The sequence below is a fragment of the Nannobrachium achirus genome (genome assembly GCF_963921795.1).
Source record: "Nannobrachium achirus genome assembly, chromosome: 7".
Taxonomy (NCBI): Eukaryota; Metazoa; Chordata; class Actinopteri; order Myctophiformes; family Myctophidae; genus Nannobrachium; species Nannobrachium achirus.
The window spans coordinates 30,721,935-30,785,511 of record NC_137816.1 but is presented as its reverse complement, the minus strand read 5'-3'; the positions used below and the strand labels follow the sequence as shown (position 1 = coordinate 30,785,511).

Here is a 63,577-nt window from a genome sequence, read left to right as displayed (position 1 = left end):
TTAATCTAGTTGTACAAAGTAATCAAAGAATGGGTTGACTGGTAGGCTGGTTGACTGCTTTATCTGTGGAGAGTGTATGTCACTGAGTGTCCTTTTATAGCGATTGAAATCATGATGAGGTCACGATGAGTCATCTATGCCCAAATATAGATTTCTAGGTCAGATGGCCCATGGAGTTTGTGATGTCAAACCTAGCAACCCAATATAAACAAACCTGATGTCAGACCTGAAGTATCCTTTTATACCCATATATGGAGATACAGAGATCTCCATATATGGGCATATTAGAAAGCCCATATATGGGCATATACGGATGACATCAGGGATATCCATATATGGGCATAAAAGGGACAAGGGCTTACAGTTAAGAGATCTCCATATATGGGCATATCAGAAAGCCCATATATGTTCATATACTGATGACATCAGGAATATCCATATATGGGCATAAAAGGGACAAGGACTTACAGTTAAGAGATCTCCGGGCATAAAGGGACAAGGACTGTTACAGTAGATATAGAGATGTCCATATATGGGCATAAATGAACAAGGACTGACAAACACTGAGATCTCCATATAACCTATGGGAATATAAGGGACGAGGACAATGCGTAGCATTGTGAGCTTGTAGACCTATTTTCTAAATATTGTTGTACATTAAAAACTTGAAATGGGTCGTTCTGCATAGTACTTGGGATTTGTTGATGTAAATGTTCACATAGAGTGTAATAATTGGTAAAACAAACTTTTGGCCTATTTGTGGAGATAAGCGACCAACGGTCGCTTATCTCCCGATTAGGGAGTCTTACTGGTGGATAAAAGTGGCATCCTGGATCACTACTTAAAAAGACATTTTATTGCGACCGTCAGGGAGCAGTTTACTATGAAAACCTCCACCGGCCGTCCGTCCGTCCGTCCGTCCGTCCGTCACACCTTTGTGACCATCAACAAACGTCACACCTTTGTTGATGTTTAAATCGAAGAGTCTTGGTCAAATACTTCTGTTGGTTTCTGCACTGATCATTTATACAATTCAGCTGTGTTTGCTCGTGTCATCATGATGAGGTCATAAATCAGCCATGCCCAAATATAGATTTTACGGGTTTACATGCTTACTCAGTTATTCGTTATGTGAAAGTCCTATGACGTCTATGATATCTGACATCATCATACATACATTCCCTTTTATGCCCATAAATGGAGATCCCCTCTGTAGAACCAGCCACTGACATCACTGTAATGTCAGGGGAACCAAATCCCTTTTATGCCCATATATGGAGATCCCTGTGATGCCAGGGGAACCAAATCCCTTTTATGCCCATATATGGAGATATGGAGATCCCCGTGTTGCCAGGGTAACCAAATCCATTTTATGCCCATATATGGAGATCCCTGTGATGCCAGGGGAACCAAATCCCTTTTACGCCCATATATGGAGATCCCTTATGTCATCAATATTAAGCCCATATCTGTGAATATCTTTGGGTACCAGATGTCTCCATATATGGTTAAATGGTCCGATATACATCACTGGCCAGAAGACCAAGAAATGGTGCAACCTCGCCCTTTGCTTTTCTCCCTATAGGCATCTTACTGGTAGGTAGTTTAATGAGGAATGCAGTATGGTGGTAGGTAGGTAGTTATGGCCTTTGATGTAAGATTTTCACTTTCTAGGATAACTATATTTGCTATTCCCAGATGATGCCCTTTTAGGGTACCCCTCATGCCCATATATGGAGATCCCCAGGCTTTACTAATTAACATAAGTTTTATGCCCATATATGGAGATCAGTGTCCCAATGTCATCAGATATATGGGCATAAATGGACACAGGCAAACTAGATGGGCTGTATGGATATCCAGATGTGTGATGTAAGTGTTTTATTCTAAATGTGGCACCCCACAGACATATTTCCAGAAACAAAATCCCTTTCATGCCCATATATGGAGATTTCTGATGTCATCAATCCCAGGCCCTGTAAAAAACATGGTTGCTATGGTATGAGCAACTTATGTCTCCATATATGGAGATTCAACTTCAATGAGTAACCATGGCAAACTGTCAACTGCCCGTATGTCTTGATAATTGGTAAAACAAACTTTTGGCCTATTTGTGGAGATAAGCGACCAACGGTCGCTTATCTCCCGATTAGGGAGTCTTACTGGTGTATAGTAAAGAGCCCTAGAGATGGGGAGAACCAACACTACCAATGATTACAATCAGAATAGAGCCTTAACCTTTCCACACAAAAGCCAGCTATTAGATAATCATTGACAAACATGATTAGATAATTAAATATGAGATAATCTACCCAAATTAGATGCTAGTTGATATAATATTGTATACTTGTTCACATGCTATACATTATGTAGATGCTGTGTGGTTGTCCATAGGCTGAAATGTTATTTAGTGGTATCCTGGTTTCTTTATTTACTTGACAACTTACAGCTGATTGACTTGGTTGTGTTTGCTTACTCTATATTGTGCACTTTCTTGCAATATATAACATGATGATATATGAGGTTTATAACACATTGATAAACCATAATCTCTCTTAAGCTACGGGCAAAGAGGAAAGGCAATGCAATTTTGCCAATAATTCAAATCAAATGTATTTTCATATCTGTTTTGTTTCTTGCAACCATCATTAACACTGATTTTGTCAACATGCATCAATGCAGGCAGTTCATAGCTGACATATTGTCAGTTCCTAAGTGCATGCACTATATGGATGCATTTAGTTTTATTGGCCCTGGTCAGCAAAATGTCTCTTCAATGAACATATTAAGCAGAAGTACATTTCTCTTACCTCCATGTTGCTTCAGGCCAACTAAATGTTCCACAGTCCTTTAGACAGTTAAGAGTTCCGTCTCTGGTCCGCACTGAGTCCTGTATACAGTCTAAGGCCATCTCAATGCAGTCTACAGTATACACCGGTAATATACCCAGCCTGTTGTCTACGCACATGGAAAACCATCACACGCTTTTTATATTGGGAGCGCCACATGACGAAGCCTGGCAGCTGCTTATAGGGGTACCGGAGTAGCCTATTAAGGAGAGGGGCTGAGACCATGCCATTGAGAACTAGCTGGATACTGCAGAAGTAGACGGCATAGAATTGGCCAGTTTTCAAAATACATTTTTAATGTAGAGAATTTGCTGAAAAAAATATTTGCACTTGCAAAAATCATGTTCTGGAATTGCTTCAGTGGCAGCAGTGTAATGTTGCCGGTTTGATTCCTGGCTGGCCCGACCATTTGCTGTATGTCATTTCTCCAATCTCTTGTCACTATCAAATAAAAGGATGAAAAATGCCCAAAAGAATGACTAAAGAACACAAGAATTCTGAGGTTATAAATGTGAGGTTAGGACAAGACAATTAAATGTAATTTAATGGGTCTTTTACAATTCTAAGGATAGGGCTTCCATATCCATGCCTGTTCTAAGCATGTGACAATTATTACATAATGGCCTAATTGCAATTATCTAAATCATTTTTGCTAGTGTTATCATCCATGTTGTTCATACATTGTCGTTCATACAACGCGCCACATTGCGATGTTTTTGAGTGTAAAATATCAAATATGCTGTATTTTGGCCATAATACATTACTGATTTTGATTATTGTTATCAGTCATTGTCAGTCATTTTTGTGTATTTAGGTTTTTGTCATATCTGCCCCTGTGCATTTTTGTTTACAAGGCCTAAAAGCCACACAATTAAATCGTTAATTGCAATTATTTGTATGACAATTGATCGTCAAGTATATTTTCATAATGGTGACAGCCCTAGTCCCTTCTATGTCTCAGAGCTCTGTGATGTGGTGGGTGTCTAATCGCAGGGCCAGTGTGCCAGCCCCATTGCTGACACTCTGTTACGTCTCCTTACTAAGACATTTCTCCACCTTCACTAAACACGCGCGTGCTTATAACACACCCTCGCAGTGGCCATGGCAGTAGCCATGGCTCCCGTGCAATGGAAATACCATTGCAGTGCCACACGCGTCAGCTTATAGACATTAGACACCTCATTTAGAAACACTGAGTAGCCAAATTGAAAACGCATGACTTCTATCAAGCCAGGACCAAAGCATGGTCACCATTTTAAATGGTGAAAATAGACGATCTACAAGCTTGTAGAACACACTGTTGTATGATGACGTAGGTAGACATTTAAAGCGGCACTATTTAACTTTTTTTGAATGAATCAAATGTGATTTTTAATCAATAAAACTAGACCTTACCCGTTCGAAGATATGTGCTGCAAAATATGTGCAGAGTGTGGCTTATGGGGAAAGTAACTGTAACTGGTGCGTGCGTGAGAATATGTGGGAGCATCATAATGTAAGGAGCAGCCCATGGAGGAGTGTATATTTATGATGGATACAAATAATTTAACAGCAAAATTAGGTGAATAGAAGTATGGGGATGTATGCTCCACATAATTTTTCCATACCCGTTGGGGGGGGGGGGGGGGGGGGGAGAGAGAGAGAGAGAGAGAGAGAGAGAAATAACATTCCTAACTGTGAGAGAGGTGTGTGTGGGCCCGGGGCTACAGATCCCATGGCCTGGAGGAACGGACCGTAACCCTGACAACAGGCTGTAGAGCTGTAGAGAAGAAACGCTAATAAATAGCTTGAATTCGGGAAAAATGAAATTCGGGCTCCGTCACCGTGTGTATAATGCTAATGGCCAATGCCATGTTAAATTTTAGATCAGTCGCTGAAGCGAGTGAATAGATAATGCATTGTGTGACTGACCTACTGACTGACTGACCTCTCTCTCTAATTATAGTATGGATGGATGTAGGTAACTCAATAAAATCAATAAAAAGTAGGTAACTACTATTATTATTCAAGTAATAATAGTAGTTACCTACTTCCTCCCGAGGGGGAAATTCAGTATTTTCAGCCCAACCCAGCTGATTCGCTGCCCACAAGGAGCCTGTGAGCAATTAGGGGTTAAGAGGCTTGCTTTTGTGTCTCTTTATTGGTGTCTCTTTATTCTATGTCTCTTTATTTGTGTCTCTTTATTCTATTAATAAAAACCTTATTCTTTAGAGGTGAAGTGTACTGGTCATTTCATTGAGCCACTGTTTAAATGAAGGAGCCTCCTTTTTCCAATGTGTCACAATTAAATATAAATATGTATTTTGCTGTGATGATCAGACCACGAGAGAAGTTGCTGCTGTGCTCCCTTCAACATAGAAACATAATCTGACATTCCCAGAATCATTTGAACAGGATCGCGGTTAATATGAATACTCAGAATATCATAGAATGTCTCAAATATCTTATTCCAAAAACACAACAATTGCTAATATGTTATAGGGCATAGAAGTGGAAGCCATTTTGTTGTGATAAATAGACTTTTTTCTTACTACCACGCTCTGACTCTCTGGTGCGGTGTCCACTTAGATCGTCAACATTTATATAGGCAATGGGTCTTACACAGTGGCAAGATTTAGTTTTCTCTTTTCTTTATTGTATCTTTACACCAAGAACAAACGTTCAAAAAATAAAAATATTAATAAAACACTTGTTAAGATCGTATCAATAGTGTGGTACAATCACACAACAAAGTTAAATCATTAATTCCAACTCTCTTTCTCATAACTTTTCCATCTCTCTGTCTCTATCACAAATAAAGTATAACAATTTTATTTTTTCCTTCAGTTCAAATATGATTATTTTGGGGGTTCGCAGCCTGAACAGTTTGGGAACCCTAGCCCTGTACACGGCCATTCACACATACTGTACACAGGCACTCTCCCCAGGGCCATTCTTACTCTCTGTCCCACTGTCACACATAGTATTTCTATCTACACGTGGTCCATTCTCGTACCATGTGGTCCATTCTAATCTAGCCACTATACTTAGCTCTGCGTCACTGCATTGTGACGCACACGCGACCACATTTATACAATACACGCAGAAGGCAGACGTAATGGCCTACTCACGTGAACTGATGTTAACCGCATCAACTCTAGCATCCCTAATCTGACCATGTTGTAGTAGATGGACGATCTGTGAAAATACCAGATCTACAGGCTCACAAGAGAGAATTCAAATTCTGATAGTACCGGCCACATGCACCAAAATTAGTGAGGATTTTACTGTGTAATATAGAGGCCTTCTTAGTGTTACTATAACAAATGCTTATTCTACCGATTGCTCAGGTAAAGTTGCCTTAGCAAAATGTGTAAAAAAAATGTCAAATGAAACCCGAGGTGAACTCTAGACTAGAGCATCCAGTGGTCTTGGTTTAGACCGATCTACAAGCTCACAACACAAGATTGTGATGTTTGTGTAAAATATCAAATACGCTTTTCAACAAGTACAATTAATACAAAGTGTATTTAGGCATTTGTCATATCTGCCCCGTGCAACTTTTGTTTAGAAGTCCTAAAAGCCTCACAATTAAATTGTTAATCGCAATTTTTTTCTATGAATTGATCATCAGCCCTAGTCCCTTCTAAGAACTCTGTGATGTGGTGGGTGTCTAGTTGCAGGGCCAGTGTGCCAGGCCAGCCCCATGGCTGACACTCTGTTTACAGTATAACATCTTCCACTGCGACGCACTCTAAAGTTACAGACACACCCCTCGCAGTGCCCACCTTCCCTGGCTACCGTGCAATGGAAATACCACTGCAGTGCCACACGCATCAGCTTATGGACACCCCATTTAGAAAGTAGACAAACTGAAAAGGCATGACTTTTATCAAGCGCATGGTCACAATTTTAAATGGTGAAAAGAACTGATCTACAAGCTTGTAGAACACACTCTTGTATGACGTAGCTAGGGCATTAAAGCGGCACTATATAACTTTTTTTGAATGAATCAATAAAATGTAAATTGTAAATTAGCAAGTGTTGCTATTCAAGTAACTGCAGAGGGGCGGACAAACCTTATCAAATTGTGTCTCTGTATTCTATTAATGAGAACCTTAGAGGTGAAGTGTACTGGTCATTTCATTGAGCCACTGTTTAAATGTAGGAGCCTCCTTTTTCTAATGTGTCACAATTATATATACAAATATTTATTTTGCTGTGATCAGACCATGAGAGAAGCTGCTGCTGTGCTCCCTTCAACATAGAAATGGAATCTGACATTCCCAGAATCATTTGAACAGGATGGCGGTCAATATTAATATGTTTAACCATCTTGTTTATGATCGTTAGCCAAGCACTGGGAGAATGTCTCAAATATCTTATTCCAAAAATACAGCAATTGCTAATGTGTTATAGGGCATAGAAGTGGAAGCCATTTTGTGGTGATAAATAGATTTTTTTTTACTACCGCGCTCTGACTTTCTCTGGTGCGGTATAGATCATCAACATACAGGCAATGGGTCGCACACAGTGGCAAGAGTTAGTTTTCTCTTCTCTTTGTATCTTCTCTTTCTATCTTTACATCAAGAACGTACGTTTCAGCTCTCCAGCCTTCTTCAGTGTCATTTTGTGGTGACATTTTAAGCCTGAAACCAAGCCAACCAGGCTCTTGGTGAATCATAACCATAAAACATTTGATTCTGTGTCAAAGAATGTGTGTTATACTGTATATTAAAACTGCATAAAAGTAGCCTCTCCTTCGAATCAGAAGGCAGGAGGAATCTAGTTTACTAGGCTAGCATAAAAGGGGTATTTAGCTAAATATTGAGAGAGAAAAAAAAGGGAAAAAAGATCCAGTTGAGAACCATTGCATTAAGAAACTAGTGAGATGCATTGTGGTCCTAGAAATTTGTGCCACTGACCCACAGTTCCCCCACACACACACCTCAATGTGACATTATTACCCCGTGCCAGACAGTTGAATGCTGGTGTGACATAACACATTCCCTTCATCAGCGTGACCCTTCTCAAAGAGTTGGGTCATGTGTGTTTCCATTCACTGGGAGCGTGGTGCCAGAGCTCATGTATCACACAGCTGCCTGAAGTGGGCATGGGGTCTCCCAACTCTCCCTTGCACCCACTCATGCACATACACGTGCACACAGAGCTAATTATACCACTTTTTCCCAATGCCAGTAGGAATATTGGTGCATGCACGTGTGCACTCACAGGCACACAACGATGTGATCTCCATAGTTTAATGAAGTATCTGTGTCCACTTGTCAAGATCATATCAATAGAGGGTTTGCACATGCATAAAGTGAATGGCAAATAGAGTGGCAAAGTGAATTTAACGTTGTTTAATGTCGTTTAATGCAATCAGACTTTTTTGTTTGGATGTATGCCAGAAAGTAGTTTTTTGCCACTCAGTAGGCGTTCCTGCTTCCGGGTATGATGATGATGTCACGTCACGTGCATACCCTCAATAGTGTGGCACATCTTCAAAAGTCATAGCACAATCACTCAAAGTTAAATCATGTAATTCCAACTCTTTCTCCCACCTTTCCCGTCTCTATCACAAATAAAGTATAACAATGTAATTATATTTTTCTGTTGTCGTTTTATTTTTTCCTTACAGGGGGATCAGTGTAAATTCTTACACTGTGTCCCACATAGTATTTCTATCTACTGTATCACACGTGGTCCATTCTCGTACCATGTGGTACATTCTAGCCACTAAACTTAGCTCCGCGTCACTGCATTGTGACACACACGCAACCACATTTATACAATACGCGCAGAAGGCAGACGTAATGGCCTACTCACGTGAACTGATGTTAACCGCATCAACTCTAGCATCCCTAATCTGACCATGTTGTAGTAGATGGACGATCTGTGAAAATACCAAATCTACAGGCTCACAAGAGAGAATTCAAGTTCTACATTTAACAGTTTAACTAAGAAACAGAAGACTTTTAATAAATGTAAAACAAACTGTGACCAAACAGCAGAACACATCAAGGTCCAGACCCGAAATAAAGAGTGGCAGTTTAAGGAACAGTTTAAAAAGCTCCATCAGTGGAAGAGGAGGCCAGCATCACTGCAAGGAGTTGCATTGGTGTGACATGGCCTTAAAACTGTTTTGTTGCAAGGAGTTGCGACTATTTGCAAGGAGATCCATTGGACCAGTCTAGGGCTGGGTGCAATAACTGCAATACATAGCGGTTGTGTAATGCATACCGTGTTTTTTTAATCATTCAAAACAACTTTTTGGGGGAGATACCGCTATACCGTCAGTGAACAATGACTTATTACCGCGATAAATAAAGATCCAGCCCTAGGTATACATGGTTAAATTGTTCCATTGGGAATTGATTATCACTGCTCTTGCTGTTATTTTCCATCACTACAGCTTCGGACAGCAACACAAACTATACATTTGTCAGCTGGATAAAATCATACATTGGTCATGTGTAATTAATTCATTGAAATTACAATACCATTGTAAAATCATACTTAAATTAGTTAATTCCACCTTAACATATCCACCAAGGTGTTTGCAGAATCAGTTTGTTTTTGGGTCTCTGAGGCGATAATATATACGGGTATATATCTTTTTTTTTTTCCTGAAGATTGCAGCAGTTCAGGGTGATTGGCAGCTAGGACCAAGAAGCGAGCAGGAAAGATAACTGCCAACCCTTTCTCATAGGTACTGCTGATCAAAAAAAAATAAAAAAAAACACACACACTACTCAAGTCCCTACTACTTTGCTTGTTTTTATACTGTTACCTCCTGTATACATAATACAAGCAAGTGCAATATGAAATGTATACCATTACCTTCTAGGTACGTACATAGAAGGTAATGGTATACATTTCATATTGCACTTGCTTGTATTATGTATAAAGGAGGTAACAGTATCAAAACAAGCAAAGTAGTAGGGACTTGAATAGTGTGTGTGTGTGTGTGTGTGTGTGTGTGTGTGTGTGTGTGTGTGTGTGTGTGTGTTTTTACCATTATCCATATTTATGCCCTTCACAACATCTACATGTTATTTGACTACTCTACTAAGCATGTCTAATTCCATTGCTCCAACCTATTTGAGGCAAATGAGAAATTACTCATATGTGCAAATATATCATTCCTGTGCAAACCGATTAGATTTTGATTATTTCATTTGACTCCCATTAAATGGGGAAATTCATTATTCAAGACACAAAACAGATTTTTAAATGAAAAACTAAAAATACATGAAGCTAGAACGAGTCAGTGAACAGGTCTCTGGACAAATCATAGGCCTCAGCCGCCTCACTCTCTTCTTCAGCTAAGTGACTGACAGACCCGTTCAGATTGACCTCTCCACCTGATGTGTTTTGACTGGACCCTGCCCTCTCACAGCCACCTGGTGGATTACAGACACCATTCCCTGTCCGTCTGTGAACCAGCTCTGTCTTTGGTGTTGTAGTCATGTCCAAATAGTTTATTTTATGGTTATCTGTCTGTTGCCGTTTTCGGGTGTGCTCAAAATCTCCTCTTGAGACATCGGTCCATTCTCTAGGTCTGCACTTTACAGGCCCTCGAGTTTTACGAGTGGTGTGGGAAGAAACGGTCACTGCATTGTTCTCGCGTTCACTCGCACTCGTGTCATCATTGTCACATGATCCCCTGTCGTGCACCGTCATGTCGTAAACGCTTGTGAGGTTTGGTCCCATTTTCTCAGCTGGTCCTTTCTGGGCCTTGACACAGTGCTTGGACTTTTGATCAAGCCTCCAAAAGCTGCTCTTGTGCTTGGACTTGTGGCTGTGTTTGCTAGGTTCAACACTGAGCAGCAGGTTTTGTTTGGCACAGTTGATGAGCAGATGAGCTCTCAAACGGTTCAACCTACGAAGGGTTGCAGTTTGTAGTGGCGTACACATGTGTGAACCGTAAGAATCTACTCTATTGGGTTGCAAATTCAATAAACCCGATGCATGTGTAGGAACAAGTAACCTTGCATGACCGGCTCTCTTCACTAGAGGAGTAGACTGGGAGGGTGGGATAAAGTCCAGACACTGGAAATGATCACAATCCTCCATAGTAGTTTTGGCATCATTGTGACCCTGTGTGTCTGCTACGTAGGAACCGTCGCTGTGAACCACGTCTGGGGACGTTTCGCAATCTTGCATTTCCTGCGTGTGTGCTTGTGAGTCCATGTCAAATGTGCCCGTTCTGTTGTGATTTACTTGTGTGTACAACGTTGGCTGTAGAAGATGCGCTTCTTTCATGTGTGAGTCCGTGTTTCTTTGAGTTCTGGGCGTCTGTGCGAGCGAGCCGCTAAAAAGGTCTGCAGAGCAGTCGTACACGCCATCCTGATCACATGACCTGACCAGCGCCTCGTCTCCACTGAAAGATGTGGACAGACTCTGCTCTTCCTTCAGAGACTCATTCTCATTCCCACTGAGATTTCTGTATGTCTGAGGCGAAAGATTAGGCACACGGTCAACTCTATGGCTTCTGTCCACTGGATTGGAGGTTTCCAGTAATACGCTCCTGTGTGGGTGAATGCCTGTCAACTGAGCCTTACTTTGGCAAACGGAGGCGGCTTCAACAACAGCTTGTGAGTTTCCAGGTAATGGGTTGCCGCTAGCGGTGACTTTACAGAATCTATCATCTACGTCTCCATTATCCTGCTCACATAAGAACAGCCCTAGACTCTCAGAGAAAATGTCCTCCCAGGCCACTGAATCCGACAAAGACACATTGGCTTGTTCTGCTTGCTGCTCTCCGTCAGAACCCTCCTTCGTCTCAGCGCTGGGTGGTACAGTCCTGCTGGGTCCGGGCTGGAAGGGACTAAGCCAAGTGTGTAGGATGGGGGGATTTTCATCAACGTCGTGGACAGAGGAAGCTGGAGAGTCTCTGCATGAAGAGCTGCTCTGATAAACAGGCAGTGAAGGCGATGGCGGCACTCTTGCAGGATCTGTGGCTTCATATTTACCCTCGAGGCCTCTATGGCAAACGGGAGTAGGCTGCAGTGCTCTTGGGTTGGTGTGTGTCTGGTAGTGGGTACGCTCACCTGCACTGGCCTGGGTACTGCAGCCTTCCTCCTGCTCTGCCGACGACGTGATCAGTCCCAGTGACTGCTGCCAGGGTGGGGTAGGGCTAAGAATGTGCTCACTGTTTAGTGATCAAGGGGAATCAAGTATTTAAATGGTCAGGCAGCGGTACAGCAAACCAAATTAAACACAAGCTAAAAATAAAACATACTATACGTATACCGTACATTAGAAAATGCAATTAGTTCAAACATAAAAAACACATTAATCACTTAAACCATGGTTCCATAGGGCTCTACAGATCAATCTTAGAAAAGTCTAATATTTTGTTTAAAAAAGGCATTGTAGATGCCATATCACCCCAATCATAACTGACTTTGGAAACTTCCCACTGGACTTCAAGCAAATCTTCAGAAGGTTGACATTTCTCTAATATAAATCCTTGTTTTGAGTGGTCTTGTGTAATACAGTATAACTAATATTGTAATATTTTGAAATATGGACTAAGATTTTTAACAAAAAAAGGTTTGGAATAATTCACTGAATGTGCAATGTATCTAGAATATATGAAAGTTTCAAGAAATATTTACTTTTACAAAATATTCAAGTTTTCTGAGACTGATCTGTATATCTGGTCTGCTACTTTTTCCCCCTCTACACCAAACCTTTGCTCCACACAACAGCCAGGTACACTAGGGTTCATGTGGTTAAAATAAAACACACTTTTAACAAGGACAATAAATGTTACCTTCGCCTTGACGTGGAAACCAAACACGAGGCAGGGAGTGCTGTGTTATTGAAGCTGGCGGATGGTGAAGAATTGAGGGGAACCGGCAGTAGAGCTGCTGCTGAGGGTCTGGAAGCTATGAAGGGTCCGGTTGTCCCGAGAGGATGCTCTGTTGCCCTTCGAAGGAGGGCCTGGTAGTAACTGACCACAGAGCAGCCTCCTGGCCCGGAACCTCTTGGGAGAAGGATCTGGTTGGCAATGAACCGGGCAGAGGAATCAACCAGGGTAGGCCCTCCAAACAATGGACCGTTTTCTGCATCCGTGACCTACAGGCGACAGAGAAAAATTAAGATCCTGACAATAGGAGCACCGTTTCCCAAACAGTGGGTCAGGACAAATGTTTTATGGGTCGTGACTTGCGGGATATTTAAAAATATTTGATATAGATATAGATCCGGTGACCTCGGAACTGTTACCACCACGTATTCCTAAACGTAACCTCAGTAAAACTATTCCTAAACGTAACCTTATTTCTAAAAGTTATCTCAGTAAAACTAAAACAAGAATACAAGAACCGCTGGGTCCGAGCGGTCTTTGAAAGAAATGGGGGCGAGCGTTCCGGTTACCCCTGGAACCCCTTCAAGGACACCAAGGCGTCCCAGGACCTATGCTGAATGAGAACCGCTGGTATAGCTGATCAGTCTAAGTATCAGAGCATATGTACTGTAGAATGTACCATAGTCCATCTAGTCACCACAATACCACCTTATTTCAGTAGTACCTTTATTCCAAAGATGAAATGTCTGCCAACAAAACAGTCTTCAACAGCCTTGACCAACAGCGCAGTTCTTATTGGTGATTCAACTGAATTGTCCGAGTCCTCAACTAATCTATAAAGATGAATGGAGACAAACAATTACTTTTTCACATAACAGGCAATGTTCAGTGCACTGCAGACATAGGATGATGGTAATATAAACATAATAACATGTATATTAGTGGATGACCTGACGCAGGTCATTAGAATGGGAAATACTTTTGATTGTGCTTATCACATGGCTTTACTGAAGTCATCAAACTATTTCAGACACAAGTTCTCACACATCCATTGCTGCGTTCCAGTGTCCCATTCAGTCTTTACCTCTGTAGCCCACTTGCATGAATGCCAAAGAGTGCATTCAGACAGCCTCCAAACACAGTCACTCCAAAAATACGCCTGTCCCGAACAACTGTCATGGAGAGACGATAGCGGTAGTCAACCTGCTGCCTCAGACAGCTGGAGCCACATCTGGAACATCTGCATCTAGAGATTATATAGAGAAATCGATTCATATGTATTACATACACAGATAAAGAGACACGTTATAGATAGTCAGAGAAAGAGAGATTAGAGTAGGCCTACCGAGCAGTGGTTCTCAAAGTGGGGTCCAGGGACCCCCACGGGTCCTGGGGAGGTCATCTTATCCACTTTATTTATACATACGTTCAATGGCTATTCAAAAATAGCAGATCTACAAACTCACAGTGTGTGCCGCGCTGCAAGCTTTTTTACATCTGCTATTCTTTTTAATGATTTGAAAAATATCAAAAATGTTGGGTACATTTTGAAAAGAAGAAAAATAAATCTATCTTCTTCCTGGGGTCCCACTCCCTGGCACAACAGTTAGTTGGTGCGAAACAGTTTGAGAACTACTTGTATAGAGGGACATTTGAAATGAGCGTCTTTCTTCATCCAAGGCAAGGACAAAGAATGAGTGAGACAGATTATAGATAGACAAGAGGTCTTGTATTTTGCGTGTCACTCAGTCATTCATGTAATGTAAATCCTAGCTCTGGTCCATAGCTAGCCCTGAATACAGGACGGTCATATACAGTATTCAGGGCTAGTCCATAGCGTTAGTGGAGACCAGACTGCTAATGTAAATCCATGCTGTAACATACATGTACATCGTATGATGCTGTTGTTACCTTGTTGTGTCGTGTCGCACGTCTATCCTGGAGAAGCAGTCTTTGCAGCAGGGATAAAACACACAGCCCTCCTGAACGGACAACACCACACACTCCACCAGAGCCCGTCTGACGGGCATTAAGACATTTAAAGGACATTTACGACTGAATTCCCAACTGTCCTCCGCTGCTGCCAAGAAGCCAACAACACCAGCAGCATGCAGGCGGTTTTGTTCATTAAGTCAAGTCAACACAACACACCAACCTCAGGGTAACAAAACAACCGAACTAACTTCACCCAAACAATAACAATGCTATGCTAACGGAATCAAATCAACCGCCGTACACTGGTGTTCCCTGGAGGCAGTTCGATGGGATACATGTGTTCCTACGTGCACGTTCCTACCAGCTGGTAAAGTACTGTAACGTTAACCTCGCCTCACCTAACCTCGGTCCTCGTTCCCCAAAAAGTGGAAAGGATTCGGATTGCCAGACTTTCCACTGCGGAAGAAAGACAAGTATTTTGAAAAAAGATTTAGAAAAAAGGAGGAAAAACCTATGGGAAAAACGGTGGTTTTGGTGGTTAGTTCCGGTTGGCGTCGCATTGTTTTTATTCCCCACATAATGCAAATCAATTAATTTATTCTCGCCAGTCGCGCTACGAGTTAGAATAAAAGATGGACATACCAAACGATTACAAAAAGAAACTAAACAATTATACGAATTTAAACGAATTTTAATCATTTTGGAGGTGTACGGCACCGCTGGTTCCGGTTAGTGGTCTTCTGATGACTACAAAATGAAGTTAAAAACTACAAAAGTTATTTCCGCTCCCGACCGGATCATAAACCGAGAATTTGATCCCAGTCTTAACTGTAATGATGTAATCTATGCAATCCTACGGTTATAATCAATAAATCAAGACTTTATTGCATATTGAAATGCAATTGACATTAGAGTGAAAATATAAGTATGATAAAGGAATATATCAGAGTGAATAAAACAGATGGATTGTATCATAGAACAGAAAATAATTACAATGTGGAAACTCCTAAGAAAGGTGCCAAACTTGAGTTCTGATGTGCCAACCCCATGATTTCACAATTCACAGTGGGGTAAGTAGTAGTACAGCTTATTAATAAATAGGCCCAAACTAAGCAGAGCAACCTTCCTGAATTGCTTTTTTATAATGGATGTGATTACTCACACCATGTTGTTTTCACAACCTTGGTGCTATTAATATTTATTAAGCAAGCTCTGGGCTGGGATTATTGGTTTACCTAATCAGTTGCTGCTGAGCATTAATTAAGAATTCACCAAATACTGTATGTCCACCTATGCCTAAAACCCATGACGATCTGAGCTTTACCCCCCTTTTCTCCTCTAGTCTATTCTGCTTCTCCCTGAGCTCCTATATTTAATCTTTATGGTGTTTTCATCAGGATAAAGGTCTTTCAGATAACCAAGGGAGGTATTAGAAACGTACACATTTTTATTTGTTTTGAACCATTCGATGTTACTTCACTACATGCATTATTCCACTAGTATTAAATCTCCACCTGGTGGTCACAAACCGAACTTCAGGAAATGGTGAATAATACATTTTAAGATGTATAATTGCAAGCTGCAGTCAGTCCATCTACAGTACTCAACTCAATGACCCAACTAACTGCCTAAAACAAAGAAATTACTCCAATATTATGTCGTATTTATTTTCAAAAGATGATAAGTTTGATTAAAAAAATATAAACTTGGGACTTACCAACTTAGGACAACAAAAGCTTAAAAAAAAGAAAAAAGAAAGAAAACTACAACTAAAACTAAAACAAAATATACAATAAAAAAATACAACTTTAAATTTAAAATTGTAGAGCAAAATGTATTGGAAATTTGAATGAGAGTAAACATCTTCTGATTAACCACATGAATCCTAGCATTCCTTTTCTGGGACAAACAACTGATTTGACTACATCTCGACCTCGCCTTAAAAACAGTGGTTAAAAAGTTACAGTGAGTTCAAAGAGAGGCACGCACATCCCAAACAAAGTAGTACCGGGTGCTGGACAAAAATACGTACATAGGAAGGAGAGGATGTCCGCAAACTGGTTGGTCTTAGTGAGTCACTCACTCAGACCTGATGAAGACCCCGAAGGGGGTCAAAACGTTGTCATGCTTTTAATCTAAATAAAGAATTTACCTCTGGGAGCGACCAACCAGAGTGCGGACATCCTCTCCTTCCTAAAAAGTTACAGTGGCCTAGGATGCAAAGATAGGGCAGTTTTTACTTATGTCTGTATGAATTATATTAAACACAATCTGTAGCTGAAGGAAGTTGATTCTGGGTAATGTATTTTTTATTCATTATGTCAAAACACGTTTCACATATTTAAGCTCGACAATATTTAGTTAACAAGTGTGGTATTAGGTCGACTGGCTGCTGAAAGTGGCTAGCCAAAAACATCCCTTCTAAAAGAAAGAATGACAAATATCTAGGATATCTGGTAGCAACGGACAGTATTTCAAGGTAAAACAATTTAAAAAAAGACATAGCTAACGAACGACTTATATCTCTATTCAATGGTTTCTGGTTCGACATGAGGAGTGTCACTGTCATGTACCGGATCGTCAAGTACAACAATGTGATTGGACAGGGACTCCAGCACAGGCAATGACATGGGGGGTTCCAGGGGAGAGGTGACCTTCTCTCCCACATCTGGGTCCAGCGAGTTACCCAGAGACTGTTCAGAAGGATCCACACTCAACGCACCATCCAAGGACGACGACGAACAAAACAGCTCTGACGGCTTCTGTTGTTCTTCAGCATCATCCTCCACGAGGATCGGTTCCACTGGGTCACTGTGCTGATCAGCAACTGAGGAGCTTTGCTTTAATGCTTCATCGGTTTCCCCAACAGTGGTGGTCTCATATGCATGACCACCATCAGCTTCAACACTTTTAACTGGTGCCGTGTCCATCACCGTTGGTCCTGCGGCAGGCGCAGATGACACCATGAACAAGACCTCTGTTGGCTCCATTAACATGACAGGCCTGGATGTGGATGAAAGGAAATGTATAGCCTTTTCAGAGTAGATTTCTTTTCTACAAGCTCAATTATTCTACAAGATATAGAAGCTCATAACAGCACAACGTATTTTGAGCCTGTAGATGGGATATTTTTGGTGTGCAGAACGGCATGCAACTCATTTTAAAAAGGCAGTAACCCCTGAGAAATGGCAGTAAAGAGTGTCGGGGTTCAATTCCCTGGCCGAGTCATACCAAAGACTATAAAAATGGGACCATATGCCTCCCTGCTTGGCACTCATCATCAAGGATTGGATTGGGGGGCAAGTCTCTGTGACATAATTAGAGTCATGTCCAGGGGGTGTACCTGTACATCAATCCGCCTCATGCTACAGAAACAGGAGAAAGCTTCCTCTGCCCATACCTATAGGCCACATGGCTCGGCAAGGATTACTAACCTCTGAAAATATACATCACATCCATGAAACAAATATAAGAGACAGCATGACATTCTCAAAGGCCTGTTTTACAACTTAAAAACTCACAAAGTGTGGGTGGTTGCATTTTCAGTAACTTGTTGAGGGATTGGATATTCTATGTCCATTTTGTCCATTCAGCTGACATTTAACACTTCTTCTGAGAATCTGAGATACGTTTTGACGATATGATTTGAAAGAGATCGTCCAAATTCAACAACCTTTTGATAATACATTCTCCAGAACATCTCATAGATGACTGGGAGTCATAATTCTCACCTTATAGCTTCACCTTTGACATCTGCAGGATTACAAAAAAAGAAAAGATTTTAAAAGAACTCCACATAAAGACATAACATGCTTATTGTTGTTCAACAAAAATTGTAATACCTTTCTCCTCAAGTACTCTGCATACGTGACCAGGTCTTTCAATTACATGTTTAGTCATTGCATCACCATTGTTTACACTCGTCATAAAATCACAGTCAAGACAGGCCAGGGTTGCTCTGCAAAAGAGCAAAAGCATAATTTTAATTCCTGTTGAATTCCAAACAGATATGGTGCAATATACTACATGATGTACATATAGGTTATGTTGTTGGATGCAGTCAATATTTAATGTAAATCTGCTCACGAATCCCACGAAGATTTGATGGCTTCACTTACTTGAACGTAGTTCTAGATTTCCGGCGATCCGTTTTCCATTTTCTGTCTTTTTTGGTGACGGAACTATGAAATCTAACATAGGGGGGGAAAACAGTTCAAACACTTGGAAAATGAACACAAGGGAAGCTTGAGTGAGTCCATGACTGTGAAATAGGGCTAGTAATTCAAATGAGGTCATGTTTAATAATTACCTTATCATATGATTTGCAAAGGACTCTTTACAACTTGTCCGATATTTGCATGCACCACAATTCACCATCACTGGATAATGAGTAAAGAAGTCGTTGATCGGTGCATGGCACTCAATGCATGTGTAATTGCCCTTGACTCTGAAGAGGGAAGGAAATACAGAGTGAATGGAAAACGTGGAACCAACACCTCAAAACAATAGTATAACAAACATTTCTTTAACCCATTAAAACCAGGAAAGCATTGGTGTCATTTTATATTTTAGCTATGTATAGCACATTGGTTGCCATTAAAAAAATAGAAGATACATATCCAAGCTCATAGAGAGATAGCCATTTTTGAAAAAAAATGAAAATTTGACTCTTTGAAAGTAACATTTAAAGCAAACATTTTTAACTCAAATCTTTGCTTTTGGAGCTCCCTGGAACAAATTCTGGGTCTGCAACCAAATACATATAATTTTGGGGCTCCTCGCGTAGAAACTACGTTTTTCAGAAAACTGTTAGGATTTAGAAGACATTTTGTAGAGTTGTGTTAAAGGATTTCCATTCACGGACAACACCAACTAAGCATATAGGCCAGGGTGATTAAGTGTACTTGACACCAACCTGAGAGTCTTCAGTACAAGGTTGGTCTTTGCTTTACGCTTCTTGGTCTCAGTGGTCTTGGACTTCATTTTTTCCACCATTGTGGCCAAGACGGCCACTTTAGATGCAGGCTTGGGGGGTGTGATGCTCTGAAATTTGACAGGCTGTTTTGAAACCTTTGTTTCTTGGCTGATATAAAGATCAGGAGTACTGGGTCCGGACACTTTCCCGGCATTCCCTGCATTCCCTACATTCCCTACCATCACGCCATAGGAGGCACGTATTGTCACCTAGAGAGGGGAAAGAAAAGCCAATTCAATTTAATTGAATCTCTTACTGAATAATTATAATAACTGAATAAAAAGATGCATGTTTTGATAAATGATCATTCATAGTGTTGGACCTTTGTTCCAGCAGGGAGGCCCTCCAGAGCTTTGGGCTTTCTGAAAGTCTTGTGGAAATGAGTCTTGTGGTCTACTTTCTCCTTGTAGGTGAGAAAATTCAGCCTACATTTTCCACATCGATGGATTCCCTTTCTCTGAAAAATGGTAACAAATGTAAAACTGTTAACCAATAATTGGCATCACTGAGGAATACAATTAGTGTTTCATATTGGTTAACCTGAAAATATAATACTGGTATTAAAAATATTTTTTTCTTTCCTTTTCTAGGGCTATTTATAGAATAGTGATTCATTTCATTTGGTTCCCCTCTACCATATGTATTGCTCCTTTAGGGCAGGTGAAGAGAAGCAGGCATTACTGTCAGCCTTTTATTTATTACAGTAAGGTGTTCAGCAGGCAACCAAATCAATCCCACCTTAGCATTGCAGATAATAGGGAACTACTCTTCCAATTATACCATTCACTAGTTTAGAGAGGTGCCAGAGCCTTTGTAGGATCTCCTTTCATAGCAACGTTCTGGGTCAGTCAGAACCCCAATTATTTTATAATAAAGGCACACAAAAATGACGAATCTCAGCAACTTACCTGATGTTTCATGAAGTGTTGCATATAAGTATGAGTACTTCGATGAACTTTAAGGCAGAAGGGACAGAGCAGATCCTTTGTGTTTTCATGTGCTGTTCGGAAATGGTTCTCCACTTCAGAGAAGAAAGAGGACCTAAAATTGCACACCTGTGAGGCCAAGTAAAACAAAGTGTTAAGTTAAAGTTAAACACATATTTATGGACACACACACACACACACACACACACACACACACACACACACACACACACACACACACACACACACACACACACACACACACACACACACACACACACACACACACACACACACACACACACACACACACACACACACACACACACACACACACACACACACAACACCACATCCAAAATGCACCACAAAACACAAACCATATAAGAATCAGTTTTATTTGCCCCATACCATGCAACCGTAGGGCATTTCCCCCGGCTTGTGGGTGTCTTTCATGTGTTCCAAAAGCACTTGCTCCGACTCAAATGCCAGTTCGCATATCTTGCAGTTTGCTGGGGAAAACAAGAGAAAGATTTGTGTTAATGTTTATTTTCGGAAATTGAAATGTACTTTGTCTGCACTTTTTTCCTGCTACACCAAACCTCTTCACCAAAAATAGCCAATCTACAGATCCGCTATTTTTGGCCAACGTTCCCTTCAGAATAGGGATGCTAGCTAGGTTCAAGTGGTTAATATATACTAGCCCTTACCCGTTCAAAGATATGAGCTCCAAAATGATGTGCAGTGTGTGGGTTATGGGATGTGCACTGTGCACACAGTATATGAGGGATGGAAAGTAACTTTAACTGGTGCTTGCATGATGTAGGAGCATCAATGTAAGAAACCCGTTTCGTTTAATGGCTAGAGATACTGTTCCCCCCCCCCCCCCCCAGCCCGCCCGCCCGCCCACCCGCCTGCACACACACCCGCCCGCCTGCCTGCCTGCCTGCCTGCCTGCCCACACACACACACACACACACACACACACACACACACACACACACACACACACACACACACACACACACACACACACACACACACACACACACACACACACACACACACACACACACACACACACACACACACAGAGCTGGTTAAACATTTTGCCTCAAGCTAGATGCAGAATAGATGCGCCTCATGCTAGATGCAGAATAAATAGTAGATACACCATAAAAATGCTAATATACAGCATACGATTTGTGAAAGTGACAAACGGGCTTCACAGTTATGTCAGGTGTGTTCATATGCTTATGGTGATGCGATTTCAGATCAATTGCTCCAGCCACTGAGGAGAAACACTGTTTCAGACAGACAGACACTCACTCACTCACTCAGACAGACATTCGCAAAATTATAGTATAGATATTAAAATTGCGGCCCCCAGTGCAGTAACTCTGTCCCCAGATTAAAGACCCCTGGTTGAAGACCATTGTGTTTTTACTTGAAGATTCGAAGGCTGTGTGGGCGCTCTCGATGTGGCACTGCAGCTGGAAGGGTGTGGAGTACTGTCGGTAGCAGTGCTGGCACGTCGTGTGGCTTTCGTAGCTTTCGCTGTTTTGCTTTTCCAGCTCCAGGTGGTGCTTCATGTGGTTCATGAATCTGCAAACGCCACAGAACAAAGGTCATTTAACTCTTAGAGAGACACACACACACACACACACACACACACGATCTCAAGCCAGCAAGTCCCTGTAGCAAATAATCTTGTGTGATTATTATTATTATTTAATTTTTTGAGTAGGGGCTGGGGGTTTCAGAGCATTTGGTAAATCACTCACCAGATGAAGGCGCTGTTCGCCATCTTTTATCAGATCAAGAACAACAATTCACATTTTCAAATCTCATTTAAACATATCTAGATCGTTAATATTCTATTAATATGAACACCTTGACTGTCCAAAAATGTCTGCACTTTTGCTTTCCATCACACCTACGACTTGACTGAATTGGGGAGAATTTTAACTAGGGGTGCAACAGTTAATCAATCAATCAATAGTAAAACAAATAATGTAATCATCGATTAAAAAAAACAAACAGAAAATAGCAGATCTACAAGCTCACAATATGAGCATATAGATCGGCTATTCTGGCAATTGAAAATAGGTCTAAGTGGTTAATCAAACTTATGATTTAGAGTGGACCATTATAAAAAAGTCTATTCACATTTTTGGTGTCGATTTGTTGATTTAATGAAAAAGATATATACATTTCTCCATTAAGGTAATCACAAAAGTAAATTATAGAATATGAGATAATCCAATTTCCACCATGTGACCATATTCCACATGCATACCAATAAATGTATTTATAGACAAGCAACATAAAAAATGAACAACGCATGGCATGCCATGTAACATGTTTCAGGTCCCAAAGGTTTAAAAGAACAAGACAAATTAACCATTCTCCTTGCTCCCCGCTCTCTAAGCATGTATAATGGCTGTTATAATACCAGCAATTAAACAAAGCTTTTTGTTTTGCTTAATGATGTATACTCCTCTATACGAGCGCCTTCACCTCTAGCTGCCACTGCTGCCCTGACAAGGCACGGCCCATTTTTCAGCCTGTACATTGTGCTACCTCAGCTCCCCGAACAGACGTTTTTATGCGGGTGAACTATGACCTCTGCTGCAAGAGTGTGGTTGCAGTACAAATGTGTTTCCCCATTAAAAGCAGCTTACAGGGCTTTTTTTCTTTTTTTTTGGCAATGTTCTGAAGCAAAGTTATTTAATCAAAAGGAGCTGTTCTTGTGCCACCTAAACCTAGTCATTTTTCATCTTTAGGCCCACGAGGGAAAATGGACCGATATTGTCATCCATCTAAGTGGAAAACTGTGATGAGAGAGAGTGGAGGCAGTTCTCCATGTTTTCTTAGTGGGCATTTCTTACTAAAGAAACATAAATGTAGCTCCTCTCTCAGGGTGGGATAATACATGCCATTTGTGGAATTGGGAGCCAAAATGGACAATATTGCGTTTAAGAAATAATAAACACCTCAACTTGTTTTTTGGAGACAAACTAACTACAAAATACAGTAAAAAAAGCCATTTAGACCGGAATTCTCCTTTAATGTCTATTCTGCTTCAGTGAATTATAAACAGTACCAATGTACTCAGATGTACCGTTTTTAATCATTGTGCAAGTACATATTATTAAAAATTACCCTCTTAAAATCCATGATTTCAATTTGCATTTAATCTAATCTTTTGTCTTATCTTTTAACATTTTTCTCCTCATGCATTTTATTTAGTTTTTCCAGTTCATCTGCAAACATTTTGCCAAATGTGTTCATTTGTGGTGTCCGAATATCACAAACAGTTTAATTACAGACTAATACACATGTGCATCGTAAATTAAACTGCTAAATATACATGCAAACATACAGCCCGTCTCAAGTTCTACAAGACCATCATGCCCATCTCAAGTTCTAGAGATGGCAATAGATGCTCGCTTATAAAACACGTTGAAAAGCATCGATCCGATCCGCCATGACACCACGTAAACAATGATCGATTCCGGTGAAGGACGCGATGACGTCAGACCGGAAGTGTTAACGCTATGGACCTCTGGCCTTCAAAATAAGATACTGGCCGTTAATGGAGCCAGTGAGAGGCACTCTGGACATTATAATCCGTTAATTTCTGGGGCAATACAGTTAAGTATTATATAGGAAACTGAGTCAACCCATGAAAATTGGTCCGCAACCCAAAGATGCGCACTATGTTCTACTAGATTCAGTTCAATAACAAGTCAATTACAGAATAATAGTCATGTGTACCAGACTTACATACCTGATATTATTCTTGAGAATTTTCAAACAGCTCTGGCACTTGAACGTCGTATTGGTTTTCTGTCCGAAAGCCTGCTTTTGGGGATCTCCGTCATATTGGCCATAGTAGAAGTCTGACACCAACATGATACGCTTGTTGTCGCTTGTTGTCGGCCAGGACGAGGCAGCAAGATCCGGGGAGGTAGCAGTGCAAATCTAAAGACACACAACACATTTCACATAATCCTGCTGATTAACATCATAGAGAGAAATGACTACCCAAGTTAAAATCTTACATTGACTTGACCCATTATGGACGGGTACACATTAAAGTGTATTACCCCCTCAGGCCGGGAACACTTTTTTTAGTGTATTACAGTACATGTACAGTATGTAATACAGTAATTAATTTTTTTTAAATATATATTTTTTTCTGAATTCTTTCTTATGAAAAGCCAAAGGTGTAAGGCTGTAAGGCGTAAGCTATCAAATAGTTTTTGAATTTTGTTTCTAGCTGCTACAGAGGCTGAGTAAAATATTTTCTAGTAAAACAGTTGGTAATTTTCAAATCGGACTTGGGTCTTTATGTTTTTTTTTTTTTTTATCGGACTTAGGCCTAAATGGGTACAAAGCCACATATACTGTATATTAATCCGTAAAACAATGTGGAATAAAGGTTAAGATTGAAACAGGAAACTATATATTTCACTTTCCGTGCTGATTTATTTGTACAGTATGGTTCATTTTCACACTCAGCTAGTGAGGGAATCTGAGGTTATCAGCACCATAATAATAGTAGGCCACCACTAACAGGATTACATGTAACATTCATTTTAATTCTGGGAATACAGTACTGTACACTTGAAAACACTGCAGCTAGCTAGCATTTCTGCCAATACTTAACACTAGGGGACAGTCCGATAATCGTCCACAATTTATATCATTAATGGTATCATAGAAAGCCGATATTGACTTTTAAGTGCAGGATTGCACATTTATGGCTAAGCAACCAGTTTCATTAACATGTTTATCATTTATCAATATTTTATAGGAAAAATGTTGCCAAATGTTGTCTGTTCTTTTTTGCAACTCGATCCTTGTAGAAGCCATGCTGTAAAATTCATATACCATACTTCAAACCCTCTAGTAGGAAAATAAGAGCAGAGTTCTAAAAGGCGAAGCGGTCACTCACCTTCAGATGATATTTCAATGCGTCCTGTGTTTGGAACTCCATATTGCATCTTGGGCAGTTTCCACTCTCCACTAGGTTGACCACAGGCGGCGTTGGGCGTGTCACTATCGACATGCAACCACAACACAGCACAAATTACAATGGGGTTTACCTACGTTAGTGGTTCTCAAACTTTTACATTTTAAGGACCACTAGTTTTCTTATTAGGCCAGAATGTACAAATGACACTACAGGTCCATTTGGTTCCTTTTGTACACTACACTGCGTTACTGAAGCAATATGCCACTAGAGGTTGCAGTTTACCTTGTATTTTATATTGACTGAGAGGCGTAGGTAGACAAGGCGCTAGCCGACTGTCACAGACCCTTTCAGCCATTATAAAATAAGAGGTAAAGTGAGACCTCGTGTGGCTTATTGCTTTTCTAACACGGGATGTGTCCCAATTAAAACGGTTATTAATAATTCAATACAAGAACAACTTCTACAAGAAAGTAGCTCCCGGCAACAAGGAAGAGCCACTTCCTCCTGACACAGACTTATTTACTCAATCAGTCCAGCCAGGCTGTGTGTTAGAAACAAAACGTAACTGTTAGGTAAATTTCATGGTAACTAAGATATTCAATAGAAATTCATATATTTTTTAAAGCCAGATTTAGCTGCCATGTCTGTGAACTTCACATGTAAACAACTATCATAGCTACTTAGCATACAGTATATATCGACCGAGACATTGCAAGGGCGAGTGCTGCTAGGGGGCGCTTGACGTCTTTACAAGCCCCGCCCTGAGCCACTCAATTATCGTCCTACGTGCACGGGCAGTGCTTAGAAGCCACGCATGGCCAGGGTTTGTAATGAACAAGCGCTCCCCTAAGCTAGTTCAGCTACAGATACGCTGAATCGGTGTGGAAAGATATACCACATCTGGGATTGATATTAACTGATCTAACGTGTAGATTATAGTGTCATTTAACGGAAACCAGCCAATCAGAATCAAGTAGGGGACCAGTCTTTTTAGTTAAGTTAAGGAACTACTGACTGGTTTTGCTCATGTTGGTACCCATCGATGTGATGTGCAACCAGACTTGAGCTGATGCCTAAATGAAAAAAAAAGATAATCTACAAACTAAAGTGTTGTGATGCAAAGCAATGTAACCTTATAGATCTGTTCCCTCATCCATCGCTAATTGAAATGATGCAAGAAATAAGCTAATTGAATGTGCTTAAAATCTTTGATTATACGGCTGGTTGGTTCATTGTGAAACAATAATCAGAGGAATTTATGTTAAATGTAACATACCCAAATCCACTTTTGTCCTTTTTTCAAGGCTTTCAAGTTGCTGTGATACTGTGAATCTTCGTTTGACTGCGGTTTGATCTGTGAATACAAAAACAAAACAAAATCCATGTTTACATTTTGAGCAGTTTGCTAGCTGATTAGCATACAATGTAATTAATCACTCAACAAATCTTATCAAGCAAAGCCATACCAATTTTGTTGAGGGTTTTAATGGGTGCAGAAAAGCTCTGTACAGACGGTATCATGTGTTGATTGGGTTTGGGCAGTTGAGATGAGGAATATACGGCAGGGCCCTGGACGTTGGACAAGGTCACTATGTTATTGTTGATTTGTTGCACCTGAGGCCTATGGACAACACCAGGTAACACACTGGCTTGGCTCATGGGCTGCAGCAGTTGTGGTTGGCTTGCTGAAAGACAGTAAATAAATAATAGATGACAAACTGCAAAGAAAACAATGTATATAACAACCAGATTTAACCACATATACTTGTTGAACTGGAGTCGCCCAGGGGTCTATAATAGGCAGTAGGCACTAGGGCTGGGTTCGGTAACCGCCGTACCGCCGTATCGCGGTATACCGCGGCCTACCGCGGTGTCAGGGTCCTTACCGCGGTCAAAAAAGACAAAAAATAGGCTATTTTTATTGAGAACGAGCGAGTTTTAAAACGGGGGAGAAGCGAGGACCGCATGTGCTTCATGCCGCTCTGCTCTGGGCCGCGCACCACATGTTTGGAACAATTGGAAGCTTGGCCCGTCAGAGTCTCCGACAGAGAGTGAGACACAGTAGACACTGGAGCAGTGCAGTAGCCTCGGTCAGCAGCGTTAAACTTTCTCCATAATCCACACGACACAACTCACACAAGTATGTTTATACATACCTCGTGGCCGTTTCTTTTTTATTCATACGGGCGGAGCGCAACGCGAGGACTAAAACCGAAAATGAAACCAGCGCTAGTGAGTACTTTTACAGTATAGCGCGTGTGCCCGTCGTTGTTCGACTACAACCTTTTCTGTCAAGTCTGGTAACTAAAACCTGTTTACTATGTTTATATCACCACTCAATCAATGCGATTTGAGACGTGAGTTTGCATAATCACAGACCGTACACAATCACTATACCCGTCTCATCTGGTTTGTTCACAAACAGCGTGCAGTGAAGCCCCAGTAGCCTACCAGTGGCGTCAGTTCAGAAAAAGCTAAGGTATGGCAACATGACAGACACCAGTCATGTTGCCATACCTTAGCAACAGGCACAAGCTCAGAACGCGTTGCGAACGCGACGCGTTGTGAGCTTGTAGATCTGCTACTTTCAAAAGCCAGACCCACTGTGCTGTACGGGGAACTCGAGCAGTCGGGCTTATAGGACCGTGGAGAGACGAATTTTGGGCAGATGATAGGAATATTTTGTCTTATCGCCGAACCTTAATTAATAGATACGGGGGTGCGGTAATTACCGCAATACCGGCGGTAAATGGGAGGACGGTAACCGCGATAACAAAATGTTGATACCGAGCCACCCCTAGTAGGCACACTCTTTAAAATAAAGATCTTGGTGTCAACAATAGCCTATCTACAAGATCACGAGTTGTTGTGCACTAGATGTGCTATTTTTGCCCAATGTTTGCCATTATGACATGCCCAGAATATGGACAGTAGGGTTCAAGTGGTTAACTAGTGGTAAAATAAAACTATACTACAACCAGTAGACAAAGAGTATAGAGAAAATAATGTACATTTACAGAGTAGTTCTATATACTCTACCTAACCACAGTTTCACTATAATGGATACAATTGCATTTTTTTACCTGGAAAGATTGTGAATGTTGTCCCAGGGGGGTATTGTTTGCCAAGGGCAGTGATCAACTCTCTATTGGTTGACAATTCTGAAGGTGTCACGATAAAGCCCTAAGAAAAAAATGTGAGGAAAAAAAAGAATGGGGGGAAATCTGGGTTAGATTTTCAAAGTTACAGGATTCTTCTGACGTTTCCCTCAGATTGTTTTTGCAGACACAGCAGCCCTGCTCAATTAACAGTGTTCAATTAGCCAGTAGCTATGCCCCTCCCAAAAAAGCTTTTGTCCAATGCTAGCTTAGCACCTGGCAGCTTGCCAAGGCTGTGCCAAAGATATTTAATTAATGAAGATAGCTCATCCTCATTGGATCCACTAGAGTGCGACATGGTACACAAATCCTACAAATAGACTCCTAAGTGGGCGCCGGCTCTGACGGCAAATCTCGCGCACGTCCTGTTTACTGGTGCTATAGATCCCGCGAGAGTGTGTTGCTGGGACAGCTAAAGAGCAATAATAAAGTTGATTTTCTCAGTTGTTGTGTCGCTGAAAAAAGCCACTTTAGTATGACAATTTTGTTAATATTATGTGGCTTGTGATGATCTGGTCCAATATTTAGTTCAGTGACTATAGCTTCTGAACTATTATTTTGCTCTGTGTTCACGTTAGCTCTCCCATTGTAAATGAATAGACTCCAAACATGCTTCCGCCTCCTAAAAAGGTATCTACCTACGTCACACAGAAACGGGAAGTACAGGTCTTTTGCACCCTCTTGCTATCGCCCTCTTGGGCTGTGCCTTGGCAAGCAGGAAGTTATTCTAAGCTAGCATTGGACAACAGCTTTTTGGGAGGGGCATAGCTACTGGCTAATTATGTACAAACAATATGCGTTTACATTTCATACAACATCCGTTTATGACCAAAGCCAGGGTCCATTTCTACAGTAAAGTAGCCTAAAGTGGTTGGTTATTCATAGAAAAGCTTTTAGCATTGTTTGGCTTGTTTCAGCTCTTTCCAATGCCAGTGATTTTGCATATTAGTTTAAATAAAGTCAGTGCATTTTGCTCTATACCAGTGGTTTCTCAACCTATGGGTTGGGACCCCAGGGGGATCCCCAAATTGTTTTGGGGGTCCCCAGTCGATTAGCTTACGACAACCTTTTATACCAGTGGTTCTCAACCTGTGGGTTGGGACCCCAGGGGGAATCCAAAATTATTTTGGTGGGTCCCCACTCCCGAGACGATTAGCTTACGACAACCTTTCTAACACCTCTGTAATAAAATGTAATTGTGTCCAAAGTAATCAGCAAACTATTCTATAAAAAATGGTCCAACATTGACCAAATATTACCCAAGAAAGAGGCTGATCTACATTCTCACAACACCTTGCTTTGCGAGGTTCAAATATGATTATTTTGAACCACTGCTCTATACGATTGGGGGGAAATCAAGCAGGTCTTAGTTTGGGTTTTGATTTGGCAATTAGAGAAAAAGCATTCACATGACTATTTGAACATTTACAACAGTACCATAACTAAGGTCGGCATTATGGGGCTGCATAGCATTGGGGTAGAGAAACCGTTATTATTTATTAGAGCAGGAGGTGTTCCAAAGGGTTCCCAGTTCGAATCCGGGCTCCCCCTGAGTTAATGTCGAAGGGTTCTTGAGCAAGACTCTGTCTGAACCCCTAATTGCTCCCGGTGAGTAGGTTGGTGCCTTGCATGGTTGCCTCCGCCACCGGTGAATGTAATGCACAATCTATGTAACGCGCCTTGGATAAAAGCGCCATTTACCAATTAAGGTCGTAAGATCAGCATATTAGTGTGCATGTAAACAGATCCACTGTCAGTTCTCTGAACATCTTCACTGAAAAACTTTAAATAAAAATGGGGATGGCTCACAATACATGACTAGCAACAATTGGACCACAGTACACATTTTGCTCATCCGAGATAGAAGTAATGAAAATGCCAACAATACCTGGTTATTAACAATAACAGGTTGTGGAGTCATTGTTGTCATAGCTGGTGCACTAGCTGTTATGCTCTTCACCCCTTTGCCAGGCATAGCTTTATACATTTGAGATGGCGTTTTCTGTGCAGGACCCCTTGTGGGGCGAGGAGCATTCTGTGCTGGACCCCTTGTGGCGCGAGGAGCAAGAGACAGTAACCCTGGTCTTCCAGCCATATTTCCTTTAACAGGTGCAGTCTTATTCTTTTGGTTAGTAGCTGAAAACACAAATGTTCACAAACAATATTGCAGTTAGGGCTGGGCAATAGAACAATATTATATGGATATTATGATATGAGACTAGATGATATCTGATCTGGGATTTTGAAGTTGTATAATTAACATATTCACACAATTTCTTGTAGGCAATAGAGCGCCTCCATTCACTTGCGCTTTTATTTTGAAGAGCCGGCCGGAAACCACCGTCCATTTTGTGTGACTACTTTACCCTGGGTGTTTACCGTTTACCTCATATTGGTCAAGTTTTAGCCTGTAGAAGCTAACGCTAAACGGAGCCAACCATTTCGAGACTATATTTTGCAGTGAAAAAAAAAACGATTCTCTGCGATCCAAGTGTTTTTTGGAGATAAAGCTGTTTTTTTGCAGCACAATGAATCAGAGTATATGGAGGATTTTCGCTGCGCGATGACGTCAACGCCAAATGGAAACGGATCGGCGAGCCTCCCTTCACCAACGGACCTCCGGGACGGCGCGGTAATGTTTTATAATATATATATGTATATAATATGTAATGTATATACGCGTTATAGGGTATAAATCCCGAACCAGTTTGGGATAGGCACACTACCGCCTGGTTCTGAAATCCCGAAGTATGGGATAGGACTTCCAACGTAAAAAAGACCATAAAAGGACTTATTTGGGATGTTCCTTTTAGGCAGGGTGTTTAACTGTACTTTTACTGTACTACATTTCTATTGTTTTGACTATACTTGTACGGTTCTCCATTTTTGTCTAATAAAATATTCAATCAATCAATCAATCAATCAATCGGCACTTAAAGTGGAGTAGTTCACCCCCAAATGATTTTATTTTTTTCCTATCGATTACTCACGCCATGGAGACTTGAGTTCAATAATATTTTTTTGTATTTGTCTAAGACAAATAAAGTATATAGTAAATTTGCCACCCTTGATTCCGGATGGGGACCCAAATGCATTGTCCGTGGGTCCCCATCCGGAATCAATGGGGGTACATTTATTGGAATCAAATTATTGTCTTAGGCAAGTGACAAATAAAAAAATATATTATTATCATCAGGGGTTGACACAAAGGTCTCAGAGGCACTGATCATGTTCGTATAAAATGATTGGTAAGATTTAATTACCGCTCAATGTAACACTTATTTCTTTACTTTCTGGGTCTGTGCGATAAAAAAGTTCATACCGCAATAGCTCCAAATCCAAATAGCTATGATTAAATATGTCTATGGTTTCACACTTGTTACATTCCACAGGCCAGAGGACAGAGCGCGCTGGCCACTTTCAGGTTTTTAGACAGATATCTGCATCAAATGAGCACTTGCCCGGTCGGGCAACCTGAAAGCAAACTTTACCTGCCCTGAAGTTTTATTTACCTGCCAGGGGCAGGTGGGCAAGCCTTAGTGTCAATGCCTGATTATTACTGTTTAACTCATTGAACTCCATTACGTGAGTAATCAATAGATGGGTGAACTACTCCTTTAATCACTTTGCCCCATAAAGATTGTCATGATTTGTTTTTGCAGATGTTCATAAATAGCACACCTACAAGCTCACCATCATGATGCAACACATGGGGGAGCTTGTAATTATAGATCTGCTATTTTAGATAGTTTTGCAAATGTTTTGAAAGACATTTTAAGTAATATCCTGATATTTGTTGTCCATATCGCCCAGCCCCAGTTCAACATAATATAGTTTCTTTTCAATTTTCAAACACATTTTTATACAAAAAGGGCACAACAGCTAACGGATTGTGGAGGTCCTGCATGGCAATTACAAGCATTCATTCACAAAATATTCTAACTTGCATAGTTGTGTAGTTGTGCATTTGTGTATAATAAAACATATTGGACAACTGTACGGTGGCAAATAGAGTTCTCTGACGAAGATGGGCTCATCATCATTCATTCACAAAATGTCATAACTTGCATAGTTGTGCATTTGTGTATAATAAAACATATTGGACAACTGTACGGTGACATACTGAGTTCTCCGATGAAGATGGGCTCATCATCATCATCATCATCATCACCACCACCACCACCACCAATGTCGTCGTCGTTATCATCTACCAAGTTGACTTCTGGGATTTGTGATTTCTGCCACGGCTCCAAGTCCTCCTCCTCACATTCCATAAAAAGTTCAGACATGATGAACCTGTAAGACATAATTGGCCAACATTTACTATTTCGTCTCTCACACCCTTTATTTGGAGAACTACACACTGACTGCAGACTAAAAATAAAATGCAATACAAGCTGTGTTGTTTTTAGTGCTTTAGCACCACAAGCTGCCGATTAATAATGGTAATCAACAATAATGATAATGTACATTTCTAAATTTTCTATGTCCTGATAGTATTTGTTATGAACGTATTAAAGGCCTAATTTGCAATAATATCGTAATCGTAATAGAAGTCAGCGTATGGTTTCTAGAATACGAAAATATAAGTGGTGCATTCATTTACTTTGTAAACAGATTCTGCCCAAATCACATGGATCACTGTGGTGATCATACCAGTGTTGTTTGTTGTGAGGGAAACAACTTGACATGAGATTTCCCTTCATGTTGTTTTCCTTACATGCAATTATATTTTTTCTGTGTGACTCTGAGGTAAGTAATTCTGTCCGTACACGTGCGTTCAGCATTATAACATGCATATACAAAAGCCTATAAGGTTACATAACATATTGGGCGGTGCACAATGATTACACATATTTGAGGCGTGCATGTGGCGCGCCGAAAATAGCCGATCTACAAGTTTCACGGCCCGTTGCATCGCGATGGGTTGTGAGCTTGAAGATCTACTATTTTCGGCCGAGACGTACAATTCAGGCTACGTTAGCTAGCGCAGTGCCACGGCTAGCTAGCTAGCATCCATGCTTTTCAAATAATATGGTTTTCTGTAACTTAATGCACATGTACACAATGTTACAGGTTGACAAATCATTTCTGCCACATGTTAACAACAGCCTACTTTTACTTTTCACACACAAGTACCAGAATAGGCTAGGAGGCTAACGTTAGCAATAGCAACAACTTGAGCTAGCTCTATCATTATTGGGCAATGGCTGCTGGGTAATAATAGTCTGTGTCCAATGTCTCCATCCTGCAGACAAAGGAATGGTTTATAAAGCCATAACATTAATTTTACCTTACTCATACCCCGGCGCCCCGGTGCCAGTTGTGACTGAATGGCGGCGACCAACGTTTGTTTACCACCAAAACAAACGCATAAGATTGTGGTTTATTTGGACCAGACCAGACTAGCCTCTCGCGTTTGGTCAAGTATCCTGAAAAACCTCCAGATTCGGCGGGGAGGAGGAGGAAGTAGACACTTTCCGGCGGAACCAATCACCGTGAGGAAAATGCCATGGGCAATTCATTTTACAGTTTACATATCCGGTTGAGAGCGGATACCGAAACGGCCTATTAGTACATTGTATGTGTGCGTAGAAATTACCGGATACAGTAGGCGGGCTTTAGACCAGATCTGAGAATTGCACAGTAAATAGAAACCAGGCTATCCACAGGTACAGTGGAAAGCCTACTGAAGCTCCCCCCACTTTGTATTTTAGTTCTGTTTTTACACCCATTCCTCATGTCCTACTTGTCCAGCAGCTTAGCTCCAAAATATAAAGGAATTGTTCAGTTTGTGATACAAGCATGACATTTGGTACAGTTATAGCAAAGGCATTCCTAAAAGATTTGGATATGGATGGAGGCATCATGAATTTTCAACATGATGCTCATGGCAGCCGTTTTTCAAAATGGCCACCAGCAACAACCGTTTTCTTATGAGTAATGGATGCGTGATTGGAAATGACACCCGGGCTCCAGACGGAGCCGCTCGATTGTCCACGACACTGCAAGCGGCGCGAAGGCCAGCGGACCTTGGTCCTGCTCTTCGCCCCCGAGCGCCGCAGGCGCGAGTGGCCGCGAAGAGCGGGCCAGGGAGTTACGAAGCCGTGGTGAATGCAATCGTTATATTTATGCCCAGGCCGTAAGGCCTGGGCAAGCCCACGATAAACGCCCTGTCCAAGCGACTACAATTGAGCGCTCCCTAGCTCCGCTTCAGCCAATCAAAAGCTTCGGTGGGCGGGGTTTCCCTGGAGCCCGGGTGTCATTTCCAATCACGCGTAATGGATATAAAATGATTATAGACATATTTACCATACATAGTAGACCTACTTTTATGTCTTTTGGATAATTGAAAAGTTGTCATTGAATATTCAAGATGGCCGCCATTTTTCAAGATGGCAGCTATCACTTGTCTTGTATGATTGGATCAAAATGTAATTCCAATAAAATAGATAATCAGCAACAACTGAACCATTCGATGAATGGAAATGTAATTTTCACTGCTGTGAATGTGTGAAACTCAGCATGGGGTTCAGTGTGCCAGCTAAATACACTCGCTTAATTAGTTTCTGTTAATGTGCTGATGGTGATAGTTTCCTAAATGCTATAATGTTATCCCCACATCTACAGTTTACATTAGATGTACAGTAGTTAGATAGCCGCACCTAAATGGACAGGATGTGCCAGCGCAGGAGAGCCGAGCCAAGGGTAACAGGGCTTTGTATGACTTTCACATAGGGTGCGTTCGGAAACCCGCACCGGGTGTGTGCTCAGCCTCAGTGTAGTGAGTGCAGTGGGCGTGACGTTGTAAAGTGCGTTCAGTGTGGCTTATTTACGAACGACCAGTTAAGAGGCAGCTGTGCGCTTTTTCACTCTGAACTCTGAAGGTAAACTTTCTGAAAAGCAGCAGTTGCTAACGTAATGTTGATACTGAAAGGAGATGTAATTCCTAACATTGGCATACCTGCTGTTAGTTTACACGTTGATGATGCATGTGAAACTACCCTGCTAGAAAAACCAGCACAGACCAGCACAATTTTCATGCTGGTCTGTGCTGGTCTATGCTGGTTTATGCTGGTTCATGCTGGTCTGTGCTGGTGCTGGTGCTGGTCTATGCTGGTCTGTGCTGGTCCCATGCTGGTCCACCAGCACAGACCAGCACCAGCACCAGCACAGACCAGCATGAACCAGCATAAACCAGCATAGACCAGCACAGACCAGCATGAACCAGCATAAACCAGCACAGACCAGCACCAGCACAAACCAGCACATGTTGTGTTTTACTGCTGGTCTGTGCTGGTGCTGGTGCTGGTCCAGCACAGACCAGCATGAACCAGCATAGACCAGCACAGACCAGCACCAGCACAAACCAGCGCATGTTGTGTTTTACTGCTGGTCTGTGCTGGTGCTGGTGCTGGTCCAGCACAGACCAGCATGAACCAGCATAGACCAGCACAGACCAGCACCAGCACAAACCAGCGCATGTTGTGTTTTACTGCTGGTCTGTGCTGGTGCTGGTGCTGGTCCAGCACAGACCAGCATGAACCAGCATAAACCAGCACAGACCAGCACCAGCACAAACCAGCACATGTTGTGTTTTACTGCTGGTCTGTGCTGGTGCTGGTCTGTGCTGGTGCTGGTCTGTGCTGGTCTAAGCTGGTCATATACAAATAGGGACAAACACCCATTTTAACTAACAGGTTCCAGTGGCGCCGAGGATAAGTGCAGGACTGAAGTGCCGGAGGTAGTAAGCTCAAATCCCACTCACACCCACAATGTCAAAAATAATGTAACAATCTAATATGGAATACAGAACAGGATTCAAGCACCAGAGCAAAGAGCAAATTAAACCAGCAAAGACCTGGTCCACTTCTCAGGGGGGTCCCCCGGGGGTCCCTGACCACACCAGCACGCACCAGCACAGACCAGCACCAGCTGGTCTGTGCTGGTTCATGCTGGTTTAGATGGTGGGACCAGCACAAACCAGCACCAGCACCAGCACAGACCAGCTAGAAAACACAACATGCGCTGGTGCTGGTGCTGGTCTTACTGCTGGTCTTGTGCTGGTTTTTCTAGCAGGGTATCAAGCCCAAACGACCAACGAAGCTGCAAATGTTGCATTTTGCTGTCATTTCTTCCATTGTTCACAGCTGAGAAGCGCTTGAGACATGGCCATGAAAACCTAACCAACCAATCAAAACACCACACTGACGCACCACACCGTCAAACCCCATCTTCTGAGTAGGGTTGGTGAGTGCGTGCACTCAGCATACCGGTGCGCCGCGCACTGGATTTCCGAACGACAACGCACCAAGTGCACCGAATAAACGAACGACAACATGGCACACCAGTGCGTTGAGTGCGCATTTCCGAACGCACCTATAGTTACCCGGATGGTGTACAGATCGCACAGGAATTAAATTGCACTGGATGAACGATCGGGCTAGGTGTAAGGCACTTTCTTATCCAAACCTAGTTGTATGTATCTCATACTTGAATGTGTTTCCCTGTAGTCAAAGGTGGTAAAGGATAGTCCCTCTGCCTACTGCAAACATTGTTTCTTGTTGGATGGGAAAATCTATAAGAAATTCCAACTTGTGAATTTTGATGGTCAAGAACCATCAACTTCTTGCACAGCCAAGACTGACTGGATACTGACTGGTATTATATGCCAAGAACACACGGCAGAGGGATTGAGATTAAGATTAAAGTTAGCCTTTCTGGCACGATTATAGAGACCTATTAGACATCTGGAGTGATACTTCCAATAGCCACCATGTCCCCAGCACTAAGTCGCCCAAGTAATTCTGTGTCTGGAAGTAGGGATGCTGCAGCACGCGCACCCGATTGTCCAGTTGAAAACGGCCATCTTGAATATTCAATGAAAACTTTTCAATTATCCATAAGACATTTACCAAGTAGCCTACTACTATGTATGGTAAATATGTCTAAAATATCATATTATATCCATTATTCATAAGAAAACAGTTGTTTCTGGTGGCCATTTTGAAAAATGGCTGCCATAGGCGCCATGTTGAAAATACATGATGCCCGATGCAGTTCTTTTTGGAATGCCTTTGGCTATAAGTGTACCAAATTTCATGCTTGTATCACAAACTGAACGATTGTTTTGATTAACTGCTGCACTACTAACTCCCTGCATGGGGAGAAAGTACATTATGTTCAGAAGGAGCGTACTGGAGCAAACACTGACTTTTAGAGCCTTTTTATTAATACAGGGTGCAGGCAAGAGTGACAACGTTTCGATCCACCTGACGAAGATGTATTGACATCGAAACGTTGTCACTCTTGCCTGCACCCTGTATTAATAAAAAGGCTCTAAAAGTCTGTGTTTGCTCCAGTATGCTCCTTCTACACATTCAAGTCCTGTTCCTGAGATGCACCGGACCAGGCCCGGATTGGCCGTCGGGAACGCCGGGCCGATTCCCGGTGGCCTGCGCCGCCGAAAAAAAAAAGAAAAAGAAATTCCCCTAGCCTCAGGCCAGCTACAGCCAGTGCAGTGCATCGCTTGATTGCGCTTTACTTGTGCAAAAACTCAGTTAATGAAATTCACACAGTGGCTCTGTGTGGCAGCAGAGCCGAGCTCTGCGCTAGCTGGCCTGGCTCAGTAACATGACACCAGTGACAAGGGAAATACTATTGATGACCTCTGACCAAAATGAATAGAGAAGTTAATTAACTAATGTTTTAACCTTTGTTTTTACTGGTAATGAAAATGTAAATTGCTAATCTTACTGCATAACATATTTGGTTGGTCTGGCCAAAAATACATCCACAGGTTGCAGCCTTGCAGGCAGCCTGAAAAGCGAGAGACTTTGAGACTGCCACTTGAGGTATGATAGTCTGGATGTTATCATTCTAAAAACACCCCAAATAAGTCCTTTTACAGTCATGTTTACTTTGGAGGTCCTTGGTATTCAATTCATGGATTGTTTGACAGAATATAGGACAGGACACACTATGATGAGGGTAGAGAATGATTAGAGAAAAGTACTGGAATGTAGGACTGTGTGGGGCAGTCTGTTGTCATGGTGGTTTTGAGTGTTGTTGTGTGACTGTCATTTTAATAGTGTTGTTTTGTGACTGTCATTTTAAACGTGTTATTGTGTGACTCAGTTTAAGAGTGCTGTCGTGTGACTGTCAGTCTATATGGAATAACAAACTTCGCTCGCGCACACCTTCACGCCCTCGAGCAAATGTGGCCTGGCGAGCAAATGTGGCCTGGGTGGGTGTATATGATTCCCGGTCAGATTTTGGGTCCCAGTCCGGCCCTGCACCGTACCGGCCTGAACTAGGCTAGAGGCGCGATGGATACTCCTCATGCTTAAAGTACATGTTCAATTTGTAAAATGACTAAATAGATTTCACAAGATTGTTACAGATGGAGAGATACAGAACCCATATTTTCTTTATTGCCAGTATCATGTAGGTTGTAGGACATACTGTACGCGATAATGGAATCCGTATAGGAGACGGGGTTGGCGCTTCTTCCCCCACCGTCTCCTACGGATTCCATAATAGCATACTGTACAGGGTACTGATTCTAGTTTAAATTGTTTGATGTATTTAATTTTATGATGTATTTATTTGCACAATAAAAACAAGGTTAAGATTATTAAAAAGCATGGAAATACGTGCAGGCGAGAAAGGAAACCCATATAGGGCTTATACAATTTCTCACCTAATAAACAGGAATAAGTTAAAACAATAAAAAAAAAAATGCCACATGTAACAAGACAATAACAAAAAGCAAAAGGTGAAATAGTAGGCACCACACCATGCACCACACAAGTTGATGTGAGAATCAAAATGAGAAAGTGCCTGAGGTGTCTAAAGCTCTGGTAACCTTGGCAAGAGTTTTACTTTTTAGTTTTACTTTTTCCCCTGAGGCTGTCAGAGAGGTATGTACATTTTGTAGCCTACTTAACTTATACAGTAGGCTACAGTCAAAGTTTATAACATTCTTAGCTACTCTTTGCTCTAACCTTGAAGGTCCTTGCAGCGTGTTCTTCTCCTGGGCATCTTCTGGACTTTGTGAAGGAGTGGTTAGGTTCCCTCCTCCCTTCTCTCCTCTCCTTGCTCTACAGTATTTACGGTGCATCCCCCCATTCTGACATGCTGCCATTCCGACATCCCACCATTCCGACACTAACCACAATACTAACCCTAACCTCTATGGACTCCGACAATTAGAAGTCAATGTAATTCTGATTCTGTGTCTCAGTGAGGTCCACAATGAGATCTAAAAGATATAAAGGCAAATACAGAATATAGAAACTATACAATATAAAGAGGCTGATTTAGGCAAGCATGGGTATAGATGATTAAATATGGAGGAGTAGTCCAGAAGATCTGTCAGAATCATTTGCAAGGCTTACTCAGAGTATACTTTGTTGATCAAATATCCTAACCCTAGGCCAGACCAAAGCAGTCTGTGTTTATGAACATAAATTAATGTTGCAGATTTTCATCAGAAAGGTGTTTGATCACATGAGTGCACAAGTTGACATGAAGGTTGTGTATTCTGTTTTATCTCTCTCGGTCGTCCTCAGATTCTCCATACACCCGGCCAGCTCCGAAGAGCTTTCAGCTCCCGCATCCTTCTTCAGGACGTCCACATACGTTAACGCGGAACGTCCTCGCGATCGATGTCCGCGCGTTGGTTCCCACAGGACCAGCCTGCTGGCCGGGAGCTCCCGATGTCTGTGGCTGCTACCTTCTTGCTGAGCCTCGGCAGTTGCATGTACAGGTCCTTGTTACTAATGTGGATGTTCTGGTCCACATTCAGAACAGTTCGTAGCATTCTGGTGTAGCACCCATCCAGGGACTTCTGCAGGGTGGGTGTCAGGGTCCAGAAATCGCAGCCATACAGGAGGACAGACTCCACAGTGGCGTGGAATAGGCTCAGCTTTATGTGTCGGGGGAGATTCTAGCACCACACTCTTGACATACCGTTCAGGGCCCTCCACGCTAGTGCCTTCCTGACCTTAAGGTCCTGTTCTGTGGAGTTCATCCAGGGACCCAAGTATTTCAAGTCATTGACCTCTCGCAGAGCGTTGCCATCTGATGTTGTAATCGGCGGATGGTCCATGTGGATGTTATAGGTGATGCACAGTCCACCTCCACTCTGTTCAGGAGTTCCTGCGCCTGCTCCACACAGTCAGACACCAGGCAGATGACATCTGCGTAGTCTAGGTCTGCCAGGGCTACAGCAGGGTTTCTACTAGACTTCCTTGGTGTAATTGTGAAGCCAAGCTCCTGCTCCTGCCCGTTGATGGCTTTCCTGAGCGCGTAGTCCAGAGCTATGATAAAGAGGAAGGGGGCAAGAGTGTCTCCCTGCTGCACCCCTGCTAGGATTTTGAACTCCTCGCTGATGCCATCTGGGGTTACCACCTTGGCTCTTGTGCCCTTGTAATGTACATGGCCTCTATGGCCCGGAGTAGATTACGGGGGGGACCCCGTAAACCTTGAGGATTTTCAGCATTATGCCTTAGTCTATGCCTTTTTGAAGTCAATGAAACAGCACTGCTGTCAAGTTGTTCTTCTTCACCTCCTCAATGATTCTCCTTAAGGCCAGGATCTGGCCTACGGTTGTCCCTCAGGTGTGGGTCAATGGCGTCCCTAATCCGGTTTAGTATCATGCGGTTGTACATCTTCGCTATGACACAGGTCAGGCTAATGCCACGATAATTGTCTGGCTTAGACAGATCTCCAGATTTGGGAACCGGGATGATGTTAGCTAGGGACCATATGTCGGGCTTGATGTTATCTATCAGAGCCTGGTTGCAGATCTCCTGTATGATGTTGTCGAGATCGCAGTTTTTAGGGACCTCTGGGGGGATACCGTCCGGCCCAGCACTTTTTCCTTGCTTCAGGGTGGTCTTCACTGTGGCAAACTCTGTAGCTGTAAAGGGGCCATCGTCAATTTCCTCGTTAGCAGAGATGAACCGCTCATAGGTTGTTGGCTCCCCCTCCTCGGCCAGCAGATGTAGGCGGGCTCTCACCTCCGCTGTGTAGTTGGCCTGGAGTTCAGGGCTTCCCGCAAAGGCCTCCCAGTCGGGCCGGGTCCTTGGGGAGCTCTTAGGGACCCTCAAGCTCAGGCGCAGCCTTGTAGCGACCACACGGTGATCAGAGCCTACAGAGTCGAATGTACTGTAGGACTCTGCGTCCAAGATGGACTTCCTCCACTTCCTCCTCACCAGTATATAGTCCAGCTGATGCTGCGTACTGGTGGCTCTGTCCTGGAACGTCCATCTCTTGCCCATCCTCTTACGGAACAGGGTGTTGGCAGCCAGTAGGTCATGTTCCGTGAGGAGGGCAGCTAGGTGTTCTCTATTGCGGTTGGTATTGTCCATAGACTGTAGAAAAATATGGACGAAGCGAAGCCATTGGTTTCTATGCAGCGCAAATGGCCCTTTCTACCCCTTGGAATGGGTGTCGCCATCATAGAATTGTAAAGGCATCAGAGATGCTATTGGCTGCCAACGGTCACGTGCAACGCAGGGATACATGGGAGAATGTGGTCGGAGCCTCCCGAAATACAGCACACGAAGAAGAACACAGCTTAGTTGGCCACGCCCCCCCGCAACTTTATTATTTATTTTAAAATACATTGGACCACATTTCGACAAAACGAATATGATGGTGATTGAAAGGCAATTTTTTACTAGCGATTGTCAACAGTATTCATGAAAATGTTAATTAAGGTTAGAAAACGAAAGGGGAAAATGAATGGGATCCAATGGAGGGCAATTCTTTTTGCGATCGGCCGGGGGGGAAAACAGCGCAACTAGCGGCCAATCATAGGAAGTTTTAGTTCCGTATTGGAGTCATTTTAAATCGGCAGAACTATGCCCCTGGTATTGTCGTGGTACGTGAAGGGTGCGTCTTCCGGTCCAAGTCTCGCATTGAAGTCCCCCAGGATTATTAGGAAGTTGTGAGCAGGCACATGGTGGATCGCTGTTCTTAGATCATCATAGAACTTTTCCACTTCCTCAATCGGTGCTACGTTGGTGGGAGAGTACACACTCATGGCCGTTGTTACTGGGTTTCCCTCGAAATCGGCACTAAGGATCCTGTTGGTGTGTGGATGCACCCTGCGGAGGGCCTTTCATGCTCTGGGGCTCACCATGAGTCCCACGCCACCTGTTGCTGCCTGGGCATCATTACGCCATGCAGATGAGGTGATGAACGTGCACCCCCCCCACTCTGCGAGAGTTAATTGGCTGATCCGTGTGCACTCTACTATGCTCCTGGACTGCCAGGATCTCCACTCCCCTTTCCTCGGCACAGTGTGCCAGCTCTTCCAACCTCGCCTCTTCCCTCACTGTGTTTGCATTGCAAGAGTGCATTATCACTTGACTGCTTCCAAGTCAAAGTGCTGACAAGCAATGACAAGTGCAGTCAGTAGCTACGAGCTAGCTCCCAGTGCCAACTGCTCTCACCTTAGCTGCATTCACACTAGCAATGAGTTTAAAATTGGTATAAACGTTTTGTTATTTTTGGTATAACAATTGGGAATATGCATCTTTTATTCTTATCCTTAGTGAGACTAGCGAGAATAAACAAATTGTGTGGGGAACAAAAACAATGCAACGCCAACCGGAACCAACCACCGGAACCACTGTTTTCATTTTTTTCTTCTGTTTTTCCCCTTTTTTCCGAAACCGGATCACACAGCTCGGTTTAAAATGAATACCTGGCGAATTTGAAGTCGGTGGGTGTAGCGGTTGGCGAGATACGTGGATTACAAACATACATACGTAGGCATATACAACCCACAATAAACTGGTTAGTGGTTAGGCTACTGCTTAAAACTTCCATCTCAGACTCATCTTGACGCTGATCATTTTGAAAGGCTGGGACGGGATGGCTCAGAGTAGTTGACAGAGTACATAATCTTGCATTGGGCCTGGCGTACAAGATACACTACACCACTATACTCATGTAGGCCTACCTGTCAAACCAAAATGTAAAGGATGTCCACAATCACAACACCAAAGGCAGCTCCAGACCTGTTCTGACATCACAGTGATGACTTGACCAGCTCAGCAAAAGGGTATACATGCCAAAGCACCCATGTGCACAGGCCCATGTGCACGCACCGATCTGTGTGACCTCGCCCTTTAGGGCGAAGTCGCTTCTCGCCCTTAGGGCGTCTTACTGGTAGCCTATAATTATTATTAAAATAAATGTCAATAGCAATTTGTTTCCATCCCACCAACATCTCAACAAACAGCTCATATTAGATATTGGGACAGCTTCTGCATTTTAGCCTATAATCTTACAGGGGGGAAACAAAACTTGACATTTAACCTGTGAATTGTAGTTTAACATTACATTAAATGTGTTAGGGACGGTTAGGGTTAGCTTACTTTCATACTTTTCCTGTGAGAATGTAGGCTACCTTCAGTCTTAATGGGACATAATATATCATGATGTTGTTTGTCCAACAGGTGGCAGTCTGGAATTAATAATAAAGACAGGTGGCTCACATAAATGAATGATTTAAAAAAAAGTATTTTGCTAAAATTGTGTGATTCATTGGCACTGTTAATTGTTTATTGTTTCTATCAGACAGTCTATCTTTAAATTGACAGAAATGAAAATCATGAATGTAGACTTGAGTCTTTCTTGAGTCCCTCCCTGCCACTTAAAACTTCCCTTACAGAATCAATCTCTGCCTCAAATACCGGCGGTAGATGATCCTGCTGAAAGCTAATGGCTTTTTCTGGAGAACTATACATAGGCCTACTGAAAAAACTACATAGGACTATCCATGTTGAGTATCAGGTTTAACGACGATGTCTAAATTAATGAAGATGTCTAATGAATGACCTTTGTTTATGCTGTTAAATCATACCTACTGAAAATCTAAAATAAATAGCCGTTTGTATGCTATTTATTGAATGTATTCTGCAGGAATAGCCTACTGTATGTAATCTGAAGCTCCGAATACAATTTTAACACTAGTCCCTCCATGTCTAGTTTCAAAATAGAAATTGAGGACATATTGTATTAGCCAAATTGATTTAAATTTAGAAGGCATTGCCAATAAACACCTTTCATAATAGCACATCTAAAAACAAGACATGGTCATCCATTCAACAATTTGCTTTCCAGCATGTATTATAAGTTGGCTCTGTATTGATTATTGAGAATTTATGAGAAACCAGGCATGGCCCTATTTGCGTGCTATAATATTTATTTTGTCAGAATGAAACCAAAAAGATAGACACAGGGGTGTCGCACCAAATTCTGGGCCCTGGGTACTTTAACTATTGAAAAATAGCAGATATACAAGCTCAAACCTTTTCATGTCAAGGACCCCCAAAATGATATGTATTTGGCCACGGACCCCCATCTAAAAATATTTCGTTCCAGGGACCCCCCCCCCCCCAGAAGCAAAATGTAGTTACAAATCTACAAGCTCGCAGCGCTGCACTCGGTGCTGCACTGTGAGCTTGTATATCTGCTATTTTTCAATAGCTAAAGTATAAAATAATTAAGGCCCCTCCACCTTGGGCCCTAGTAACTCAGTCCCACTTTCCCCCCCCCTTGTGACGCCCCTGTTTGGACATGTACATTACTGCATGGGAGCAAAATGTATGATCTCCATCTCTTTATGGACTCTTTATTTCATAATTATGCAAACACAGTTCGTACTAGAATGTTAACATTTTCAGCCCTATGCCTTTATCAAGACAGCGTAAAGAATCACACAAATAGCCTACATGCAGTGTTATAGATTTGGGTGTGGAATTAGAGCAATATGTAGGCTAGTAGGCTACAGTGGTTCTTCCCACATGATTTTGGGGGGGGGGGGGGGGGGGGGGGGTCCCCAGATGGTAGCCAAGTGACAATATAATGCTTTTTTAATATCTAAAATAAGAACATTATTACTGCATCAAAAGTAATCAACAAACTATACTGTACTCTGTCGAGGTGCCAACTTGCTCCTTGTGCACTCTGTGCTGCGATCGGTGCTGGGTATATGGGTATGTGACAACTCTTGTTGGTTGGTGGTGATGTCTCCGTGACCTCACATCTAGAGTGATGGTTATTGCGACCGAAGAAACGTCACAGTTTCTAGACCGTAAAAATGTGTCATCATGATGTCATCACTCTCTGATGTCACTGTGATGTCAGGGGAACCACTCTACCAGAATGGGTTTGCCGCTCTGACATCACCCTCTGGCTTCACTGTGATGCCACACAAACAGAATCCCTTTTATGCCCATATATGGAGTTCCCTGATGTCATCAATATTAATGATGCCCTGTTAGAGATCCCTTTGATGCCAGGGGGAACAATCCCTTTTATGCCCATATATGGAGATCCCTGATGTCCACAAACCCTGATGTCCACATCCCTGATGTCCACATCACTGTGGCCCTTTAGGGCGAGTCGCTTGTCGCTCTGAGGCGTCTTACTAGTTTATGTCAGGTCTCACTTATTCATGGGTTGCATTTGTAGTCCTAAACAGCCATGTTGAGGACCAACACAGGTGTTTCTATTTGTCTGATTGGCATAGAACTAATGTTCTACGCCAATCAGAACACCTGTGTTGGTCCTCAACATGGCCGGTGTAGGAATACAATGCAACCCATGAATTGGTGGTTACGTCACCGAGAATGCTGTTCCCTCATTGGCTAAAGGCCCTGCCTTTGTACTTCACCCACCCCCACCCATCTCCAGCCACTTTCACCCACCACCACCCACTTTCACCCACCTCTACTCACTTTCAACCAGCTCCACCCACCTTCCCCCACACATACACACACATCTCTCCACCTCCTCCCACTTTCACCCACCTCGATCGGTGCTGTTCGGTGCTGTCTGTATGTGGGTGGGCAGGTTGGCACTATGTGGAGTTGCCAACCTGTGCCTTGTTATTTATATCAGGTTGCACTTGTTGGTGGTGACGTCACCAAGAATGCTGCTTCCTCATGGGCTAAAGACCCACCTCCACTCACTTTCAACCACCTCCACCTACATACACACATATTCCTCCACCACCACCACCACCAACCACTTTCACCCACCTCCAACCACCTCAACCCTTTTTCCCCACCTTCAATCACCTCCACCCACTCCTCCATCCACCTTCCCCCACCTCCACCCACTTTCCCCCACCTCCGCCCTAACCTCGCGTCACCAGGCTTTCTGGGGGAAAGCCTTGTCTTCGTTTACTAAACAGGTCGTTTGATCCGGTCTAGAAAAAAACAGTTTCAACCCAGTTAGCGCATGCGCAAGTAGTAGTAGGGGTTAAAACTGTTTCCGGTTTGGAGTTTACTGCCAAAGTGTAGTCCGTTTCGACAACAGAATGATGTAGGACGCCATCCGCTCCCGACCGGATCAAAAGCCTGAAATTGGAAGCCAGCCCAGGCTACCTCCACCCACTCACATCCACCCAGTTTCACCCACCTCCACTCTCTTTCAACCACCTCCACCCACTTTCATGCACCTCCACCCATCTTTCACCCACCTCCAGCCATACATCAGGTTGCACTTGTTGATGGTGACGTCACCAAGAATGCTGGTCCCTCAATGACTAAAGGCGTCCAGAAACATACGCCGGAAACAGACTGCACCAAACATTGGCCAAATTGTCAATTAATATTAAAAAGTGGAAAAAAATGTGAAAATAGTCGATCTACAAGCTCTTTTGAGGGTGAACTATTCCTTTAAGTGTGACATACCGCTATTTTCACAATATTTATCTGTAGAACCGAGTCAGACAACTCCTAGGATATGTTCAAAGTGCTTGGGGAGAGGGGGGGGTCCCCAGTTCAAATGTGATTATTTTGGGGGTCATGTCCTGAAAAGTTTGAGAACCACTGGGCTAGAGGTATTTCAGTTGACCTGTGCTCTTCCGAGCACAGGTCTCCACCAGGCCAGGCGTCCTGGTGGTGCTACTGTATAATAGGCCAGTGTAAAAAGGGTGGCATATGTTCTTCACCCTAGACCAGGGGTCCTCAAATACAAATCTTGAAGGTCCACTTAATATTCTTTTGAAACAGGTCCGGGGAAAAAATAAAACAATTATATATATATATATATATATATATGTTACCGGATGTTTGGGTAACTCAGGACGTTCTATGTAAGAGCGCTTGTTTTGTCGTTCACCACACACCAATCACCACCAGGTGGCGACGACAGCCATTCACTAGTGAAGGCGCTGACGTCACTCGTTTGCGACTCTATTTGCGACTTTATTTACTAGCCTAGCCTAGCCTAGCCTAGCCTAGCCTAGCTTAGCCATTAGCTCCATTGTAGTCACTTGGACAGGGCGTTTATCGTGGGCTTGCCCAGGCCTTACGGCCTGGGCATAAATATAACGATTGCATTCACCACGGCTTCGTAACTTCGCGGCCACTCGCACCTGCGGTGCTCGGGGGCGAAGAGCAGGACCAAGGTCCGCTGGCCTGCGCGCCGCTTGCAATGTCGTGGACAATCGAGCGGCTCCGTTCCGCCCCGTGCTGCACGACGAGTGCTCCGTTTCTCGACCGTCCTGTTTCTCTAACAAACCGTGACATATATATATATATATTTTTTTTTTCTTTTTTTTTTTTACATATATATTTATATTCGCTTATTTTTATTATGTCGGTCAATCTTAAATAGTAGGCTAAGATACAAAAAAGTACCAACCAGTCTCAGAGGCACTTGTCCGTCTGAAAAGTACAGGTCATGTTCTACTTGCCCTCAGGTCATGGCCACTTGCCCTCATTATTGTTCATCTTACATAATTAGGGATCCCTTTCTTATTTTTTTTTACATTGGCTAATGATTTTTTTTTTTTGTAGTTTGTTGATGCAGTAATGGTCTTTTTCCGTTTCTTTCTTTATTAAAAGGGTCCTTAAATTATGACTTCACTGTCATCTGGGCTGGGGACTCCTCCAAAATCATTTGGGGGCCTTACTTGATTGAAGAGAAACAACCCATTAAAGCAGGGAACAGAATGTTCAAAGTGGAGCGGAAATATCTTGCGCTAGTGCTCTGGTTTCTTTTAACAAACTGGGATAATCTTCGAATAATTTATGCTTGTGTCGCAACGTGAAAACAAAGGTGTCGCGCGTCGGAGACAATCGGTACTCTTGTACCGAGTACTGCGTGTGGCTCGCTGGCGTCGCTGCATATCCATGCAGAAAGAGAGGCAGCCGTCATGGGCCGTCGGTCCGTGGCACGTCGCGACAAACTCTGGAGATAAGATTACAATCTTGCAAACGTATTCACGTTGATGATGTTTTGCGTGAATGAAACCCCACTGATTTAAACTAGTTGCATTGTTGGTGGCTGAAGCTACTGTCTGCTGCTCCGAAAACTTCTGCGGTCTGTGGTAACAGCCTATCAGCGCATCGTTGTCATAGAGATGACAACCCATAATATTCTGTTGCCCGGCATCAGCCAATCTGCGCGTCGTTGTCTCTCTCTCTCCCTCTCTCTCACACACACACTCAGCGCATGCAATGAAAGTGAATGAATACAACGAGAAGTGGAAACAAAACGTGGAGATATTTTTCCACTTTTTTTTTTAAATATAATTCGTCCTGGGTCCGGTCGGCGGTGCCTCACGGTCCGGACATGGACCGCGGTCCGCCTATTGAGGACCCCTGCCCTAGACCTTTCATGGCAATCGGACGCTGCATGCATGATTTGAAGCATTGTGTTCAAAAAATGTGTTTTGCTAAAGTCTACCTTCTGGTGGCGCTATAACAGGCCAATGTGAAAAGGGTAGTATTTGTTCCTTGACATACTGGGAATATATGTGGCAAACTTCACGGTAATTGCAAGCTGCGCTGATGATTTGAGGCATTTTGTTCAAAAACGGAGCAATCCTGCAAACTTTGGAAGCTAATATTAGCCAATCAGGATGGAATATGAAATATCAGACGGATCGGACTTGATCACATGACTATAGAGATACTGTGTACTGATTTGTGTTCTTTTTGGAGAAAATCTGAAGGAGTAATATCCAAAAATGTGTTTTACACAAGTCGGCCCAAAGGTGGCGCTATAAAAGGCTGATGTGAAAAATGCAGGGCAAAGGTTTATCCTTAGCCTCTAGGGAGTGCGCTTACAAAGTTTGAAACTGATCGGTGGTGTTATAGGTAAAAACACAAATCGGCCTGTTATAGCGCCACCATGAGGCTGATTTCAAAAATGTGAAGTGGCATTTCTTCTTCGACCTAGTGGGAACGTGTGTGCGCGATTTCATGATAATTGCACTTTGCGTTTGGGATTTGAGGCATTTTGTTCAAAACGGCTCAATCCTACAAACTTTGGAAGCCAATCTTAGCAAATCAGGATGGAATATGCAAAATCGGACAGATCCGTGTCGTTCACATGACTGTCGAGATACTGCCTACCGATTTGTAGGATTTTTGGACAAAATCTGTAAGAGTAGTGCACAGAAATGTGTTTTGCGAACATCGGCCACTAGGTGGCGCTAGAAAAGGCCCGTTTGAAAAAATGAGAGCAGAGGTTCTAGATTGGCATCCAGGGAATGTGTGTGCTCACTTTGGCAGCGACCGGGCCAACGGCGACTGAGATTAGGTGCACACAAAGTGCGAGGACACACGCACGGACGGACGCACGCACGGACGGACGGACGCACGAAGGGGAAACGAGGACGCACGGACGGACGGACGGACGCACGCACGCACGGACGGAGGGGAAAACATACTCTCCCCCATGCCTTCGGCTGGTGGAGACAAACATACTCTCCCCCATGCCTTCGGCTGGTGGAGACAATTAATCATCAATAACTTTTCAACCTGGCGTCCAAAAAAAAAAAAAAAAAAAGCAGATCCACAATCTCACAACATGTTGGATATAGAAGAGTAGACCAAGTGGTTAGTTAGTGGTGTGAGGATGAGGTAAATAAGTGATATTATTGTGATGTGCAAAGCCATTGGGGTATAATGGAAATAATGTTCACAGTATTCAAATGCAATATATAAATTAGGCCTACTGTAGAGAACTTTATCTGTAATATTAGCCCACAACATGCCTGAAGAACAGAAACATATTGGTGGAAAACACGTTGTAGACCTTGTTCCAGCCTCATCTTATTGGGACCTTACAACCCCACATAATAGATAACGAAGTGTCCAATGCTAATCCTACTTCATCATTCTGGCTCTGGTCCCTCTCGCACACCATGGCGGAGGAAAAGTAGTTCCGACATACATTTATGCGCACAGGGACCTTGCGCTCTCGGTTTCCTAATATTATGACTGAGGTAAACAAAACAAATGTTTACATCCTATACATTTAACATTTTATAGCACAACAGTAGGCAATTATTGGGCTCTTAACAATGTCGCGATGTGACTGACCCCTTCCATCGGGTAATTTTTTGACAAAATCAGCCTGATATTGTCAAACACTGACCTGACCAAACTGAAAAGAGGTCACTGTCATCAAAGTAGTCTAGACATGATCATCACTATTCACACTTCCATTGAACCTTGAGCAACATCATTGTTTTAGATGTTTTCACCAACTTCACCAACCAATAGCCTATTAACATTTACAACTATATTGTAAAATTTGTCCTCATATGGCAAGTCCTTGCACGCTATGTAGCATGAACACATTCTGCTGCCATATAATTGATGAAAACATGCACATATATTTTGTTTTAAAATGCCGTTTTCTATACCACACCTCTCCTCAGTTACATTTTTGGCTTTGACAAATACTATAGGCTATCATGTTTGTGGACTGTGGAGGATTCAATCAATGCTTGTCAGGGAAAGAAGTTTGAAATGAAAGCACCTGTAGGATTAAAATCTCGAACTCCACAGGATGGTAAAAGGTAAAAAGTTGTCAATTGGTGGACTTTCCCTGGTAAACTAATGTGAGCCTAGGCTATGTATGCTACTTTAATAGGCAATTTAGGCCTACTTGTGTGTATGAATTGGAATGTATGCCTACAGAATGTAACCAAGGAGCATACTGCATGTGCTTTGTGTGTGTGTGTGTGTGTGTGTGTGTGTGTGTGTGTGTGTGTGTGAGACATAATTCATCATGTGTAGCCTATGTAACAGCAGCATGCATGCTAAATTACCTATAGTGCTTAAGTTCATGCGGGGCATGCATTCACTGACTGTACAGTGTGTAACCAGCAGTTGCATGCTGGGCTTGGCTATTAGTGCTTCGCGTGGGACTGTGGGACATTCATCCAATGGGGGAAATCGTGTCACTGTGCTCTGCGGAGGGATACACGAACCAGTGTCATCGCGGTGCTGAGGCTTTTTGCAAAGCAAAAATGTCTGCCTAAGGGAAACTCGTAAGTGATATATTATATGTGGAGGATTATTTCTTTCCAGGTACTGCTGCATTAAACCACTGGTAACACTTTTTTTTCTGAGGCAAGAGTTCGAGTCCTCCTTCCGCCTTCTCCGATCACCCTAGTTGGATTTTTATACGGATAAAGGTAAAAAAGATATTCAGGAGTTTGTGGTGCCAAAAGCTTTTTGCGGACTGGTGGAAGAAGTTGGGAGTTAAGAAAGACCTTTACAGTATGGAGCTGCTGGGGGTGTTGTAATGTGAATGATGGTCACTTGCTAGATTTGTTATTGTTCAGTAATTAACGTGTCTTTTGGTATTTCAGCCGTTTTTGAGGTACGGCTTAGATCGTTTCTGTTGCACGTTGTCTAACGGTGGTTCCATTGCAGTTGCTTATTGCAGCTTTTTGATAGCTTCATCCAATCAATACCAGTGTGACTGTAATCTAACTGCAGCTCGTTAGCTGGTGTTCGCGTGCTAACGTCAGCTAAATGAGAAGGTATTAAAACACAAGCTTAATGTTTGTGTAGTTGTTGTGTAGTCTGAGGTTTGGTACCGTTCGCGACTCAAATCGGTGTTTGTTGCGTTTTAGCTGGAGCTTGATTCTCGTGTGCAGTACAGTACTCCCGTCGCGCACGCATGGGGGTGTCGCTTGACCCCCCCGCCTCCCTCCCTTAAGAACAGATCTCAAAGCTTACAGAACAGATCTTCAAAGTGGAAAAAAAATAATAACCTATAAGCTACAGAACAGGACATTTATACAAAGCAAAAAATAATAATATATATATATATATATATATATATATATATATAGCCTATATATCCACATGCATGCAAAAAGTAGCCTACAGCTCCACTAATCGGAACAAAAACAAATCTACAAGCTAACAAAAAAGAACAGATATTTTGTTAGCTTGTAGATCTCCCCCCCCCCCCCTGGGGCACATCGTTGTAACTTGTAGGGGAAACGATGCTGCAAGGCTGTAGCGTATGTGCGTGTGCAACATCCATTCATAGTGATTTCACATCAAATAGCTCTTTATGTATTACCCTTCATCTTTTCATTCAGCCTAGAATTCAAGGTGTGTGTGTGTGTGTGTGTGTGTGTGTGTGTGTGTGTGTGTGTGTGGGGGGGGGGGGGGGGGGGAACAATATAAACAAAATACTTGCAATTACTTCTCAGGTTAGCTAATGAGGATCTCTATCAGCACTGTCAGATATCTGTCATGTCAGTAATGATACATGATTCCACTCACTGCTATAGCTTGAAGTTGGAGCTCAACTGTGGCTTTGCCTTTATTCTGCATCGTTCTGCAACTATAGACTACTACAGTAACATTATTGATAGTGTGGCAACAAGTCTTTGCCTCACTATCACTAGAAGTCATCACAAAGTGTATGCTAAATTACTTATTTTCTCTTTAGGTTTTTAGCTTGCCAGAATGAATCCACAACAGCGGATTGCCGCTATTGGAACAGACAAGGAATTAAGTGACCTGCTGGATTTTAGTGCGGTAGGATTACTTTAATTTTCATCAGTTGTCCTTTGTGTGTTTGCGTGTACGTATGAAGAGGCTTGGAATTATTATACACATACATAACAGAACACATGCTAAAGCATGTCTGTGTGCAATTACACTCATCCAAATGCAGCATTCATTGTTATTAGTCTGAAGGTTGATTGTTTAAAAAATGGTTATACTTCGGTATCATTTATTATCAAGTGTTATTTTCAACAAGTTCATTAATGACATTTTGAACACATGGTTGTGTATGGCACGAGGAGTTATCCTGTTATTATGCATCTAATATGTATTATGTGTTTGTTTTTGCAGATGTTTTCGCCACCTGTGAACGGTGGGAAAAACAGACCAACCACGCTGGGAAGCAGTCAGTTCAGTGCATCAGGTAGGACTTCATTACAGAAAAACCTTCCTCAGGTCTAGGAAAACCAGCCCAAATGAAGCAACTATTAGTACTTTAAACCTACTGTATATATTGTACATTGGCTATTTGAAAATAGCCGAACTACAAGCTTGTAGATCTGCTATTTTCAATAGAATCTTGTGAAAATGTAAAATTTGAAATATATTTTTTTAAGATTTTAGAATCACAAATGATTGGGGACCCCCATATGTACCCATTGGGGGTACGCAGACAATTATATATTAATTTCGGGTTCCTTGATGTGCAAATGTTTGAGAACCACTGGTTTATACAGAAAAACAAGCCCAAAGTCGCTTAGCTTATAATAACTAAGCACACTGCATATAATTGTGCACTTCTTATTCGGATCTAGCTTTAGCCTCACTGCTGCTACTCCTTGGGCTGATTTGGGATTAATCTACTAAAATGAGGAGGTTGGAGGAAAAATGTTTATTTTTGACTAGAGCATGTGATTCCTTTCTCACCTCTGCACACACACACACACACACACACACACACACACACACACACACACACACACACACACACACACACACACACACACACACACACACTCCGAGCACACATCTGGCACTTGAAACATGAGCTCTCCACCTGGAATTGTCATGGAGGACTGTTGTAGAGAGATGTGGAACAAAGAGTGGTTTAGGCCAAGTAGGAACGTTTGGAGAAAATATGTATTGATCTAACAGGCATCGTAGTGTAACGCAATTGTTGTTAACATTTGTTGCCATTGTCTCCATTAATCAACATGTGCTTTAACCTATTACAAATGGGAAAGCATCTGTGTCACTTTAGATGTTAGCTATATATAGCATATAGCAACATCTCTAGAGCAGTATTTTAGAACAGTGGTTCTCAAAAATAGCAGATCTACAAGCTCACTTTGTGCCACGCTGTGAGCTTGTACATTTGCTATTTTTGAACATTTTAAAAAACCTTCTCTTCTGGCCTGGGGGTCGCTGGCACAAAACATTTTCAAATGGGGGTCCGCAGCCAACTCTGGACTGGTCCTGGGCATGAACAAGTTTGAGAACCACTGATTTAGAAGACATTTGTAGAGTTGGCCACAGGTCCACTAAAGTGTCTGTAGAATACAATCACATGTAAGCCAGCATACTACGGCCCTGCTTTGCTGTGAGCTGAATTCAAAGAGTGGGTTATAATTATAATATATATCTGTTGAGGAACGCAATCAGAGTTTGATCTGTTTGTTTGACTTGCAGTGTAGTCTAGTCTAATGAGATCAGCACACATCTTGTGATTGATTCTCAGTGATTTTGTGCAAGTTCTTAGCTTGTCCATTCATAAAGTCCTAAATAAACACAAACATTTAGTCATACCACTTGTTTTATTTTTTTTATTTTTTATTTCCCTGGACCAGATAGTAATTTTATTTTATTCAATGGCCTTTTCATCTGTGAACATCTTCCAGTGAGAAAGGACCTGGTGCGTGGTTTCTGTCTTGATGGCAATCATTTAAGAGTCCCTGCTTTTGTGGATCACTTCCTAGCTATAAATGCTCCAGGACATTAATCCAAAGCACATCTATTGTCTGACGTGCTACTAGAGAGAGCCAACAATCAGGCATTATGTTTTCTCAAAGCATGTTTTGTGTACAGGCACAAAGCCTTGTTGTTCTCTTGGTTATGTGTGAAACGAAAGACACACATTTTGGTGGAAACTGAACAAAAAGACAAAAGAAGTCAGAGAGAAGCTCAGTTTGAGCTGCGAGGAAGGATTTTAGAAGAATACCACACAGTTAAATCCAGAGGGTACATTTGATTCAATTTGTACACTCTCAGAGTTAAATTAGCACTGAGTACTTCACTGTGCACTCAAATAAAACAAATGTTGTGCATGCCTCACTTCATTGGAGCAAATGACAGGTGGAATATGGATTTGTTGGTTGTTGTTTGGTGTTGATGAAATTGTGTTACTATAGATACCATTAATAACGGGAAGTCGTTAGGCTTAGTCTTTAGTTGTACTTTACTGTATTCTTCAGTTTTCCTCCTAAAATAAATAGTAAAACACTTAAAGTCGTCTTCTTTGTTTATGAATCCATTAGGAATTCTATAATATAAAGGGGAAAAAAGAGAGAATAATACAGGGTAACCACATGTCCCTGTTCTGGGTGTGAACCTTTGGCGAAAATAGCATATCTACAAGTACAAGCTCACAACACGTTGGTTATGAAAGACAGTTAAACAGGTAAAAACCTTTAGTAGCGATGAGGAGTAGAGGAACATTTCTTGAAGAATTTAGAATTTCAGTAACCTTTTTCATTAGTCTGAAAGAGGTCACTTGGAGCTTATTTTAAAGAGGGAAAAAAAGCCCTCTTCCCGAATCCCACCCACCCTGCCAACGCAAACATGCTCACACACAGATTATTAAACAACAGTCTGCTGAGACAAAACAAACCTGCCCCCTCTTCCCTGCACAAAGCTTTTCTGTACACTCATAGATTGTATCTTGGAATACAGTACAACAATATCTTGGGATTCTTAAGAGCTCTTTTTAACCACATTAACCCTGGTGTCTCTATTATGGGCATGTCTTATTAGTTGAACATTTTCAGATTGTTTCTAGATTTTTCCCCAAATCAAAAAATAAATAAATAAAATTAAAAATAGCACACTACCGGTCCAGGCGCATACCACATAGGCTCAGTGAAGCCTGACAGCGTGTCGCTGGTTCAATTCCTGATCCCGACTGCCTTTGCTGCGTGTCCCCAAAACACATCTTAAAAAATCACACCCGTGTGAACTGAGCGGTGGTTTACCCACCAACCCCCCCCCCTTCCCCCCCCCTCCCCCTTCCCCTCCTGTGTGTGTGTGTGTGTGTGTGTGTGTGTGTGTGTGTGTGTGTGTGTGTGTGTGTGTGTGTGTGTGTGTGTGCTGTTTGAGAGAGTGTGAGCCATACTTGCTCACTCAGGCCGCCACTGGTATTGCAGGCTATATACACCACAGGCTTGAGGCTACGGACGCACCCACCCACATACATACATACATACACACACACACACACGGATACACACACGGCCACGCTATGGAGACGGTGTGACCACCGCTCAAAAAATAAAATAAAACTAGGTAAACTACATAACCCGTCCCAAGCCTCCACTAAAGGGTAATCTGGCTTAAATGGATGCCTGCAAACCAAGGCATTCTTTTTTCTATTCATAGAAAATAGAGCCATATCATCCTCAATGAAAAAAAAAATAGTTTTCTAGGCAGTGCTGCTCTTTGGACAACAGGCAGCACTACCCATGATGCCAAGTGTGTAATGAAGACTAGGTGAAGCAGAGGGTGGAACAGGATTTTTACAAAACTGATTGCATGCCGTCATGAAACCTTCTCTTTGTTTATGCTTTTGCAATATACTAGAGTTACACTGCATGTGTACCCCCAGTTTGTAATATTTTGGCGTCCAATCCTTCCATGATTATCTTTCGCTGTCCAAGGTTTTATCATGCCATTCAAGAACAGAACATAAAACTTTTTGGATGCTTTGGAAGTTGAAGCCGCAATCCATAACCTTTTTTCTTTATTTTTTTTTTATATTCTTTTGGTTTGTTTGTTTGTTTTTCAGTGAATAAAATATAGTTTTATCCTATCTGAGACATTTAGATTTTGCGTTCTGGGGAGACAAGAGGTACTGCATGAAACTCAAATGGAAACACCTCTCCTTTCCAAACGTGCTCTCTGTTTTACTGTAGCTCCACAGTAAAAATGCCAGGTCTTGTGCAGGGGACCCGCCGGGTTCAAATCCCTGGATAGGACATGATTGATATAGATTGCAGCTGAGAGGAAACCTTGTATGTCCAAAACCGTTCCTTTTTATTATTATAAGAAAAAATGTGCTACTTTTGTGCAACACACTTGTATGATGAAATAGGACATTCATTTACAGAAAAAACAAACAAACTAGAAGCAGTGCTCTTCCGAGCACAGGTCTCTGCCAGGTCAAGAAGGTTATCGTGGCCTCCTGGTGGCGCTATAATAGGCCAATGTGAAAAGGGTGCCATGTCTTCTTTGGCCTTTCACTGCAATCGGGCGCTGCATGCATGATTTTGTTCCAAAAATGTGTTTTGCAAAAGTTGACCTGCTGGTGGCACTATAACAGGCCAATGTGAAAAGGGGGGAATTTGTTCCTTGACCTAGTGGGAATGTGCGAGCAGTGTCGCAAGCTGCTTTCATGATTTGAGGCATTTGGTTCAAAACGGACCAATCCTGCCAACTTTGGAAGGCAATGAGCCAATCAGGATGGTATATGAAATATCTGTCAGATCCTTCTTGATCACGCGACTATAGAGATACTGTGTACTGATGTGTGTTTTCCCTTGACCTCTAGGGAGTGGCAATACAAAGTTTTACACTGATCAGTGGAGTTGTAGGTAAAAACAGAAATGGGAATTGTGTGTGTGTGCCCAAAATTGCACGCTGTGTTCATGATTTGAGACATTTTGTTCAAAACAGACCAATCCTGCAAACTTTGGAAGCCAATTTTGGCCTATTAGGATGGAATATGGAAAATCAGACAGATCCATGTCAATCACATGACTGTAGAGATACTGTCTACTGATTTGCATGATTTTCGGACAAAATCTGTGGGAGTACTGTCAAAAAAATTGTTTTGCACAAATCTGCCTCATGGTGGCGATAGAACAGGCCCATGACGTGAACAATGTGGCGCAGAGGTTCTGAATTGGCATCCAGAGAGTGTGTGTGCACAGTTTGGCTGCGGCGCCCGAGATTAGCTGGTAGACAGACGGACGGACAGACACACGGACAGACAGGGTGCTCCATTTCATCGGCCTGGGGAGACAAAAACATGATAAGTTGAAATATGGAAACGTGGCTTCTGCCCGGCAGCACTATATTTGATGGTATTGACATCATGTGACCAGCCACCTTTAAGCCCAATTCACTGTATACTGCAGGGTTCCCCAATAGGCGGCCCGTGGGCCATTTGCGGCCCACGGGGGGCTTTTGTCTGGCCCACACCAACCCCAGTAATAATGGTGGTATAAGAGCAGCAACAACACTAGTATATCGTCGTTGGCGGGTGGAAATCTCGTATCTCCAAATTTGTATGTTCTTTCGCAAATCATACAAGGCCGTCGCACAAAAGTAGTGAAAACAGCAGATCTACAAGCACACAACGCCTCGCACCGTAGATCAGCTGTTTTCACTAGTTAAAATATTTTTTTAAATGCTAAATGCAAAACGAACGGGTTTGGACATACAAGATTTTCACCCGACAACGACGATATCTGAACTGTCGCTGGAGTAGCGGGAACGCCACCACTGCAATGCTGTGGCCCTCGGCCCTTGGGCCGAGGGGGAAAACTAATTGGGGAACCCTGGTATACTGCAACATGTTGTGAGATCAGCTATTCGTGAAAGTTTCCCCCTGTAATGACATGCCCAAAATATGGACGACAGGTTGAAAGTGGAAGTGGTTATAAGCTAGGATGGCATGCACTCAGTGGCTTCCAAAATAGACCAGCATCAGCACGGTGCTTTTTGTTTGGAGTAGAAAGGAAATGGAGACTGTCAGGAGAATCATCTGTTGAGCTAAAGCTCGTTGTCATTGAAATGTACTGTCAGGTGGTTAGCTGTGTCATTCAGAAATGTACCAACGTTTAAATGTTGGTGTGTTTTTGGTATTAGTCTGGTTTTTTTACCTCTATCAACAGACATTTACAGTAGCATCCTTTCCTCAATGTAAACAGTATTTAATAATGTTAACATTATCTTATGTTGGTGTAAATAATATGTATAAAACTACTCATTGTTCGATGGCAGATAAATTACAATTTTGAGGCAATTCAGAGGTCTAAATTGGTTCTGCCATTCCATATACACAATTCCCTTGTAGTCTATTACTCTCATAATGTGATTGTTTGAAAGCTTGGTAGTAATGTATGACTCAATCATTTACATTGCAAATATTGCAACAGCATATCAAGTAAAAAAAGAAAAAGAAAAAAAAATCCAGTGCAAATGTATTAGGTGAGGTCGATAAGGGAGATACGTTCCTCATCTCTTCAACCTGCTCTGCCTTCTCTGAACCTCTTAAGTTGGAGGAAGAGGCACCTTTACTTTGTAAGTGTTTGGGAACATAAGGCAAGTGTGAAAATTGATGGGGAATGAGAATTTGGATTTATGCATTAGTAATGGGCACACCTAGATAAATCTAGCAGAACAACACTGTTAAGACCCTTTCAAGGCCTCTCAAAAGTGTCCCGGAAAAAGTGGGATAGGGGAAAAAATAACACAGGTGGCTCTCAGTCTCTCGCGAAGGCGTTTAATTTCTTCCCTCTTGCCTTTTGATGATGGGAATTTGATGAGGTCATATGCTGTTTGATGTGTAGCACTGCGCTTGTGTGCAGTTTCTAGTCATATTAGTTGCCCTATGTTGACATAGCAGCAGAATCAAATCACATACTCTATATTACAAAATACATTGAGGTCTTTTGATCAACTGTTGTTGTCGTTTGTTTATTTGTTTTCTCCCCAAGTTTTTTTGTTGCCAATTCCCCACATGTGGGAGGGGGGGCAAATCTTGGTATGATAGAAACATATTCTTTTGTATTGTATTTTTGTATTAACTTGAACCCTAGCATCCGTATTCTGGAGCGGACCTTGCAGAAAATAGCAGATCTGCAAGCTCCCAATGCATTGTTGTGCGTTGGGAGCTAGTAGATCTGCTATATTCAGCAAGGAGTTTTGGTGTAGAGGGGGAAAATAGCAGACCAAGTATAGAGCCAAAGGTCAGGTATTGAGGGTTAGGAAGTGGTTGATGATGATACTGTCTGTCAAACCAGTTGAATCTATCTATGAAATCTATGAAAAAGTTGAATCTGCAACACAATTCTATACACTATGTAGTTGGGGTCCCTCCTCCATCTCTCTCTCAGGCAAGGGGTCATTGGCCTTGTTTGTATGGATATTTGCTATATCTTGTGTGCAGAGATATTTTTGAGTACAAGTTTGATTATTTTAGACAAGCCATGTGTGAATACTACAGTTAGGATGTCTCACCTACAGTAGGCTATGATGTTCCCAGTAAGGGGTTGTCTGTCTTTGTTTAACACATTTTCTATAGCCATGATAGTAGCGGTTAAATTGGAAGTGAAACACCTAAAATAGCTAACTTCTTTGCATATGTTCAAGCTCTGCACCGCTTTGGTCTTGTTGCAGGCTTTTGTTTAGAATTGACAGTAATTCATTAAATAACCATTTGCACCCCTATTTCAAAAAACGCAAATAGTTGGTCTAAAGCGCATGGCAACGTGTCACATTGAGCTTGCAGATCTGCTCCTTCCTCTATATTTGAAATTTCTTCACATCTATGCACCTTAAACAGCAGTATTTAAAGTCAAGTCATTGTCATCACAATGACATATTTACACCAACAACATGCCTTTACTGAGGATCTACAAAAGAACAACAGTCAACAACACCATTGATCAGTGCAGGCATTTCAATACGCAATGTATAGTTTATCTGCTTTTTCTATCAATTTATATGATTATAAACTCATGTAGCTATGCAATGACTGTCCCAGATGCTTGTGCTTGTGTATTGCTTCAGGGCTTTACTTAATTCCTCATTTAATGTACAGTTTGCTCTTCGGATATTCATTTGAAAATCCTTGTTTTATTTTCTGGGATTAGGCCGCTTGAATATGTATCTCTATTCTGGAAAGATGTATGTTGCCTAAGGTGTAATCTTCAAAGGCCAATAACTTTAACCAAAGAACAAAGATCACTTTGATTTCTTAAAAACACAAGAGAGAAAGTTGAAAGAGGCCTATATTGTTTAATAACGTACAAGCTTTGAAAAGACAAGAAACTCAAAGATATCAGTCAATAGAGCACACACAGTAGTACCTGTGCAAAGCCGAATCTATATTTAGGTCAAATCCTCCTTTTGAGTGTCACATGCAAATGAATATTGTTTCGCATACGGTTTTGAAAAGGAGAACATGCAAACCAGATGTAGAACAGATGAAACGTTTTTATCTGCACATTTTTATCTTTACTAATTTTCCTCTCTTCCCACTGATGTTTGGAATAAGGTATTATACAGTTATTGTGAATTATTGAGCCACACCCATTACATTCAAATACACTTGATTTGGAGTGGCATTTACAGTAGGGATACAAAAAGTGTTTCTCTTTTGCTCAGGACTTAAACACCATGTTAAAATCACCATCTGGCTAAATAAGAATCAAATAAACTCATCAAGGTCTGCGTTGACAATATCAACGTGAAAAACGCTGGGAATATGGGGACAGCTTTTAAGTGACTAGATTTCTTTCTAACATCACATTCTTTCTAACATCACATAAAGACTATAATTTAGGGCTGCAAAATTATATTTAAAATGATCACAATTAATATTTATCCTATTATTCAGCCATTTCTGAGTACTAACTGTATTTTATTGCTCTTGCATATTTGAACTTTGATGTAAACCTGCCTTCACTTGCGCCATAAGGCTTCTGGGTCTGCTTGAACACAGGTCAGTTGTGGTCATGAAATACTCTTTCCCCTCTCATGCTTGCAAATAGCACCGTTTATCATACCCTTTGTGATTACCTCGGTTATTGTCTCCACCAGCCGAAGGCATGGGGGAGAGTATGTTTTCCCCTTCGTCCGTCCGTGTGTGCGTCCGTCCGTGCGTCCTCGCAGTCCTCGCCGTTGGCCCGGTCGCTACCAAAGTGAGCACACACACTCCCTGGATGCCAATCTAGAACCTCTGCCCCACGTTTTTCAAATGGGCCTGTTCTAGCGCCACCATGAGGCCGATGTTTGCAAAACACATTTCTGTTCACTACTCTTACAGATTTTGTCCAAAAATCCTACAAATCGGTAGGCAGCATCTCGACAGTCATGTGATCGACACGGATCTGTCCGATTTTGCATATTCCATCCTGATTGGCTAAGATTGGTTTCCAAAGTTTGCAGGATTGGCCCATTTTGAACAAAATGCCTCAAATCCCAAATGCAAAGTGCAATTATCATAAAATCGCGCACACACGTTCCCACTAGGTCAAGGAAGAAATGCCACTTCAAATTTTTGAAATCAGCCTCATGGTGGCGCTATAACAGGCCGATTTGTGGTTTTACCTTTAACTCCACCGATCAGTTTCAAACTTTGTAAGCGCAGTCCCTATAGGCCAAGGAAAAACCCTTTCCCTGCATTTTTCACATCAGCCTTTTATAGCGCCACCAGGAGGCCGACTTATGTAAAACACAATTTTTCCTATTATTCCCTGAGATTTTATCCAAACATCATGCAAATCGGTACACAGTATCTCTAGAGTCATGTGATCAAGTCCGATCCGTCTGATATTTCATATTCCATCCTAATTGGCTAATATTGGCTTCCAAAGTTTGCAGGATTGCTCCGTTTTTGAACAAAATGCCTCAAATCGTTAACGCAGCTTGCGATTAGTGTGAAATTTGCCACACATATTCCCACTAGGTCAAGGAACAAATGCTACCTTTTTCACATTGGCCTGTTATAGCGCCACCAGCAGGTAGACTTTAGCAAAACACATTTTTGGAACACAAAGCTTCAAATCATGCATGCAGCGTCCGATTGCCATGAAAGGTCTAAGGTGAAGAACATATGCCACCCTTTTTACATTGGCCTATTATAC

The 63,577-nt window shown here is 42.2% G+C and overlaps 2 protein-coding genes across 2 annotated transcripts in view; one reads left to right on the top strand and one right to left on the bottom strand.

The window, feature by feature from the left end:
- Positions 1 to 16,474: 16,474 nt before the first annotated feature.
- Positions 16,475 to 34,027, bottom strand: znf280d (zinc finger protein 280D). Its single transcript, XM_080729792.1, has 18 exons — positions 33,920 to 34,027; positions 32,750 to 32,922; positions 30,515 to 30,762; positions 28,552 to 28,651; positions 26,935 to 27,153; positions 26,745 to 26,822; positions 25,448 to 25,551; positions 24,278 to 24,471; positions 21,932 to 22,089; positions 20,896 to 20,996; positions 20,467 to 20,613; positions 19,881 to 20,015; positions 19,499 to 19,767; positions 18,893 to 19,030; positions 18,702 to 18,773; positions 18,426 to 18,541; positions 18,315 to 18,336; positions 16,475 to 17,586 (listed from the first exon to the last, which is right to left on the bottom strand). Exons 2-18 carry the CDS (start codon positions 32,913 to 32,915, stop codon positions 17,109 to 17,111), a joined length of 2,745 nt encoding a protein of 914 aa, XP_080585918.1. The 5' UTR covers positions 32,916 to 32,922; positions 33,920 to 34,027; the 3' UTR covers positions 16,475 to 17,108.
- Positions 34,028 to 53,390: 19,363 nt separating this feature from the next.
- Positions 53,391 to 63,577, top strand: part of tcf12 (transcription factor 12) — a gene marked incomplete at its 5' end in the record, with an annotated part of 167,199 nt that continues 157,012 nt past the window's right edge. Inside the window, 2 exons of the mRNA XM_080730519.1 lie at positions 53,391 to 53,462; positions 53,784 to 53,856. Coding sequence (XP_080586645.1) covers positions 53,391 to 53,462; positions 53,784 to 53,856 — 145 coding nt within the window. The remainder of the gene's footprint in view (positions 53,463 to 53,783; positions 53,857 to 63,577) is intronic.

Coding starts and splice junctions, on each gene's coding strand:
- znf280d (XM_080729792.1), bottom strand. CDS start 32,915: ATGTCTGAACTTTTTATGGAATGTGAGGAGGAGGACTTGGAGCCGTGG. Junction 20,016..20,466: donor AACACTTCATGAAACATCAG/GTAAGTTGCTGA, acceptor ACCATTTTTCAG/AGAAAGGGAATCCATCGATG. Junction 19,768..19,880: donor GCCTCCCTGCTGGAACAAAG/GTCCAACACTAT, acceptor TCCCCTCTCTAG/GTGACAATACGTGCCTCCTA.